This window comes from Erinaceus europaeus, chromosome X (genome assembly GCF_950295315.1).
Source record: "Erinaceus europaeus chromosome X, mEriEur2.1, whole genome shotgun sequence".
Classification (NCBI taxonomy): domain Eukaryota; kingdom Metazoa; phylum Chordata; class Mammalia; order Eulipotyphla; family Erinaceidae; genus Erinaceus; species Erinaceus europaeus.
Genome location: NC_080185.1, coordinates 119297727 through 119369815, shown reverse-complemented (window position 1 = coordinate 119369815; position 72089 = coordinate 119297727).

Here is a 72089-nt window from a genome sequence, read left to right as displayed (position 1 = left end):
AGTCTGAAGTGAAGCATGCTGTGGTGGTACTCGTTGCATTGATTAGGTTGGGATCAGCAGATGCAATATCATTTGGTATGGATTGAGAGAAGCATGCAGGAAATTGAGCCCCGCCCTAGAGGTTCCAGGACTGGGGGAGATATAGGCTCTAGAGAGGAAGCAGGAGGTTCCTGATGCCTTAAGGTTTAAGAAGGTAAGGGCAGACAACCCCACCAATGTGTCCCAGAGCCCTACTTCCCCAAAGCCCTGCCCCACTAGAGAAAGAGAGAGGCAGGCTGGGAGTATGGATCGACTGACCTGCCAATGTCCATGTTCAGCGGGGAAGCAATTACAGAAGCCAGACCTTCCACCTTCTGCATCCCCATAATGATCCTGGGTCCATACTCCCAGAGGGATAAAGAATAGGAAAGCTATCAGGGGAGGGCATGGGATGCGGAGATCTGGTGGTGGGAATCGTGTGGAGTTGTATCCCTCTTATCCTATGATTTTTGCCAGTGTTTCCTTTTTATAAATAAACATTTAAAAATAAAATAAAAATAAAATTAAAAAAATAAATAAAAGTTTCTTCTCAGCACCCCTCCCCCCACCATAGCTAACCCCAGGCTTTTTCTACTTGAGGAGCTGGGGTTTCTGGTCCAGTGATGGAAACCCTGAGCCCTGCTTTCCTGGGAGGCAGTGTGAGTAGGGTGACCCTGGGCAGGCTCAGCTGAGAGGAGCTCAGTGATCCAGCAGGATGAGTGCTTTCTGCTCGATTCCACTGGCTGTGTTTTGTGAGGACCAAAAGAATAAATTGGGCAATACTCTTATTTTTCTAAAGAATCAGTCTGAGAGCTCACGGTGGTGACTTCATCTTGAAATGTACATTGAGTGGCAATTCTTTCTTATAAGAAGCTTGCAAGATACCTCAGGCAAGAATGAACCAGGGGTATTATTGTTATTATTATTCATTGACTTTTCAAATCAAACAAACACTGGAGGGTCATGATAAAATATCATAAAGTGGAGAAGTAATAAAAACACACTCAAACACCCCAGGACTAGCCAAATAGCTCACTTGGATAGTGCGCTGATTTGCCATTTGTTTGGTCGAGCCTGGCCCCCAGCATACTGAAGGAGGCTTTGGTACTGTGGTCTCTATCTTCTCTGTCTCTATCTAAAAAAAAATTAAATTAAATTAAATTAAATTAAACTAATTAAAAAAATAAGCCTCCACTGGCCTGGGAAGGGGTCAGGTAGAGCCGGCTAGTCTCAGTCTCCATGTTCAATCTCCATAGGTACATATGTTGGAGTGGTCTCTGAACTCCTCACCCCTTGGCTAAATAAACAAAGTAAATAGATCTGAGAACACACTCAAAGAACCAAACACTGTGTCCTGAGAGCCCTTATGCATATATGTATGTCCCTGCAGTTACTATTGTTAAAGGGGCTACGAATGTTCTGGTGACTCACAGCCTGCTTTTTTCCATTTAGCTATTACAGCGAGAGCAGGTTTTCAAGTTAATAGCTCTGTCCTACGCTATTATTTAATATGGTTGCCTAGTATTCCATTGTGTGATGGCCTAGAAGTCATTTCCCCAGCCCTGTTTCTGAAACTGGCTGTTTCCAGTTTTCCGCTGTCATAAATAAAAGCTGTGATGAGTAATCCTGGAGGCAAAGCTCTGTTTACATTCGTGAAGTTTCCGCGGGAGAAACTAGCCAGGGTTTCTGTTGATGGGGTAAAGGGGCATTAAGAAGGCTTTTGATGCTGGCTGCCATTGCCTCTGGGGAAGGCACCAGCCCAGGCCAGGCCAATCATTCACCAGCACTAGAGGAGAGGAGCCTGACCATGCCCCGCATCCCCCCCTGCCCCCACCCCAACACAGTGGGATTAGTTTAAACAACATTTGCAAAAGCCTGTGATGAACTTCCTTCCTGCTGCTTTTCTTCTCATCACAGAAGGTCCCTGGCTTCTCTCTGTTGCCTGCCCACTGCCCTGGTCCTCTAAGAAAGCCTGGGGAGAGGGTAGAACCCCAAGCAGAACCCAAGAAAGGAACGGATTTGGGAAAAACATGCTCCAGGAATTGCAGTTTTGCGATAGAACAAGATAACGCACAGAGAGCCCCCCTCCTCATTTCGGGCAAGAGGATATTTACATTACATTTTATAATGGTCATAAATGAAAATGGTATTAATCTGCCATGCTGTTGTTTTTAAAAGGGAAAAGAGGGAGGAGGTGGCTGACCTCCCAGAGAAAACCCTGGGTCTGCCAGAGCTTTGCTGGGAGTGCGATTTTAAATAGCAGGGCAAAGGTGATGAAGCTTGCACTACATCCTGTCTCCATGGCAACAGCATCCCTGCTCGGAGGCTCTGACACAGTGGCAGGGACCAAAATACACTCCCCACACACAATTTCACTGCGAGTTAGGGGTTTCTTTTTATTCCCCGTAAATGCACAATTTATAAGTGTGATCAAGGGTGGAGAGAGAGCAAATCATGCAGAGCTAGATGAGTGTGTCTAAAATGACTAAGCAAAAGAAACAAACTTCCAAAGGGCTTGGAGTCTGCAGTCTACGTCTACTGTCTACAAAGAGACGGTAAATTTTGGATGTGAGTAGAAAGAGAGAGAAAATCCATATGTGCATGTAAGTGTGTGCACTGACTTTCTAAAATGACCCTTCCTTTGATTTTTAGTACAGGGCAAACTTGCTTTCAGCAGATCCACTCAGCTCGGGTTATGATTTAATCAATGAAAGCAACCACCCAGTTTGCATAGTTAGAAACTCCTCACCTACTAAGCCCACCAGAAATTCCAAGAGCTGCATTAGCCCTGACACAGGTGACCTCCTTTAAAGTCAATTAAGACCTACAAGTGGTCACTAATGCATCCTGATTAAGGTCTGCCTTTCTCTTTATCTTTATAAGGCCCTGAAAACAAGGACGTGTGGAATTGTGATTATTAACTGTTGAGGTCTTCCTGACCTGGTGTCTCTGCTGGCCAGTGAGAAATGCTCCAGAAACCTGAAGTAGTGATATAATGATTAGAACTACTCAACATGGGATTCTCTGCGACTACATCTTAATAGATGTTCGGCAAATAAGTAAATGGATGAGGAGTGCTAAGGGACTCTGAAAGAGACATGCGCTAGATGTGAACTTCCATTGACTCTGACAAGACCATCCAGTTCAGTGGAGCTCAACCAGGGATGTTTTGGCCTCCCAAGAGACATTCAGTGATGCCTGGAGACATTTTCGTTGGTCAAAACTGGGGACAAGAGGACTACTGGCATTGAGTGGGTAGAGGCCATGAATACTGTTCAGTAGTAGACAATCCACAGAGCAGCCACCCCCACCCCTCCACAAATAGGCAATAGCTCCAGGGCTGAACACCCTCCACTAGTTGGCTTTTCCAGGAGGAGACTTGTGCCCAGACAATTGACTCTGTGGCCAGATTTAATGGCTTCAGGTCCTGTATTCTACATAAAGGCAAAGTTCTCCCTAAGTTGAGTATTAGCATTTTCTCCCTTCATTGTTCTTTTTATTGTCCTGTGATTCTCCCCTGGCTTTAAACACAATGCGTTATTTTATTTTAGGTAAAACACGACTGAAAGATTAAAAAAAGGGGGGTGAGAGATAAAGCAATAAAAACAAAATCACAGGATTCAGTCCTTCAGAGACTATCTGTAAAGTAACTGACAAGGTAAGCATCAACTATTGTCACATCCCTTCATTTCTAGTATGCAAACATACATGCCCAGACTAATGTATTGTATATCTAGACCTCCTGAAATACTTATTTAAAAAAAACATTTAGTCCTGACTGTTCATCACCTTTGAAACCCCATTTCATTCTATCTGGAACGTCAGGAAACCATTATCACAGTTCTGGTAATTACTTCCTCGACAGGTAGTAGTAGTAGTAGTAGTAGTAGTAGTAGTAGTAGTAGTAGTAGTAGTAGTTGTGGCAGCAGCAGCAGCAGCAGCAGTAGTAGTATCAGCGGCAGTAGTAGTAGTAGCAGCAGCAGCAGCAGTAGTAATAGTAGTAGCAGCAGCAGCAGTAGTAGTAGTAGCAGTAGTAGCAGTAGTAGCAGTAGCAGTAGTAGTAGCAGTAGTAGTAGCAGTAGTAGCAGTAGTAGTAGCAGTAGCAGTAGCAGTAGTAGTAGCAGTAGTAGTAGTAGCAGTAGTAGCAGTAGTAGTAGTAGCAGTAGTAGTAGTAGTAGCAGTAGTAGCAGTAGTAGCAGCAGCAGTAGCAGTAGTAGTAGCAGTAGTAGCAGTAGTAGCAGTAGTAGTAGTAGTAGCAGTAGTAGCAGTAACAGTAGTAGTAGTAGTAGCAGTAGCAGGAGCAGTAGTAGTAGTAGTAGCAGCAGCAGCAGTAGTAGTAGGTAGTAGCAGTAGTAGTAGTAGCAGCAGTAGTAGTAGTAGCAGTAGTAGCAGTAGTAGCAGCAGCAGTAGTAGCAGTAGTAGCAGTAGTAGTAGTAGTAGCAGTAGTAGCAGTAGTAGCAGTAACAGTAGTAGTAGCAGTAGCAGTAGTAGCAGTAGCAGTAGTAGTAGCAGTAGTAGCAGTAGCAGTAGTAGTAGTAGTAGTAGCAGTAGTAGCAGTAGTAGCAGTAACAGTAGTAGTAGTAGCAGTAGTAGCAGTAGTAGTAGTAGCAGCAGTAGTAGTAGTAGCAGTAGTAGCAGTAGTAGCAGCAGCAGTAGTAGCAGTAGTAGCAGTAGTAGTAGTAGTAGCAGTAGTAGCAGTAGTAGCAGTAACAGTAGTAGTAGCAGTAGCAGTAGTAGCAGTAGCAGTAGTAGTAGCAGTAGTAGCAGTAGCAGTAGTAGTAGCAGTAGTAGCAGTAACAGTAGTAGTAGTAGTAGTAGCAGTAGTAGCAGTAGTAGTAGTAGTAGCAGTAGTAGTAGTGGCAGTAGTAGTAGCAGTAGTAGTAGTAGCAGCAGTAGTAGCAGTAGTAGTAGTAGCAGTAGTAGCAGTAATAGTAGTAGTAGCAGTAGTAGCAGGAATAGTAGTAGTAGCAGTAGTAGTAGTAGTAGCAATAGTAGTAGTAGTAGCAGTAGTAGCAGCAGTAGTAGTAGCAGCAGTAGCAGTAGTAGTAGTAGTAGCAGTAGTAGTAGTAGTAGCAGCAGTAGTAGCAGTAGTAGCAGTAGTAGTAGTAGCAGCAGTAGTAGCAGTAGTAGTAGTAGCAGTAATAGTAGTAGTAGCAGTAATAGTAGTAGTAGCAGTAGTAGCAGGAATAGTAGTAGTAGCAGTAGTAGTAGTAGTAGCAATAGTAGTAGTAGTAGCAGTAGCAGCAGCAGTAGTAGTAGTAGTAGCAGTAGTAGTAGCAGCAGTAGTAGCAGTAGTAGTAGTAGCAGCAGTAGTAGTAGTAGCAGTAGTAGTAGCAGTAGCAGTAATAGTAGTAGTAGCAGTAGTAGCAATAGTAGTAGTAGTAGCAGTAGTAGCAGCAGTAGTAGTAGTAGCAGTAGTAGTAGTAGTAGCAGTATTAGTAGTAGTAGCAGTAGTAGCAGTAGTAGTAGTAGCAGTAGTAGCCGTAGTAGCAGTAGTAGCAGTAGTAGTAGTAGCAGTAGTAGTAGTAGCAGCAGCAGTAGTAGTAGTAGTAGCAGTAGCAGTAGCAGCAGCAGCAGTAGTAGTAGCAGTAGTAGCAATAGTAGCAGTAGTAACAGTAGTAGTAGCAGTAGTAGCAGTAGTAGCAGTAGTAGTAGTAGCAGTAGTAGTAGCAGTAGCAGTAGTAGCAGTAGTAGCAGCAGTAGCAGCAGTAGTAGCAGTAGTAGCAGTAGCAGTAGTAGCAGTAGTAGCAGTAGCAGTAGTAGCAGTAGTAGTAGTAGCAGTAGTAGTAGTAGTAGCAGTAGTAGTAGTAGTAGCAGTAGTAGTAGTAGCAGCAGCAGCAGCAGCAGCAGCAGCAGCAGCAGCAGCAGTAGTAGTAGATGTGTGCGCTCATGTGCTCACACACGCAGTTGTTTAAGGGTTGCTTGTGGTTATCTTGTGTAATTTCTTCCTCTTGTATAGCAACTGAACTTGGTGACACACTTCTAGTAAATGGAATGTCACTTCTGAGTTCAGGTTACAAAAGACTATGACTTGTGTCCTGCTAGCACGCTTTCTTGATGGCCACTCCTACCCCTTGCTGTTCCCCCTGTGAAAACGCAGCCATGCTGTGAGATGCCTGCAGAAAGGTCCACGTGGTGAGGAGCCAAGGGAGGCCTCCAGCCGACAGCTCGTGAGGAAGTAAAACTCCAGTCCAACAGCCCAGGAGGAACTGGGTCCTGACAACAACCATATGAGTGTGAGCTCGATCCTGCCCGGTCAAGCTTTCAGGTGACAGAAGACCCAGAAGCAGAAACCCTGTTAAGCCACAACCACACTCCTGACCTACAGAAACTGTACTGTAAAGTTCTAAATGTTGGGTAACTTGTTACACAGCAGTAGGAACTGCACATAAGTCTCTCTCTCAAATAAGCAACACATACATATTATACATTCTAAGTATTATTTGTTAGTTATCCATGTTGCAAATATCTTCAGTCAAAGTGTGACTATGTTTTCCCTCTTAATGGTGATCTTTTATGCAAATGGATCCTATTTTAATGCAACCAAATGTATCAATATTTCCAAAGTTTGGAATGTGTGTCTTACTTAAGAAATCACTCTCCTCCCCCAGGTCACACCAACATTTTCTTTTAGAAGTTTTACATTTTGTCTTCTACATTTAAGTCTTGAATCCTTTTGAAATGTATATTGATGTAAAGTAAGGTAGAGTTTCTGTATGCTATGGCAGGGATTTAATTCCATTTTTTCTTTCTGGGGATAGTCAATTTTCCCATTATCATATATAGATTAGCTCATTTTCCCCCTCCAAATTATAACTGTCATGTATACAAGTATATGAGTCTCCAGTCTCTCTTCTGTTCTAATGGACAGTCCTTGTCACTGTCTTGGGGAAGGGTGTGGTTCACCTGGTAGTGCACACACTAGTGCACAAGGACTAGGGTTCAAGCCCCCAGCCCCCACCTGCAGGGACGAAGCATCATAAGTGGTGAAGCAGGGCTGTGGGTGCTTCTTTCCCTCACTGCCTCTCCTTCCCCCTCAACTTCTCTCTGTCCTATCACATAAAAGAAAGAACAAATATAAATGAACAGAATGGTCATAAGAGGGGTGGGTTCATTGTGCAGGCACTGAGTCCCAGCGATAACCCTGGTGGCAATGGGAAAGAAAGAAAGAAAGAAAGAAAGAAAGAAAGAAAGAAAGAAAGAAAGAAGGAAGGAAGGAAGGAAGGAAGGAAGGAAGGAAGGAAGGAAGGAAGGAAGGAAGGAAGGAAAGAATGGAAGGAAAGAAGAACACATGCTCTTTATTATAATTCTTTCTTAAAGATTTTTTTCAATATTTATTTCCTTTTTGTTGCCCTTGTTTTTATTGTTGTTGTAGTTATTATTGTTGTTGATGTCATCGTTGTTGGATAGGACAGAGAGAAATGGAGAGAGACGGGGAAGACAGAGGGGGAGAAAAAGATAGACACCTGCAGGCCTGCTTCATCGCTTGTGAAGCGACTCCCCTGCATGTGGGGAACCAGGGTCTCGAACCGGGATCCTTATGCCGGTCCTTGAGCTTTGCACCATGTGCACTTAACCCACTGCGCTATCACCACTTCCTCTTTATTATAATTCTATGCTAAGTCCTGATATTTGGGGCCTTGAAGTCCTATATCTGCTTCCTCTTCATTGGCTCTCCTTGGACACTATTCTTCACAGTCACTTGAGAAGCAGTGTGGTAAGATCAAGCTTATCAGAACTTTAATAAGTGTATAGTGCAGCTTAGGGAGAGTGAACTGTTTATTGTCCTGAATCTTTCTTGACTTGGAGAACTGATTGGCTTGACTGACTTATAGCTTTTTTTTTTTTTTTTTTTTGGTTCCTTTCATTACTGTTTTAGAATTTATTCAGTAAATTTCATGTACATTTTTGTTAGATTTATTCCTAGATACCTTACACAATTTTGCTACCATTATAATTAGTATTTAAAACTTCTTTTTCTGGTGTGTAAAAATGTTGTCATACAAAAATGAAATTGACTTTTGTGCACTGAAGGAAGTTCTAAAATTGTAATTATACTCAAGAAAAAAACAACTGGTAGATCTTTGCCTAGCTCTCCAGGAATAATGAAATAAATGTAACAAAACTTCAATTAAATTATAATTACTTTCTAATAATAACTTTTATATTTCTACACCATGGCTGATCCAGACATTTTTAATACATTTGATATGAAAAAAATCAAAATGCATAATTAAGACTAGACAGACTTTCCATTATACTTCTCCCTCTTTGACTAACTTTGAAGAATTTGACGGCTGCCTCTATATCTACTTTGATCCAACCTAGTCTCTCACCTGTGTGGGGACTTAAGACTATTTCTGGCTGTGCAAAATAGCATTTCCTGACAAAACCATTCTTATTAGTACATATTTCCAATTTTCCTCAGTGAGTAATCTTTCTGATATTCCACCATGGAATTTTCTGTCAAGCGTGCTTTATTATCTGACTGCTGCCCATGTACAAATGTAAGGGACAGCATCAGGAGAGCCCACGTCTATGGCACGAAAACAATGGAAATATAAGGTTTTTCCATTTAATTTTCATTGAAAAAAATGGCTTTAGTGACTAAACGTTTCAGCTGTACATTCCACACCTCTTCAAAATGCCAGTACACCACACCTGCCACCAAAGCACTGATATCCTTCCACCAAAGTCCACTGGACTTCTCCACCCTTGCAACCCACTTCCTCACCCACCCCACTCCCTTCAGTGACCTCAGTTCTGCAGTCCAAGTTCAAAGACTAGCCTCCACTTGACTGTGCTTGCTTTCCCTTGTTTTAGATCTGTATTTTGTCCGTGTAGGTGAGATCTTTCTGTGTTTTCAGAAAGGTAGAATTCAACCAACCAGCTGACTTCTTCAACTCTGAACAAACATGAACATATCCAGAAAAGTTTATGGATTACGGGTGCTGTGCATTTGTCCCCTCATAGCTTTCCACTATTTAGTGATTGACTTCAGCTAGCAGATGTGTGTGTGTGTGTGTGTGTGTGTGTGTGTGTGTGTGTGTGTGTGTGTGTGTGTGTGTGTGTGTTCGATCTTCCATGAAACAATATTGCTCTTGGAATAATAATCTTGAGAACTATTGGTGCCTTTCTTTGTTCAAGGAGGAGCTATAGTGAATAGCTTGTGTCTCCTAGGATCCTTACCCTAAGGAGACTGAGGTATGCACTGATTGGCAGTGGCCTTCTGAAAACACTGAGTTGGAATGAGACTATTTTACTTGGGGGAACTAAAGACACTGGTTGGAGAAAAACTGAAAACCATAGAGGACCTCTGAGGTCCAAGAACTCCGGAGGCCACTAAGCCAGAGGGGCCCAGCTTCGGTCTCAGAAGAAGAGCCCCTGTATCCGGGGTAGAATGGGGACATGCAAGAACCCCCAAGCCAAGTCCTTCCTCACAACTGCTAGGGAAGTCAGGGTCCTGTTGGCACCTCACGAATTGAGAAAAAGTCCAGAGTGTAAGTGCTGCTGGGATGCAGGCTCCCTCATCTTCTGTTGCCCTCCCCCCCACCTCACCCTACCCTGACATGGGGGCCAGTTGAGGCTTAGTCTCTGTTTTCCTGGCCTTGCTCATTGCTATCCTCCCAGCCCCCACTGCTCACCAACGCCACTGGTTTCTTTTTCTGATGGTTGGAATGTGACTCTGCTCAACTCATATGGCTTCCTTGAGACCTATTCTCTAGAGTCTCTTAAGGAACTGTCTACCATCCATGACAGTTAAAAGAAACTAAGGTACTAGAACATAAACACCCCAAGGGCAGAGACTTAGAAAATCAGACATTTCCTTTTCTTACAATGTAAGTCTAAAATAAGTTTTTGGCTCATGAGTACTTATACCTTCTGAACTTATTCAGGGGAGTAGTTCCTCTACTTTGTAGCTCCCCAAGCCACTGTGATAAGAGTTCAGGTTCTTAACTTGGGGCCCATGGACAGAACCTGGGAAGTTCATTAACTTAGATGGGGATGATGGTGGCAGGGAATCACCATTATTTTGACTAACCTTGTATTTGTTCTTTTATTGTGGCCATAACAAAGTACCACACACTGTGTGTCAAAAATCTCAACTCCAGTGAGCTCAAGTCTAGGTGATAACAGGGATGCCCTCCTTCTGGAGGCTCCAGAGCAGAGGCACTTCCCTGCCTCTCCCTGCTTCTGGGGTTTGCCTACATTCCTTGACTTGTGGCCCCTTCTTCCACCTTCAAAGACTGTAGCATGGCATCCATCATGACACCGCTTCCTCCTCTCCTGTGTCCCGGTCACCCTCTACTTCCCTTTCATAAGGATTCTTGGGATACCATTTAGGGACTTACCTGAATAATCCCAAATACTCCCCTGCCATGTCCACATCCTTAAGTTAGTCTTATGTTCTGCAAAATGCCTTTTAACATATAAGGTTACAGGTCCTGATGATTTGGACATGGATATCTTTAGGATTACTATGCAGCCTCCTACAAGCCTCTAAGTGAAATTTAACATTTTTAAGATAGATAGGTAAGATAGATAGACAGACAGACAGACAGACAAAGAGAGAGAGAGAGGGATTACAGGACCAAATCTGGGTCATACACATGGCAAAACAGCAAAACAGCATTTCTTTACATTTTGAATCTAGACAACAACCCATAGTAACACTAACAGTACCCGGGACCTTGGCATCAGTAGAAATTACAGATACTTTCCATATTACATTAGAGTAATTTCAGGTTTCTTATATCTATGGAAATGATTATTCTCCCTGACCAGATCTTGCTGGTTAACTCATTACTAAAAATGTACACAGAGAAATATTTCACAGATTTGGTTTTGGAAAACATACTTCGGCAAATGCAAATGGCTTTCTTTGCAATCAGGTGTACTTTGATTGATGTGTTTCAGACTTAAAGCCGGAAGATCTTAGCTTTATCAAACTGGACATAAAACCTCTACTGTGCAACACCAAAGTTATCAGAGCAGTTGAGGTCTTATCTACTTCTAGACTGAAGGAAGTAGGAAGAGAGGATGGAGAAGAGACTTAATATCTGGAGACCTCGTCACAGGAGGGACAGTAATGCTGGGAATTGGCCATGTTTAAAGAAATACAGAGAGGCTCAGATAGAGGTCTGCCATTGGCTCTGTATTTTGGAGGAAGGGGAAGACAGTTTTTTGTGATGAGTTATTGGGCTTGACACCAGCCTTTCCTAGAGTTTATCAGCTGCCCTGATCTGACTCTCCCACAAGGTATACAAAAATCTGGGGTCCTTTCCAGACACAGGTGCCCAGAAAGAAATTTGTATAAGTAAAGGGAAAGGTGTCCTTGTCCTGTTTTGCCAGCTCTGTGTGGTTGGGAGTATCCAGAAACCTCTCTCTTAGGGATTAGTGGGTGCCTTATTCATTCTCATATCTATGCTCCCAGCATAGTATAAAAGCACAACTCATGGAGGAAGACCGAGCATCTTCACTGTGTGGGATGCTAGCATAGCTCAAGAGAGATATCTGAGTCCCCCACTGCTGTCACGAACACAGGGAGCCTCAGCCATGAGCTGGCCTAAGGAAACAGTAATGACAAATGGGTGCAGGCCAGCAGTAAGATAGTGTAACAGAAGCATAGTGGTTACTTTCACAGTGGGAAGATTCTACCGTCCCCAAGGAAAGCTCTGGCCTGGCTGCTGTAGGATCAGCTGACTTCTCAGTTGCATTGGAACACCTCTTAGGCTGTCCATAGAAGACCCAAGTCATGCTCTTGAATCAACTGGAGTATCTATCTTGAATTGCTGTACCGAGTACCTTGGTCAGAAAACAAGCTTCCAGGAATATCAACCCGGAAAGGAAGATTATGAGAGTTGAGAAAGTAAAAAAAAAAAAAAAAAAAAAAAAAAAGCCAAGGACTTATCACAGTGGTAACACACACCACCATACATTTGAGGAGAAAATAGAATATCTTCTTAGTCTGTACATTGACACTGGACAAGTGCAGAGTGCTATCTCTCCTGCCAGGAGGCTAACGAGTGCATCAGAAGAGCCTGGTTACTGAGGTGCCAACTACGGGAGGAGACCTGGGAGGATGGTGGCATCTCCCTGAAGATGGAACCTCGGTTTCTTCACCTCAAAAGTGAGGACAGATCTTCCAGCAGTCAGACATTTGATGTGAGTGGGAGTCTGTGTGCTAAAATCACACAGGAAACACATCCAGCCTGATCCATTGTGGGTACTCAACTAACCACCAGTGCGCCACACCCCACCACCACCTCCTGTGAACGCATGTCTTGTTTGGAGAGAGTTAGAGTGGACTACTGTGGCTGGCAGTGAAAGAGAGGAATAAGAAGTTCTTGAAATCTAGGCCAAAATAAAAGATGTAGAGCAGCAAGGGATTAGTTATGACTATAATAGCCTTCTTCTGGGAATTAAGCCCCAAATGATGGGGAAAGGGATAGAGAGAGAGAGAGAGAGAGAGAGAGAGAGAGAGAGAGAGAGAGATTGAGACCGAGCTATACTTTTAAAAGGCGTGCTTTACTAAGGAGGAAAGATGCAATGTTTTTCACCCCCCCCCCACCTGATTGGAGCTTTTTTCTTCCTGGACTCAGACAAGATGGGTAAAGTCCAGGCTCTTTGAAATAAACATTGGTGTTCTCTCTCTCTCTCTCTCTCTCTCTCTCTTTCTGCCTTTTCTTAAACCAACTCTAATAGCTGGGCTTTGTCCGAGGAACTTGGTGAACTGTAATTGTAATTTCAAGACTCACTCGACCAAGTGCCCTCAAAAACCACTAATGGAAAGAAATTCGGGTCTTTTTGTACATCCTGCTATTTTCTTTCAGATCATTAAAGTTCCTTATAGGAATGGCAAACAGTTGTTTTGATTCTGGTTGCAAATGGCCAAGGACCAAGGCTAGAAAGCAAGCCTCTGTCTGCAGCCTGGTTAGACAGACTCAGGAATTTCTCTTCAAGAAGCTCTTTAAGCCGCCTGTGCTGGGCTTGATTAATTCAGGAGAGCAGAGTCCAGGAAAATGCTTTTCATTCCAGTTAAGCTCTTTTCGGCTCTGGCTCTTTTCCTCCCTCAATTCAAGAAGCCCAGAGACGCACTTTCTAAAGCATCCTCGTCTCTTTGGGAGAGGAATGTAGCGGCCCACAAAAGGAGGGGAGAAATCACTCCTGCTCCACACTGTCCACCCAGGGGGCTTCTGTACTCCAAGTGTCTTCAGGAGGTGGAGATACTCTGTGTGATTCCTGTGGCAGTGGGGGAGAGAGGGAGGGATGGAGACAGACAGTCATTAGTGGTGGGAAATTGGGATAAGGAGGGGATGAGACGAATGCCAACAGCAAACAGCACAGCAGCCCGGTGCGCCAGGGCCAGGCTCCCCATGGTCATTCTGGAGTCCTAATGCGTCCACACACACTGAGACAAGCAGGTTGATTTCAGCTCTTCTTTGTGCTTCTCAGCTTGGGAGGGCAGCCATGGAAAATGATGGTGGCGCTAGTAAATTTCTGTTATTTATTGACAGGACTTTCTCTGCCCTTTCCTAAAAGCTCTCATTGGGAGAAGCCGGCAGCTAGGAGGAAAGTATTTCTCTAGCATAGCTGTCATTTTTCAGTGAGCAGAGTGTAGTTTCGGAGGTCACAAATGCTGTCTCCAGCTCAGCTCAGAGTAGGTGCGCCCCAAGTGCCGATATTTCACAGTGAAGCAAAAATCAATTCATTCCTTCCCATGGCCTGTGGTGGGGGAAATGGCTAAAACCAGGGCTACCTTTCAGGGCTCTGCTCTTCCAAGTAGCTGTGATCTTCAGGGGCTCATTCAAAAGGAACGCCCCCGAGAATCACAAGTGGCGGCACGTGCTCCTCGAATTATTGAAAGCAGGTTTCATATCTGGCTGTAAAAACACAAATCAGCCGCTTATCCTCGGTGTCAGCTCAGAGAACAGCTGCTTCTGACAATATATATATATATATATATATATATATATATATATAACGGCTGGCTGGCTCAGAGCATCCACGAGAAATACAAGGGTGTTATATTCATCTGAAGAAAACCATTAATTGGATCAAGACGAGTTAGAAGGAAAAGTAGGAGTTTTGATTTCAGTGAGTGTCACAAAACATATACCAGGTGGAGGATTTGAGTTCTGGGCTGCTTTTCTGGCAGAAGCCCCATTTCCCTTCCCATCTCCCCCAGAGATGCAGGAACCATCACTGTCTACGGCAGAGGCAAAGCAGGGAAAGCCCCACACAACCCAAATACAAGGAGGTGGCTGAGACGCCATGCAGTCTGGACACCCCGGGTATCAAGTCAGGGGATGCCATGGCCAAACTCCGGAGCAAGGTGAACAGCTAAGTTCAGTGTGAGGAGAGAGATGAAAAAGAGAAAATCACACACCAGGAGCCAGATAAAGTTCAAAGTGTCTTTTCGGGGTGGGGGGGGGTTGTCTTTGGGAATTGTTGAACGTGGCCTCTGACGTGACTCTATTTCACAACAAGAGGAGGGAAGAGATGCCGTAACACTGGTTCCAGGGGAGCAGGGATGGTTTCCCCTTTGTTCCTTGCTGTGTCCCCTTGTCTAGATCTGTTCATGGAGTCCAAGGTACTTAACCCGTATGGGGTGAGTGAATGTTGTGTAAAAGAAGAGGTGTTAACTTCAGGTTTCAGGATGTTGGTAAAATCTCCAAGAACGGCTTGTTCAGAAGAAGCAATTTCTTGAACTGAAATCTGAGCACGAGATAAAGAAGGTGGATGATGTCCTTGACAATTTCCCTTTGGCAGACTGAAGAATGGATCTCCTTGGCTGGCTCTTACAGTGCTGTTCAGTGTAGGCAGAAAGCAAGGGCTGAAGTGCTATTAAGCAGACGGGAATCTGACAACAGGGCAAGAAATGGAGTCATGTAAGTCTGAAAAGTTTGAAGGCCATCCTTTTGGGAGGTAAGTGTGTATGCCCCCCAAGGGGCTTGTCTCTGTGAGAGATTCAACACAGATTAAACAGACATAACATCTTGGTTGTTGAATTCTCAGGAAGATGGGATTTGGTTGGGGGGCGGAGAGAAGGCAAACAGGCAAGTCCATAGTTCTAATCGCCGCCATATAAAACATGCTGACAGACTAGCTGCTTTGGGAGCAGCTGGGGGGGTTGTTAGAAGTTCAGCACCTAAGTTTCCCCAGACCAGCTGGACTGCAGCCTGCATTCTGACCAGATGCCCAAGTGAACTGTAGAAAGCAAAGTTTGAGATATGCCTCTTTTCACCTGTTCTATTCTATTCAGGGAGATAGGTTCTTTATGGAGTGAAACATGAAATTGGCACGGCTCTTAAAGAGAATGAGCGACTTCCGGGAGGCATGGCCATGGAATAACAAGGATTGAATCATTTCTCCTCCCAAAACAACAAGTAAATACAACAAGAGACTCCCCCAACTGAAGTCATAATCTACAGCTGAAAGATCTGCAGCCTCAGTCAGGTGCTCGCTCGCATGAGGTTGGGGCAAAAAGAGGCGCGGGTTGAAGAACAGCAAAGTCAAATCAGAGCTCCAGGCAGCACGGTGCTGAGCTGTGTCATTTTGGCGATCTCATTTTAAGGGCAGCAAGCAATGAAGGTTGTTCCTAGTGCCGGAAGAAAAGAGAAAGGGACTTTGACTCAGGGGGGTGTTTAGCCTTCGGAAATTAATGTAAAGACACAACATAAAACAGAGCATTTGTGATCACAAGACAGCCCAAAGCAACCACCGCCTTCACCCCATCCCACCCAAGCAGAACTTGGACTGGGTCTGGTGTATTGCACCAAAGTAAAGGGGTAGGGAGGGAGGGTTCGGGTCCTAGAAAATGATGGCAGAGGAGGACCTAGAGGGACATTGAATTGTTATGTGGAAAACTGATAAGTGTGAACAGGAGTAGATGGCATAATGGTTATGCAAAGAGACTCTTATTCCTGAGGCTCCAAAGTCTCAGGTTCATGGTGTATTCACCTTCTTTACCCCATCTTGGATGGAGCTCGAAGATATCATGTTAAGTGAGATAAGTCACAAACAAAAGGCTGAATATGGGATGATCTCACTCATAGGCAGAAGTTGAAAAACAAGATCAGAAGGGTAAACTCTAAGCAGAACTTGAACTGGAGTTGGTGTATTGCACCAAAGTAAAAGACTTTGAGATGGGGGGAGGGCTCAGGTCCTGGAACATGATGGCAGAGGAGGACCTAGTGGGGGTTGTATTGTTATGTGGAAATGTTATGCGTGAACAAACTATTGTATTTTACTGTTGACTGTAAACCATTAATCTCCCAATAAAGAAATTTAAAGGTGGAGAGAAAGAGAATGAGAGAGACTTCAGTGAACTTTCTCAGTAGTGACTGGCAGTTTGGGGTGACACCTCTGGATGGACATCTCAGGCTCTTCTGCCCTTAAAGATGGGGAGTGGCTGTACAATCACAACAACAAAAAATGGAACAGTATGAGAAGCATCACTCTGATTTCCTCTCCGAGAAAATTTAAACTTTTCCAGCATTCAGAGACAGCCCTGAAGTCCTCACCCTTTCCCTCCTCAAGCTTTTGTCTTCTTTTCATCTTATGAATGGCATTCATCACTGTTCCTATCAGAGGGTTACTGGCTATGATGTCCTGACAAGCCTCCTCTCTGGAAGACAAATATTGATTTACAGCATTTGTGGATCACCCTGGTGTAAATGTGTCAATTATAGTTGATTCCAAGCTTCCAAGGGTTTAACAAACAGTCCACAAAACTCCTGAATTTTAGCACTTTCTACCAGGCAAATACCAACTGGCTCCTACACCCCACTGGCTCTGGACTCTTCTCTTTCCTCAGATTCCTTGCAGCTTGTCAGGCTGCCATGATCTGAGTACAGAAGACCAGACAGAGTCTGGCCGGTAGTGAGTACAAAGGAACTAGCCTTCCCATCACACCATAATTAATGGAGTCCAAGATCACATTCAATACTTGGCAGCCATGCACACCTTTGGCTCAAGACAATTTATAATAAATTAAAGGTCCAAAGACTCCCCCTCACCACCACCATTATACTGATGTTGGCTCATGTCTCTTTCAAACTGTTTCAGTACTGTCTGTGTTTTAAACTATACGACACACATATTCCTGTTGCATTTAATTTTGTTCCTTTCAACCCTCTTAGGAAACCTCTGACTTTTGAGTCTGCCACTGGGCACTGAATCTATTGGGCTGTTGGAAAAGTCTTGACACATTTTTGCATAGAAAAACTGAAAAATATGTCATGACTTTTCCAACAACCCAGTGTTTATCTCTGCTCTATATCTTTTGCACATTTGCTGAACTTGCCTCATAAATGTTTATTAGAGTGTTCCATAAAAAAGTAGGTTAGGACAGGGTTAATGGGATGGTCCTTACAACAGTTTTACAGATCTGGTTCAAAGTTGACATTCAAGACCAGACACAGTCTATCATCCAGACCACACTCTTTGCTTTTCATCCACAGACATACCCAGATAGCCCTGTTTAAATAGCTTGCCGAGATCCAGATATACTGTGTCGAAGGCACTTTTCTTACAGGCAATTTTAGTAACACTATCCAAAAGAGGGGGAAGGGGCACTGAGTTTGGTTTTAGAAGGATTTCTTAATAATCATAACTTTTCATTTTAAATGCTTCCAAATCAACTGTTTAATAACACACTTCTAATTTTTCCAAGGACCAATGCCCAGTCCGATGACTTGATACTATGGCATTTCACTCCCAACTGGAGAGTTTTGCCAATGGAGAAAGCCCCGCAAATGGGAAGGGACCAGGCCTTGGAAATAGACTCATTTGCTTGGAGGGTTGTGTGATTTGAGTGGTGGGAAGAAGTTCTGACCAGTAGCTGGGGGGGGGGGATAAAAATGTACACAATGTTTTAGCAGAATCAATGGGCGTCTCAGATGCCTCTCAAGAGCTGAGGATGAATGGAATCTTCCAACAAGTAGAGTCAAGAAGAAGGGTCCATACTTGTCCTGAAGATCCTGGGCACTGGAGTGTCCTGTCTGTCAGTTGTGAGCTGAGGTACGAGAACAGACACTCCAACATATGAGTTAAGAATGAATAGAGCTGGGACTGGGCGGTAGTGCAGTGGGTTAAGCTCACATGGCGTAAAGCACAAGGGCTCACGTAAGGATCTCGGTTGGAGCTCCGAGCTCCCCACCTGCAGGGGGTCACTTCACAGGCGGTGAAGCAGGTCTGCAGGTGTCTATCTTTCTCTCCTCCTCCCTGTCTTCCCTATCTCTCTCAATTTCTCTCTGTCCTATCCGACAACAACAGCTATGACAACAACAACTACAACAAGGGCAACAAAAATGGAAAAAATGGCCTCCAGGAGCAGTGGATTCCTAGTGCAGACACTAAGCCCAGAATAACCCTGGAGGCAAAAAATACATACATACATACATACATACATACATACATACATACATACGTACGTACGTACATACGTACATACATACTAGAAGAGCACGTAAAGCACAAGGTTGGGATGGGACTGGCAAACTGTAAAAGCAATGACCTACAACCTCTCCTACTGGAGTCGTCTCACGCCTCAGGTCCTGGCTTGTACAGAGCCTTCAAGTGGTTATCAGATAACTCCTAACCATGGGAGAGGTAAAGGAGAAGATAAGGCATTGGGCAAACACTGAAATCTTGAACCTGTGAGTGGCAGAGCACAAAGGTGATTCCCAAGAACTAGACTTCAGAGACAGACTCCCTCTCCAGCTCAAATCAGAGTTCCATTTCTGTTGTTGTCATTGTTCTAAGTTCTATTATTTTATTTTATTTTTATTTGATAGGACAGAGAGAAATTAAGAGGGGAGGGGAAATAGACTTGGAGAGAGAAAGAGAGGGACTTGAAAACCTACTTGACCATTTGTGAAGCTTGCCCCCCAGCCTACGTCCTTGTGCATGGTAATGTGAGTGCTTAACTGGGTGCGCTGCTGCCCAACTGAGTTCCACTTCAGTGTGTGCAAAGCAAAGATAGTATCAGTCCCTAGCTTACAAGGCTGTTGTTGGCAAGCAATGAATATGGGAAGTATTCAGAACTAGCACCCAGCACCCAGCAAGTGCTGGGTATGTACCTGCTATCAGTATCACTCACCTGCCTTTCGCAACTGGAACATCTGGATATATGTTGATTCTCTAGCGTCTTTCCCCGTCTCCAAATTTTCCTGGCCACCAGTTGAATGGTTCTGTTAGTTCATCTGCATGTCCTTACAATGACTCCCAAATAAAGGTCAAGATTTTGACTCCTTTGAAACAGATCGAGAAATAAAAATATTTCAGGGGTGGGGCAGGCAGATAACTCAGCGAGTAGAGTCTGCCTTTGCTGCATGGTCCTGACACCCTGTAGGTGGCACTGCGGTAGCTCCATTGGTGGTGGAGTGGTGCTCTGGTGTGTTTATTCTCTCTACGTTATTTTACCTCTTTCCTTCTTAAAAGAAATAAAGAATAATAATTTTAAAATCGGGCCAGAGAGAGCACTCAGCAGTAGTACCATCTAAGTGTGAGGCCCTAGGTTCATTCCTTGGTGTCATCTTTAAAAGCGGGTTAAGCACACGTGGCTGAAGCGCAAGGTCCAGCATAAGGATCCCGGTTCGAGCCCCCAGCTCCCCACCTGCAGGGGGGGGGTCGTTTCACAAGCAGTGAAACAGGTTTGCAGGTGTCTTTCTCCCTCTCTGTCTTTCCCTCCTCTCTCAATTTCTCTCTGCCCTATCCAACAACAACAGCAGCAACAACAACAATAATAACAACAACAACAATAGGAAAAAAGATGGCTACCAAGAGCAGTGGATTCATAGTAGTACAGGCACCGAGTCCCAGTGATAACCTTCGAGGCAAAAAAAAAAAACAAAAAACATACAAGTAAGTTAAGTGGTCTGTGAGGTGGCACAGTCGTTAAAGTGTTGGATTCTCAAGCATGAGATCCAGAGTTTGATCCCTGGCACATGTACCAGAGTGATGTCTGGTTCTTTCTGTTTCTCTTCCTATCTTTCTCATTAGTAAAGAAATAAAATATTTATTTTAAAAGTTAGTTAATGGAGGGCTGGGTGGTGGCACCCCTGTTGAAGCGCAACTGTAACCATGCATAAGGACAGGGTTCAAGCCCCTCCTCCCCTCCTCCGTTCCCACGTACAAGGAGAACACTTTACAAGTGGTGAAGCAGTGTTGCAGGTGTCTCTCTTTCCCTATCTTCTCCTTCTCTCAATTTCTCTCTGTCTCTAGCAATAAATAAAATATTTTTTAGAGTAAGTTAAAATACTGCTTAATATCTCTTCAGCTCTTACCTAGCCAGACTAGTGCCTTGTACGCAATCACTAGTGAGCACCTCCCTTAAGGACCTGTCATTGCTGCTTTTGTTCTCATCACAAGCTTGTTTTGTTCGGGGGTCGGGCGGTGGCGCAGTGGGTTAAGCGCATGTGGCGCAAAGCGCAGGGACCGGCGTAAGGATCCCGGTTCGAGCCCCCGGCTCCCCACCTGCAGGGGAGTCGCTTCACAGGCGGTGAAGCAGGTCTGCAGGTGTCTATCTTTCTCTCCCCTTCTCTGTCTTCCCCTCCTCTCTCCATTTGTCTCTGTCCTATCCAACAACGAATTGCGTCAACAAGGGCAATGATAATAACCACAACGAAGCTACAACAAGGGCAACAAAAAGGGGGGAAAAATGGCCTCCAGGAGCGGTGGATTCATGGTGCAGGCACCGAGCCCAGCAATAACCCTGGAGGAGGAAAAAAAAAAAAAAAAGCTTGTTTTGTTCCTGAGGAGAAATGCAACATTGAGATCTGGGGGGAGATGGTCAATACGATTTCAGGCCCAAACCCCAAAAGGCTTTTGAGGAAAGTGGTCTTGAGAGATTGCCTCCTGCTCACTGACGCAGCTCTTCAGTCATAGCCAGAGCAGGCACGAGACAGCCTCCATGGTCTGTGACCAATGCAGTGAGCACAGATTGCCTGATGCATGCCGAGTTCCAGCTGAGATGTGCCCAGCATGAGTACTATATTATGACTGTGAACCAACAAGACTTAACCATCTCTTTGGTATTTTTCTATACTGATGGCCAGTTGAAATGAGACGGTCTTGGCAGGTTGGCGTTGCATGAAATAGGTCAGCACAACTAGAGTCACCTGCTAGTGTTTACTTTTCTATTGTTGTTGTTCGTCTGTTTTGACGTGGCCACTGGAAAACCCCAAAATTACGACTTCCACTGGACAGCACTACTTTGTGGTTCTGCTCTGCTTCCCCCAGACAATACTCAGTAATATTCTCATCCTTTCTCTCACACTGATGGGGCTGTCCAGAGTCCAAGGCAACAGCAAACTGAATGAGCCAAGGCCAGCACAATCTCTGGTGGCATTCTTGTGGCTTAGTTCCAAAAGGTGAGTTGTGAGGAAGTCACCACCATCTTTCTTACTTCAGAGTAGTGTTCACTGTTCAGGACAACTCCCTCCTGTCTCCACTTTCAAAGGAATGGAGCAAAGACCCTTATTGCACATGGAATTCCCAGTGGTGGCTCATTTAAATCCCTTGAAAAAATACTCCATGGTGGAGCTGGGTGGTGACACACCTGATTGCGTGCATATATTACCATGCATCAGGACTCAGGTTCAAGTCCCCAGCCTCAACCTGCAGTGAGAAAGCTTCACAAGTGGTGAAATAGGGCTGCAGATGTCTCTCTGTCTCTCTCCCTCCCCTCTCAATTTCTCTCTGTTCTATCAGATAAAATAAAGAAATAAATATACTTAAATTTATTTAAAAATACTTCATGGTGGGGCCAGGTGATGGTGCAGCTGGTAAAGCGCTCATATTGTGGTGCCCAAGGACCCAGGTTCAAGCCCCTGGCCCACACCTGCAGGAGGAAAGCTTCATGAGTGGTGAAGCAGGGCTGCAGGTGTCTCTCTGTCTCTCTCCCTCTCTATCTCCCCTTCCCCTCTCAATTTCTCTCTGTCTCTATCCAATAATAAATAAATAAATAAATAATAAATAAATAAATAAATAAATAATACTTCATGGTTTACATCCTGACTTGCACTCCAGAACTCGTCTGTAAGAACAAAAAACTTGAACTTGAATCTGATGTGTGAAAGGATTCTATTGGGTGGTCAGAAAAGTTAGGACATATTTTTCTATGCAAAAAAAAAATGTGTCATGACTTTTCCAACAACCCAGTAACTATTCCTCCAAATAAGGGGACACAATTTCTTTTCAGTAATACCTGAAAAACACCTTAGTTCCCCTTCAGGATCACTCACTGGGTCCAGGTGGATTCATAGCCAAGAGAAGTAGTCACAATTATTTGCCAGAAAGTTTTTGCCAAACTCAGTGAGGCTAGTCATGGAACAGATCAGTAACATCAAACTAATTTAAAGAGAGCAAAAATGAACATGAGAATGATGAAACCAAGTGAACAAAGAGAAAAAAACTATATTTTAACTCATATTCAAAATAGAGTCCGCAAAATAGCTCACTTAGATAGTGTACTGCTTTGCCACGTGTATGACCCAGCCCCCACTTCACTAGAGCTGTGATGTCTTTCTCTCTGCGCCCCCTGCCCCCCCCCAAAAAAAAACCATCCCGGAGTGATGAAGCCTCACTAACGACAAAAAATACTTGAAATAAAAATTCCAAGTTAGATTGGACAAAGAATTTAATTATTATATTGCAGACTGTCAAAGACCTCACGGCACTGATTATGGCCTATGACCCCAAAGAAACGTATTAAAATTAGACACACATGATGTCATGGGGCCTGAGACTTCGGCTTTATTACTGACATTATAGACAAAAAAACAAGATGTTTTACTTCCTGACTCTTAAGACAATGAATGCCTTTTCCTTAGTCTATTTTCATCCAATTGCCAAACTTTGCTGTGGTAGAGCATGATACATAAAGGAAGACTATACTGGAAAGAAATCACACTTCCAAGAAGAGAGAAATGAGAGGAACACACACACACACACACACACACACACACACACACACACACACACACACACACACACGTCTCCCTTTAAAAAACACAGGCATAAAAATATATTCCACAATGAGCCTGTAAGTTCCTATTAAATCACCATCTTGACAAGCACAATTTATGTATCTAAGTGTGCAACAGACATTCTAGACTATTTTGGAATATTTTCACCCCTGTAGCTATGAATGATGAGCATGTGGGGAGAAATAATGCCATGGCAGCTTATAATATAGAGATTTGGGTCATAAAACAAAATATCAAAACAGTCTCCGGGTTTCCCCATGTAGAAGGCACTCTGCTTTTGCTTCTGGGTCAGGGATGAAAGTTCAAATGGAGAAAGAACCAGTAACCGAGCAGTGAGGCCCCGGGAAGACCGACTTGCCAACTTGGATAGGTTGCCTTGAGCAGCATAAGGGCTTGTACATGCAGTAAATGGTTCCACTCTTAATTGATATAGACTTAGGGGACGCTGCCCTGCTTTCTGGGATCCAGATTCAATAAAGCCTTCCTGAGGAGCTGCAAATCCTCTGAACATCAGCCGCATAAGATGTCAGCCAGGCCTCCAAGTCGCAGGTCTCAAGGTCCAGAGGCTCCATTTACTAGAGGTCAGAGCACTCAGATGAGACCAGCGGGTGCCCAGGGAGGGGGCCTTCGAGGTCTGCCTGTCCTTTCAGGACTGTTTGCCTTGCATTACTCGCATGGCTGGCTATCTTTGTCGTAAAATCCATTTTGTTTGCTTTCTAGAATCACTTCATCACCAATGACAAATATTGCAGAGCGTTTTCTGTGGCTGGGCTATCGCCCTAGGAACTGGGTCCGCAGAGAGTAAAGGAGGCTCGGTCTCAGCTTTCAAGACACTTACATGATAGATAGGCAAAGGATCAACTGAGGGCCAAGGAAATATAAATAGTGATCTAAGCGTTGTGGGAGGCCTGGCTGGCGTGTCAGTGGGATTCAAACATGCATGGGCGAGATGGCCAACCGGATGGGTGGGCTCTCAGGAAGCCTATTTGCATGAGGACTGAACAGCTGCTCTGCAAAAATCTCTTCTGAACAAGATGAAAAACACCAGGCAGAACATACTTTTTTACCAGTAAGGATGTAGAATGGAGCAGTGTTCTGAATAAGGCCCGACAACTATGCTGGCTGTCTCTAACCCAGGCTGAGAGAAACATCACTTGGATTCAAGGAAGTGACAAAGCTCCAAGTAAACATTTACTTTCACTAAGGGTACTACAGAGCAATAGAGAAAGGACATGCTCCAAGACCCTACTAGCTGAGGCTGGCAAATGGGGACTGTGGTAGTCATCACTGCTTTGTGTTTTCTGAGCATATGCCCTGGAATCCACTCTTGGGCCCCTTGTACTTGGATAACTGAACCTAGTGACTACTTACAGCACATGGATGGACATAAAGAAGTGGTGCCAAATGCTCAAAAAGCCATGATTCCTGTGCTAGCCCTACCAGGAAGTACCCACCGTCATGGATGAAGTGCTAAAACGCCGAGTAGACAAAGATGGCCCAAGCAACTAGCCTCGTCCAGTCTTTGTCATAGGCCATCACAGAATGGGCATAATGGGAATAATCGTGGTAGCAGAACTGGAGGCGGGACATGAGCCCAATAGTCACCCCCTTATTTGCACTGCATTCTAAGACCCCCATCAGATGTCAGGAACAGTGGGCACTACCAAACTCTATATACCTTATGTTTGAGCCTATAACGAAGCTTGATTTGTAAGTCAGGCATAGGAGTAGATTAACTGCATAAACTAAAAAAAAAAAAAAAGAAGAAAAAAGAATGTAACACCAGACTGTAATAAAAGTGTTGTGAGTGTAGTCTCTCTCAAAATAATCTGTGGAAGGTACTATGTTGGGAGAGTAGTTGGTACTGTACAACTGAAAATCTGGAAAATGAAGCCAGAGTTCAGTGGCGACTATGGGATTGCCATCTTACGATGTTCAGCCTGTTAGCACCAGTGGCAGTGCTTAACCTCACTTGTCCTTACAGCACCGGTCCTTGGGGTGCCTGCTGGGCCACTTGGTAGTAGTTACTTTCTTTGGGCTCCTTCTATCCTGGAAAGTCTAACAGATGACTGATTCCAGATATGGCTTGCCCTTTCTGCCTGATAAGTCTCAGCTAGCTTGACTATCTAGGGGCTTTCAAAATGCCTCCTCCCCAAGATGGAATCCCACATGGCACAGCCTCTGAGCAGGACGCTTCATCCTGCAGCACAAGGTGGGGGGGGATGGCCCATGATCACGGGACCCACTGGCTGTATGTGATGTAATTGACCATTGCTGAGCACAGAGCTTAGCTGCTGAAGGTACAGACAAGTGCCTGTTAAGACACAGGACTGGGCCACCCCCAGGAATCAGTATACACACTGAATCAGAGTCCCCTCTGTGGTGCCATAGGCCCCACAGGAAGAACTTGTGTGTTTGTGGACTGAGAAGCAGAAGTACCATCTGACATGTGGACCCCAGGCGACCTGTTCGGGTACTTTGTGGCAATCTCTTGCCTGTGACTATGACTACATGTGTGTGTCCACCTTAGCCTGAGGAGGAATGAGGGTTTGGATCATACCATCAGGCGAGCCAGCAAAGCCAGCAGAGATGGCAGCTGAAAGGTGAGGGAGAGGACTCATGAAGGGGGACCATAATGGTCAATGGAACCCATGCTGGAGTTGATCCCATGAATCCCACTCCTCTAAGTTCCTCCTCAGGACAAAAACAAAACAAGACAATAACTGGCATAATGAATTGGCTGCTGCCCTGAACCTGCAGAGAGAAGATAATGTGTGTGTCATCCCCACCCCAGTCCCTTCAGTCCTGTTATTGGAGCTCTGGCTCTGACCCAAGATCTTCATGGCGAAACAACCTGAGAACCTGCCTTCCACACACAGCCACTCTTGCCTGAGCAAAAATGGAGTTCATCCCTCCCACTGTGCCTTGCCTGTATCTCACCAGGGCAGGGTTCTGCTCTTTTGCTGTCTGGCCTATCCTTGAATGGTTCTCTCTAACACTGACAGTTTGTACATGCTTTACCTCAAGTTCTTCTGATCATGGAAAACTTTCATGGAGGCGAGCCTGCGTCAGGAGAGCCAGCTGCTGACCAGACATCACTGCGCAGAGAGAGCCATGCAGATTGGCCAGGGTCTGTGGACCGTCATACCAGCTTTGCAACTCTGAATGTACATTTCCTTCCCCGCACTAGTTGCATGTCCACAATCACATCCAGGTTCCTTTCTTCTTAGAGCTCCCCTTGTGTACGTGGCAAAGGCACATGGGTTCAGACCTCAGACTCCCCAAACCTACCCTCTCCATGGCCACTTGTGACACTTGTCACCTGCCCCCAACAGAACCTGTGTCTGTGTGTTTTTACTGGGGCAAGGAGATGTGTGTTTATCTGGCACACTCTCTCATGGGTGAAGCAGTCCCTCAGAGTAATATTGCATAGCCAGACCTGAGGCTAAGCTAATTATCCCTGATGGAGAAGAACTGCCCGTAACTGTCCCCTGAACACTAGACAAAGAACTGACTGTCTGAATTTCATCCACTTACCTGTGTGTCCTGTGCACAGGTGCTTGGGATAGGGGTGCACTTGGCAGAGAGTCCCACTCCAGGATGATCCTACAGTCTGAGGAAGGGGAGAAAGACGAAACTGTAACAAAATATGGACAGTGGTGTCCCCCAACAATGACAGGACATATGGTCTTTTTTCAAGTTCACAAGGAACATTTTCCATTGGGTCATCAGCTCAATCCACCTTAAAGGATGGGAATCATGTGGAGGATGTGCCCTGATCACAGTGATCACAAGCTAGAAATCAGTGAATATTTCTGGGAAACTCACAACTGATTGAAAATTAAACAACATACTTCTAAATAATGCATAGTCAAGAAACCACAACAGAGGTTCTGTCAGGAGAGTACAGTGACTGTGTAGTACACAGAGCTTGCTTGCAAGAGGTCCCAGGTTCGACCCCAACACCGCATAATACCAGAGGTGAGCATGCTGGTGTTTTTTTCTCTTTCTCTCATGAATATAACTAAAATAACTCACTTTGGGAATTAGGAAATGTTTTTGAGCTGAATGATAAAGACAATGATGATCAAAAGTTATGGGCACAGCCAAAGCAGTGATAGAGGGAAAATGATAGCCCTTACTGTATGTCTTAGGAAAAGCAGGCTAGAAATCAATGATCTTCACTTCTGTCTCAGAAGGTCAGAGAAAGAACAACAAATTAAATACAGAGAAAATAGCAGAACAAATTAAATACAGAGAAAATAGCAGGAAGGAATAATTATTGATGCAGATGCCCCAGAGTCAGGTGTGAGCACAGCAGGTTTAGGCCACGTGGAGCTAGCAAAATGGCCGCCTCCCACTATGCACGCCAGCCCTTCTCCAGGTCGGGACGCGGAAGAGAAAGAGGGCAAAACCAGGAAAAGTAGCGGGCTTTATAGGGTAAAAACGGAAGTGGCGAGTTGGGAATGGGGTTGGCTAGGAAAGGGGGTGGAGAAAACAAGGCACTCTGGGAAGGTAGAAGGCTTCCATAGCAGCTGTTGCGAAGGTTCTAACCAGTGGGATTAACCAATACCCTGCAGGCAGGGTGGGTCTCAGGCAAAACAATGATTATGTAAATAGACCACAGCATCAAGCAATGCAGGGGAGCTGGCGTAATGCCCAACATAGATAGGCCTGTCAATGCCTATGTTATGCGGGGAAGCAATTACAAAAGCCAGACCTTCCACCTTCTGCATCCCACAATGACTTTGGGTCTATACTCCCAGAGGGTTAAAGAATAGGAAAGCTATGAGGGGAGGGATGGGATGGGATATGGAGTTCTGATGGTGCGAGTTGTGTGAAATTGTACCCCTCTTATCCCATGGTTTACACAATGTTTCCTTTTTATAAAAAAAAATTAAATTAAAAAAAAATTGATCATGGGGCCAGGCAAGAATTTGGGTTCAAGCCCCTGGTCCCCACTTGCAGGGGGAAAGCTTCACAAGTGGTGAAGCAGGGTTGCAGGTGTTTCTCTGTTTCTTTCCCTCTCTATCTCTCCAATCCCTCTCCATTTCTGTCTGTCCAATAATAAATAATTGTTTTAAAAGTTTTCAAAAAGATTAATTTAATAATTCCATAAATTTTATGCAGTATTGTGTACTTTGATTAACACTCTAAATAATAAAAAAAACAGGTTCAGAGGCCAATGGTGGTTCACCCAGGAGAGTGAACACATTACCATGTATGTAGATCCAGGTTCAAGCCCCCTGCAAGGAGGGAAGCTTCCTGAGCAGTAGAACAGCACTTCAGGTCTCTCTCTCTACCACCTTCCTCTCTGTTTCTCTCTGTCTCTATCAAAAAAGAAAGAAAGAAAGAAAGAAAGAAAGAAAGAAAGAAAGAAAGAAAGAAAGAAAGAGAGAGGGAAGGAGGGAGGGAGGGAGGGAGGAAGGAAGGAAGGAAGGAAGGAAGGAAGGAAGGAAGGAAGGAAGGAAGGAAGGAAGGTTGTCTGCTAGGAGCAGCCGTGCAGGCACTAAGCCCCACTGGTGACATATTTTTTTAAATTTAAGTCTGGTTGTAGGTATAATTACTATAATAATTGCAAATTGCAGGTGAGCATAAAGGATTTTACTGGTGATAAACATTATAGGGTCTGCTCGTAAAAATGACCGTGATTGGCTACCTACATTTATGATAAGAAGGAAAAGTTGTATGTATGTTAAAGGTAAGTGGAAACAAAGACATTTGTCCATGCAGTCAAAAACCTCTGTCCATGAGTCAATAAAGGGCCAAGGTTAAGGACAAATTTAGGCTCATTAGTTGAAGTGGCCCAGGCATTGGAAGGCTTGAATACTGTGAACCCATCACAGTAGATAAATGGAATTGTAGCTCTGGGTCCTGTAGAAGAATTCATTTCATCAATCATTCGTTCATTCATTCCACATGCACTTCAGTGTGGGGCTTGGTCCCATCTCATCTGGACTGTTCTGGAAGGCCCCTGTGACAATCAAAAGTTATGGTGCCATAACTTTTGTTATAACATAAGTTGGTGCTCTCCACCAAAGCCACAGTTGATCTTTTCAGCAATTTGCCTCAAGCTGCTGTCACTGTTGTCTGCAAACTAAGGCAGTTAGTTAGCAGAGTGGCTGGGGTGGAGTGCTGAGGGTAGGGAGAGGGGTGTCTTTGGTATATTGGCACCTGGACACTGGTGGTGGGTATGGTGAAGCTGATCTGTGTATATAGCTGTGAAGCGATATCTCTCCACATTTTATATTATCGCAAATCAATTTTAAAAGAATTTAAAAGATGTTGTCTCTAACAGCACATTACTTCTGCAACTTCAAGTAGCAACCGAGACATTTCAAGGAGTACCTTGAGATCCCCTTAGAAAATAGAGCTTATTCTCTTCTCTCCTTGAGGGTCTGCATAGTGCTGGAGCAAGGGCCAGAGATTAGAAACATAGCCCTGCCCTTCAGCAGGCAGTGACCCCAAGGGGCAGCTGGGCCTGTAAGCCTGTCATTGCCAGCTGGAGTCCCTTCTGCCAGACACACCTGTGCATGTGTTGCAATGCAGGTCTTGAGAAGGGGTGCAGGCAGAAAGGGTTTCCTCAGAGTCCAGTTCTTAGGGAGCAGGATGGAGGTGAACAGACACTGCTGCGTGATCAAGGGCACGGGGATGTGCTCAGCCCCCTCAGCAGTTATCTGATTAAAATCTCACTGAGGTGGGTCCCAAATCAGGAGTGGCCATCAGTCAACCTTTCTCCCCTGGCTTTTCTTCAACTGTGTTTGGAAACATGTGAGCCCAAAAGGCACTCAGATGGGGGAGAAAGAAGGGGTGTGAGAACTAGGCAAGTCAGCAAGACTCAGAAAGAGTTTGAGAGGAATATCCGGGAAGGAAGTGAATGCTCTGAAGGAAATTCCCCTGTGGTTTTGTTCAGTGACTACTTCTTAGGTGGGCACACTCCTGTTGAACTTTTCTGATCTCAGACTTCCTGATACTTGTTATTAGAAATCCTACTGATTATTACCTTCACATCTATGCAAAATATGTTATTTGTTTACAATGTACATTCCTTTGACTAACTTACCAAGAGGGCTGTATTGCGGGCTCTGTCCCATTATCACAAAGTCCTGCTCGAAGGCAAAGTCTGGATATTTCAGAGCTCTCTGCCCACAGGCAGTAGAGGATTGGATTACCGCAGCGATCACCCAGAAATCTGAATGTCTGGCTGCCACCCTAAGGGTTTGGAGATTATGCATGTGATAACTAGAATCAACTCAATATCTTACAGTATCAAAAGAATGTACCTGCCATGATAATGCCATCTGGATTATGACAGTTTCAGGTACACTTACTTACCCTGATGTCTTCTCCCTTAGAAATGTATTTTGGGGTCTGGGCAGTAGCGCAGTGGGTTAAGCACACATAGTAAGAAGCAAAAGGACCCATGCAAGAATCTCAGTTTGACACCCCCCCAGCTCCCCACCTGCAGGAGGGTTGCTTCACAAGTGGTGAAGCAGGTCTACAGATGTCTTTCTCTCCCCTCCCCCCTCTACCCCCCTCAATTTCTCTCTGTCCTATTTAACAACAATAAATAAATAAATAAATAAATGGGAAAAAATGGCCTCCAGGAGCAGTGGATTCATAGTGCAGGCACTAAGCCCCAGTGATAACTCTGGAGGCAAAAAAAAAAAAAAAAGGAAAAACAAAGCATTCTTCATCTATGCTTTGAACAATATTATGAGGTGTATACATTTTACAAATAAATACTCCTTGCAGCTTGGGATGGTGGGCACACACTCCACACTGCCCCAGCCAGGGATGTCAGTCACATATGTATCTTCCCACGTGACCTCTTCTGAGGAGCCATATGACGACTGGTGGTTACTTTCTCTCCAACCTGGGACGCGGCTACCCTCAGAGCCCTGGTAACTGGCTAAGGATCTGCACCTGCACATTCTCTTTGCATCCCAAACAATTAAGCATCCTTAGGGCAGAACACAGACGTCTACATTTTAATTAGGTAATTAATCCTTTACGTGGAGCTGGGGCCTCGTGCATGTGTGATTTCACAACTCCTGAGTCACTTCATTCATGAGATGGGGAGGGTGGGAGGGACACCACAGCAGCCAATCTTCCCCCAGCTCTGTGGCACCTCGTGCATGGTGCCCAGGCTTGAAGGCACACACTCTACCCAGTCGTCTACTTCTCTGGTCTTGTGTTGAAAACAATCCTTTACTTATTTATTTTACAAGGAGAGAGCTGAAGCACTGCTCAGATATATGGGGTCTCAGGACCTCACACGTGCAAATGCTCTGCTGTACCCCAATGTCACCTCCTTGGGTCACCATCAACGAAGCTCCCCCCACCCCTGCAGGTTGAGACCAGGGGCTTGTGCACGGTGATGTGTGCATTTAATCAGGTGTGCCACTGCCTGGCCCCCTTTAAGATTTTATTTTTATTTGAGAGAGAGGTTAGAGCTGGCGCTCTAGCACATGTGATGCAGAGTGGTATCAAACCTGGGACCTCGCATCTGTGAGCCCTGAGCTCGGTCAGTGAGCTATCACCCTGGTCTGCCTCTGTGCTTTTAAATTGAGTTTTGCTAAGGAAATTCTGCTTTACAAGACAGTTGTTGTATCGAGGTGCATTTCCCATCTCCCCAAGTACACGTTAGCCTTCCCGGCCCAATACCAAGTGCCCCCCATGGCCCCTCTCCTGTATATTTTACAGTTCTCCCAAGAAGTACCTCAAGGGGGAAGGGGAGCCCTCCGACCCCCAGGCTTAGCACATTCTGTCACCCTGTGTGCACAGACTTAACTATTGGGGGCTTTGTAAGCCACACACTCTGTCATGACTCTTCAACTCTGCCCTAGCATCCCAAATCGGCCAGAGGTGACATGCAAACAAGTGGGATGGCTGCATGCCAAGGGAGCTCATCTTGTAGCAGGCCCGGTGGAAGGCTGTCTCAGCTCTTCCCTATACGTGAACATTTCAAGCCGCATCCCAACTCTTCTCTCTGCAAAGTCAAGCCAAGTGTTCTATACACACTGCTCAAAGACATTTCTGTCACTCTTGAAAAGCAAACAGCTCTGGTGGGGGCATACAGAAAGCAGCTTTCTGATCCCCCCCCCCCCCACACACACACACTCCACAGCCACTTTCCAATGGCCAGTATTGCAAGCCTGCCTTGCAATTTCATCAAACTGGCAGAAACGATTGGTCAGTCTGGGAAGCGATGACTTGCTAAACATCACCTGAGCCAGTAGGGGCTGGCAGCAGTCTTGCTGACTAGGCTCCAGCTTGGCTAGTGCACACACAGCTATAACCAACCTGTCTCCACACTGTAATTACCTTCCCAGGTGGAGGGAGGGAGGGAGAGAGAGAGAGAGAGAGAGAGAGAGAGAGAGAGAGAGAGAGAGAGAGACCTGCAGCAGTGGGTAGGAAGAAAGGCAGGGCTAGCAAAGAAAGATAAAAGGGGAGAGGAGGACGAGAGTGGGGGGGGGACGCATGTCCCTGCTGAATGCAAGATAGGATGAAGACAGTTATGTCTGGGAAAAGTACAGGGTGATGGAATAAGGGGGCTGACAAGCACAGGCTCAGCATGGCAGGACATTGTACACAGGCCATGCCCGGGAGCCCGCAGCCCTCTGTTCGCAGGGGAGGAGCTGGCAGGAGGAACTTGGCACAACCATTTGAGAGAGACAGCAGTACTGAGTGGGAAAAACCTTCCTGATAATGTGGGAACCAGTCCTGGGAAGCAAGCAAGCCAGGAAGGAAGGAAGGAAGGAAGGAAGGAAGGAAGGAAGGAAGGTGGGGGGGGAGATGAGAAGAGGGGAGGTGGGAGGGCTCATGAGGAGGAGGGGTGTTACCAAGGCCACTAATGAGAAGCTGATGGACTTCAGGGCGAAGATGCCCTGTCAATGCACCACTTGATCTCTCAAACTTTGATGTGTGGACAAATCACCCCAGGAGTACTTTCCAGGCTGGGCTGGCTCAGTGGAGCTGGGCTGGGGCCCAAGATTCAGCTTTCTTCACAAAACTTGCAGCTATAGGCCCCACCCAGGTCGACCCCAGCAAAGGCCTGCATTCTGCACCTTGGTCTGCAGCGTGAGCAAAAGCCAAAAAAAGGCAGCTACAGAAGAATCACTTGGGAAGAGACACTCTAGGAAAATCCAGCCACAGACCAGTAGATACAAAGACGTCAAAGTTAATTAACAATGAGATGAGATGTGGGTCTGAGCACAGTCACCAAGCCAGGAGACTCGCTTTCTTTCAGCTCCAAGTCTTGGGATCTCTGGTTCAAAATGAAAGCCTCCTAGCAGAGAAGCTGAGGTGAGGTTAGAGAAAAAGAGAAGCAAAAGGAGGAGCAGAAAGGAGCAAAAGAGAGAGGGGGGTCTAGGGAGGGGTCCCCCACAATGCATTCAACCCTCCCTGTGAATTCCAGCTTCCCTCTGCTCAAGACCTTCCCAAATGTCATCTCATCACAGAGCTCCTTCAGTTTCCCGTGGGCTGGCATGCAGACTTTGCAAATTTGCAAATACTTGGCAAAGTTAAGGAGCACGGTGAGTGGTGCAAGAGGGAGGAGCTGCTGTCACAGGGTCTCTTTTAATAACTGACAAATGCAGAGACTTTCAGCAGAAGGCCTTCCAGAAAAACCAACAGGCAGAATCAAAGGACACGGAACTGAAAACAGTCCTGTTCACAGTCATGGGAAGCTCATCTAGTGCCCAAGAGGCATTTGTGCAGAGAAAGAAGTATTTGTGGTTGATTTTACTTTGTTCCATAACCAGCTGACTCATTTTAGTGATTACATCTTCTTTCTTTTCTTTCTTTTTCTCTTTTAAATAAAAAAATAATGGCAGAGCCTGAGCCTTGCACATGTGTGAGTTCACCATTCCTGGGATGACTTTTTCATTCAACAAAAGGCAGAGAGAGAGAGAGAGAGAGAGAAGAGAGACCACTGCACTAGAGTTTTTCCCCAGCGTCATGGCACTGCTGTGCGGTGCCAAAGCTTGCAAGTGCCCTCTGTCCCCAAATATCTTCTTCTTCTTTTTAAAAATACATTTCATTCATTCATTCATTCATTCATTTTTGCCACCACACTTATTGCTAGGGCTCAGTGCCTACTTTCTGATGATTGCACTGCTCCCCTCTTTTTTCCTAATAGAGACAAAGAGAAATAAAGAAGGAGAGAGTAGAGAAAGAGAGACACCTGTAATATTTCTCTACCACCTGTGAAGCTTCCCCTCTGCAGGTGGAGACTGAGGGGGTTCAGGGTTTGAAAAGGGGTCCTTGGGAGTCAGGCAGTAGTGCAGTGGGTTAAGCGCAGGTGGTGCCAAGCGCAAGGACCAGTGTAAGGATCCCAGTTCGAGCCCCAGGCTCCCCGCCTGCAGGAAGGTCGCTTCACAGGCAGTGAAGCAGGTCTGCAGGTGTGTCTATCTATCTCTCCCTCTCTCTGTCTTCCCCTCCTCTCTCCATTTCTCTCTGTCCTATCCAACAATGACAACATCAATAAGAACAACAATAATAACTACAATAATAAAAAACAAGGGCAGCAAAAGGGAATAAATAAATAAATACTTAAAAAGAAAAGAAAAGGGGTCCTCACACATGGTGATATGTGTGCTCTATTGGGTATGCCACCACCCAGCCCCTCCCAAGACTCTCTTCTTAATATTCACACATTACTGACACGTGCAAGTCAGCCAAGCAACAATCCTTTATTGTTTCAAAGATGTAAAATGGTCAAATCTTGTATTTAAAGTAAACTCATTAAATACGAAAGTGCTCCCTAGCTTGTGAATGGCTGAGGAAAAGTGGGGAGAAGTTGCCCTGCCCAGGTGTGACATTAGACCTGTTGAGACATGCTGTTCCTTTGATAGTTAAAAAAAAGTGGGGGCTGAACTAAGCATTTGGGACTTAGTGCCCTTAAGAAGTACCTGGGATCTAATCTTTCATTCTAAGAAACCTTAATCCCTTACCTTCTGCACTTCTGGACACCAACACCTACAATTCTCTACCTGGGGACTGTCTCTGGCTACTGAGCCCAGATCCACTTACCCATTTGGCACACGGATGGCTGGGGGTTAACAGCCTTTTGAAAGAGCCTCCTTCCTCCAATAATACAAGGAAACTGGTCTACACATACCACAGCTCTCTCACCCTTGCTAGAAGAATCCTGATACATGTTTTTATGCTCTCTGCCCTGAATTTCCCAGTGCAGTCAAGTCATACTCATTCAACATGGTCTTTTCTTGGAGAGAAGACACTTGGGTTCTCTGCTTTTCCTCCCTGGTTGGCTTCATCCACTCTCCTACTGGTATTTCCTTCATCACCTAAGGAAGCTGTTTCTACCAGAATCCTGTGTCCATATCTCCTTCTGGGGAGCTTAAACTAAGACCAAACCTCACAGACCAAGCATGTGATGCTTTGATTACTGGAGCAGAAAACACACGGCTCCCTCCTCAGCCATTAACTCTGAGATGTTTACTAGGTCACTGGTATCTAGACACAAAATCAGAGGCAAGAGTACTTAAGCAGGGGCCAGGTGGTGGCGCACCTGGTTAAGCGCACACATTACAGTGCACAAGGATGCAGGTTCAACCCCCCCTGGTCCCCACCTGCAGGGGGAAAGCTTCACAAGTGATGAAGCAGGGCTGCCAATGTCTCTCTTCCTCTCTCTCTCTCTACCTCACCCTCCCCTCTCAATTTCTGTCTCTACTCAATAATAAATAAATAAAAATATTTTAAAAAGAGTACTTAACCAATGGCTCTCCTTCTACCAGAATGCTACCTCCACCCCACTAGGCATTTTTTAACTGTTATACATGCAGGAGGGTTAGGTGAAAATTGAAAAACGCATTGTTGTCTGGCTACTTCCAGCCTGGTGTCTGGGAGACATACTAGATTTGACATATGCTTTAGTAAGGAAGATATGAAAGCCTTCATCTCCCAAAGATTGAAATCAAGCTACTTCTTGGGAGCTTATCTGTCAAATTCAAAAGAAGCTGCGTCATTGAGACACCACTGAGCTGCCAGTCAATTCTAGGACCCCCATTTCTAACAAGGCATAAAGACTCCTCTTGGGTTAAGCTCTCATTCACACGACTCTTCCTGCTACCAATACCAGCTGGCAGAGTAGATGTTTTTAAGCCCACTTTTTAAAACTGAGATGTAACATGGGTTGTGTAACATGCACAAATCACAAATATACAGCTTGAGGCATCAACACAGAATGGCTTTTGTTTCTACATCTTTGTAATCCAGATACTTTTGAAACAGGCAGAGTGGTTCAAAGCACAGACTCTGGAACCAGACTGTTGGGTCCCAAACCCAGACCTGCCACTCACTCGATACTCCACGAATTTGGACAAGCTGTTGATACTGTGCCTTGCTGTGCAAGTCTAAGCCATGACGTACCATAGGGATTTTACCCGTACATCTTAAAGTGCAGGTGTCTGGCACACAGTGTAAATCCAAAATGTAAGGACATAGATATAAATAATGCTGCCCAGAGCATAAGGCAGAGCAGGAAAGATCAGGGAGAGGAAGTGGACACTAAAGACTGACCCTCATAACTGGCCTGAGTTGGCCTTGGCCGCTAAAATCCCCAATGGCCTAGTAAGTGCCGAAAACTAGCTTATGGTCTAGAGCTAAATAGTGGCTCCAGAGCTTGGCTGGAGCTTGAAAATCTCCTGTCCAGGGGACCTGGTGTAGTGCACCGGGATAAGTACACATAGTGCAAAGCGCAAGGACCAGCGCAAAGATCCCGGTTCGAGCCCCACCTCCCCACCTGTAAAGGGGTCACTTCAAGGGCAGTGAAACAGGTCTGCAGGTGTCTTTCTCTCCCCCTCTGGCTTCCTCTCCTCTCTCAATTTCTCTCTGTCTTATCCAAATGACAACAATAACAGCAACAACAACAATGGGGAATAGATGGCTTCCAGGAGCAGTGGATTCACAGTGCAGGCACCAAGCCCCAGCGATATGACTGGAGGCAAAAAAAAAAAAAAAAATTCTGTCCTGGTAGTGCCTAGCTGGAACCCATCCAGTGAGGTGCTTGGGAAAAACCACATCTCGCTCTCTGGTCTAACACAAAGTGAGCACACACAAGCAACTGCAAGTTTTACTGAAAGGCTGATCCAGAGTCGGAGAAACCCAAGATCCACAAAGAGCTGGAAGCACTTGGACTGTTTTCTCTGCATTATCACAGCTCAGCCCCAGAGAGAAGCCACCTAATACTTCAATGAACTGTCTCATTTAACTTTATTTACACCTCCTTAGGGAGAACGGGGGAACAAGTGAGGTCAATGAAAACATGATTCTGCTCTCAGGCCCTTGAACTGTCCAACTGAAGCAACTTGGGGATTCTCTAAATAGAACCCTGCCTCACTGACAGAGGAGGGATCCATGTCCTAGCGAGCTTGCTCTGATCTACTTGGCATCCCAAAGGGAATCGGAGCTGGGGTTGACCAGTTGTCCTGGCTCAGCATTCAATTTTCCTCCCTAGTAATATTTTGGTGGTAACACATCCTACCAGCTCATTTCACGGGCTGGCTCCAATCACGGTTGTTACATGCACCATTCTGGAGCCTTCTAACTGTGCTTGCTCAGAACAGCCAGAACTGAGGGCCTTCAGACACTTGATTCCAGAGGGTGGGGAATTTTTTCTTTTTTTCTGCCAAGGGCTATTTGGATATTTCTAATATCATTCACAAACCATGCACAACGACAACTTAAACATGAGCACTTAATGTTGCTATATGACCAAGTCTCAGAGATTCATTGAACTTCGAGTACCCCTGGCCTGTGGCTTGGCTGACTGGGCCGGACCAAGTGACTGTGCCTCGTTCTATTTATCCACTTCACTACCATAGGCTTTAGAGAGGAGAGGGGAAGATGGGGGGGGGGAGAAAGATAGACAGAGAATGAGCCACCTGCTTCAAGGATATCACAGGGTAGAACACGGAAAAGTTAAGCAAAGGCTTTCCCAGCAGATAGATCTCCTTCCTAAGACTGCCTCCCCACTTCCCTTTCATTTTCACCATTTCCTCTCCTTGAATAATCTTTTAGAAATCCTTTCTGAGTACATGCAAGTCCTCAGTCATGAGCACAAGCTGCCTAGGAATAGCCAACACAAAGGTACAGAACAGTAGTTAGATATAATCTATGTCAACTAAACAGCATCTAAATACAGGCTGCCTTCTTCAGGGTGGGGGCAGTGAATCTAAACCCTGCTTAGTCTAGCTCATTGGAAGGACTGGAGTGGCTCTGGTATCAGGTTCTGATTAAACAAACTTGTACATTTTCGGGGTAAGTACAGACATACACCATTCAGATCACCCCGGCTCACTGCGCTGAGACTGCCAGAGAGACTTCTGCCTGGGGCCCTGATTAACATCCTCTCTGAATTGGTGGTGGGGGTGCAGTCGGATGCCCCCATTCTGTGAGCAGCCAAATTGGACAGAAAGAAAGAGCAGGCTGTTAAGGCTGGGCCCTTACCCTGCCCGCAATCCAGCATTCCCAGGTCACTCAGGACTCTTGTGAAACGCAATGTCACCAAGAATTTTTTTTAAAAAAAATTATTCCCCAGTAATGATTGACATTCACATTTTTATTAACAGAGGAAGGGGGCTTGAGCTGTGGTTTCTGACAGTCTGACATAAATAAAAACAACAGATCTAACTATGGCCAGCACTCCATAGTCACTTCCCTCCTTCCCGCTGCTTGTATCATTTGTCTTCCAGAACCCTGGTGCTGCCCTGCCCCCGTCTCTTCCTCAAAGCACAGAACACACAGCTTTCTCCCCCTTCCACCCTGGGCATCCTTCTTCACTTGATAAAGCACTGGGCCAGAGTGGAGTCGGAGAATGCAGCCCAGATGATGGAGAGCCTGCAATCTGAGAGACCTCTGAGGGAGCCCTGGCTCATTTCTCTTCATGGCACAGAAAGCTGAGTGGGTGACCTTTCTACCTGAGCCAGGGAGCGCCCATAACACAAGCGCACTAAAAGTGGGTCACCACTGGGGTGTGAGCAGGAAAAGGAAGGGACAAGCATGCTCTCAGCTTCCCGGTTCCATGGGGAGGGACAGCCTCACCTCCCACACCTATCCTTTTGGTGGCTGGGACTTGGGCTTCCGTGAAGGAGCAGCACTAATTGCTTCTCCATGAAGATCAGACCCATGTTTTTGAAGCTCCCCCCAAAGAAGCTGAGATATTTATATTCTTATTATCATATGCCCTCCTTCAAGGTGTGCAGGGAGGCCGCTTGAGATTATTTGCAGATAAATATGGACCTTAATTTGGAAGAGTTTTTAGAGAGCTAGATTCTATTAAAGGTGATGGAAGCTCCACAGGACTTAATTAAATGAATGAATCACTTGAAAGCTATTCCAGCTGTAGACAAGCCTGACCCCCGGGTGTGTGTGTGGTGAGGGGTGAGAAGTGAGGATGGAGGGTCTAGTAGCTTTCTCAAAATGAGAGGCTGTCAGACAGTGAGGAGCTGTCAGAGCCAGGTATGGAAACACGCGCTTGTTGCCTGAATCCCAGCATCCCCAACAGCAGAGCTCTGGCTCACTGGCAAACCTGCAAACCTGGCAAGCCTTCTAGCTCTGCTTGTAGGCCCCTTTGGAGGTGCCCATTTCTCAGGCCTGAACCACCACCCCCCTCCCCGGCAGCTTTTAAGCACAGCCCCACACAGGACACAATCAAGCCTTCTGAAGAAGCTCGCAAAAGCCACTGGCAATTCCCCTTAAATACTGCTCCCCCCTGACCATGCTGAGTCTACAAGTCTCCACCCGAAACACTACTATTGATTGGGAGCCTCTCTGAAGGGCCGTTACTCTTCCCCCAGCCTGACTTTCCAGATCCTGAAATGAGGTCTGGGGAGCCCCAGCCTGGTTCCTCCCGGCTTGCTGCCTGCAGAAGCCCATTAGCTCTATGGCGGGTGGACCAGCAGAAAGTGCAAGTTCAGAAGCAGGAGTGCTGGGGCCAGGAGATAAATGTGCCCTCCCTCCCCAAACACACTCTCACACACACACACACACACACACACACACACACACACGCGCGCGCGCGCGCGCGCGCTCAAGTGCTGTGTGGCCGCCTCCACACAGAACAACTGCTTCCAGAAGCTTCCACCCAGACAGAGAACAAAAGATCTCTTTCCCACTCTTTCAGCCAATGACACTGGTTTAAGTTGTGACAAAAACATGACCTCTAATTGTGGCCACTCATCTTCTCCCCCGCCATACATACACCTTTCTCCTTTACCAAAAGGCAAAATGAGAACAAAAAACACTTCTCCTATTTTGTTAACACAGGGGACATTAGCAGTGAATCAGCGCGTCCCTCCCAGCACCTTTGCAGCACCACCAGGGACCGGTTCTTCTGACTATATTGTCTTCCGAAGAGCAGCCCATGGACCTAACTGCCACAGGAGACAAGGCCAGGATGTAGCCAGCCCACCAGCCGGTAGCTGCTCTCAGCCACGAGCACGTCCAGTGGAAGATGTTTGGGGGGAGGCAGAAGTCAAGGACCGTGACCCTTGCGGTCTTCTGTGATCCAAGGGTGCTGGGGAGTGGTTCTCCTGCACCCCCTTGTATGGATAGAGGGAGGTGAGTCTAACACAAACGCTAGTGACTTGCCTGAGCAAAGTGCTACTTAGGTTGATATGTTTTCAGGGTTTAGAAGATGAGCAAGGGGAGAGAGGACAGAGACTGCTCTGCAAAGCGTGGCTTAACTCTTCACATGCCACATCTCTCGGTAGGGCTCACAGCGTTTGGAATACTGGCAATTAGAATGAAAGCTTTCCTGGCTTCCCCTCCCAAGTCCCAGTGTTCAGACCATTTCTTAAAGGATGATTTATTTACATGCAAGAATCTTCTGGGGTTGTTGTTGGTAAAGATGAGAGTGTTCTATCCAAATGTTTTCATTCTAAAGCCACGAGGATAATGGGAAATGCAATAATAATAATAATAATAATAATAGGCAATGGGATAAGGTTTCAGAATCAGATGTCTTGATGATTTCCTACAGAGACAGAATAAGTCCATGTTAACAACCAAGAATACCCCGAGGTCTGAGCTCTGTCCAGAACATCTTAATGCCAATTCACCTGATTGGATAGAGAGATCTGGAGGCCCCTAGACTAACCTTGATGTTCCCTGCACTTGACCTGCCTTTTCAAAAAATACTCACCAATTTCCCTTTATTCTAGTGTCTTAACATTAGGGAGCCAGACCCCTGGATTTGAATTTCCCCTTTGCAAATGGCTAAGCTGTGTGACTTTAAGCAAGAAGCTTCACCTCTCTGGTCCTTGTAGCCTCATTAGTAGAATAGGCCTGATGACTATAGTCACCAACTATTAGGGTCTTTGTAAAGACTGAGTGAATTAACATTTAAATTTTATAAACCAGTGTTGCCATGGAGTGATAGTCATATGACAGTTTGTCAGACTTGGGGCCTCCAAGTCAAGCAGCCTCTGAAGCTGTTCATTGCTCTCTGCCTGGATTTCTGTCTCCAGGCACTCACTTTATCCACTCACCGCCTTCCTGGCCTTTTCCCTTTTATTTGACAAGACAGAGAAATTGAGAGGGGAGAGGGAGATAGAGAGGAAGAGAGACAACTGCAGACCCACTTCACCTCTTATGAAGCTTTCCTCCTGCAGGTAGGGAGCGGGACCTTGAACCTGAGCCCTTGCATGTGGTAGCATGTACATTCCACTGGGTGTGCCACCACCTAGGCCCCTCCTGACCTTATTATCATTTATCCAGTGCCAGAAATTGAACTCGGGCTCTCACACATGCACTCCACTGCTGAGCCATATCCTCAGCCCAGTTATCTTTTATGAGAAGGTGAGAGACAGGACAGAGAGACTGAGACCAGAGCACCCCTCTGTCATAGGCACAAAAGTGCCAGGGCTCAAACCTGGGATCTCACACATGTGTGTTCTGTGCTCTACCCGTTAAGCCTCCTTCCCTGCCTGGGGGAGAGCCACTCAGCATACGTATGGGGTGGTCCTGTCAGTGGAGAGAGGATAGAGACCTCAGTGGAGAAGGACCATGACAGTGGCAGATAGAAACAAAGGGGACTCCAACCCAATGGGTTTACAGTTAACATTATTTATACACTTTCGCTGTATTTGGGAGCTACTCTCTTCCCTGATCCAGCTTTCTAATTCTATTTCCAACTATAAAACCATCTCCCCAAACAACACATTTAGCTCACCTACATGTCAGCTGTCGGACTCAGGCAAAAATTCCATGGGCCCCTTGGAATAGACCTAAAATAGAACTACTAGCTTTTTCCAAAGCGGAGACCCCAAATCTTCATCTGCAATATTCTTGCCTTTAGGTTCATGAGTAGTCAACAATTTCTTCTGCTATATATCTTATTTCTTTTTCAGCCACTAGGTTCCAGATGCTACCATGATGCCAACCTGACTTTCCTTGGCAGACGACCCCACCATGTGTCCTGGAGCCCTGCTTTCCCAGAGCCCTGCCCCACTAGGGAGAGAGAGAGACAGGCTGGGAGTATGGATCAACCTGTCAATGCCCATGTTCAGCAGAGAAGCAATTACAGAAGCCAGACCTTCCACCTTCTGCACCCCATAATGATCCTGGGTCCATACTACCAGAGGGGTAAAGAATAGGAAAGTTATCAAGGGAGGGGATGGGACACATCGTTCTGGTGGTGGGAATTGTGTGGAAATGTACCCCTCTTATCCTATGGTCTTGTCAACATTTCCATTTTATAACTAAAAATTATATAAATAAAAGAGAAAAGGGGGACTCAAAACCCCTCCTTTTCAAAATTAATTCTATTGTTTTAATTTTTATGGGGGGTGTGGCTTCACAAGCCAGCTGTCTCAGAGATCCAATTTCACATACCCCCAAGTGTGTGGCAGCACACCTCCTCCTCCACCTCAGGTCTGCTGAGAAAGCAAGGGGTCTGGTAGGCCTCAGGCTTTTTCCATTCCCTCTTAACTTCCACTTATCACTGAAATCACCAGTATTTTTTCCTTGCCTTCGGGCTTATTTCACTTACTGTGGCCCCCTCCAGTTCCATCTATGCCACAGAAAAATACAAGATATTCGCTTCTCTGGAGCAATACTCCATTGTGTACTTACACCACATCTATCTTCCTTCCTTCATTTCTTTTTTTCCTTTCTTTCTTTCTGCTCAGCTCAGCTATTATTTATGGTGGTGCAGAGGGATTGAACCTGGAACCTCCAAGCCTCAGGCACAGAGGTTATTTTCTGCATAACCATTATGCTATCTCCCTGGCTCATACCACATCTTTTGTAGCTAGTCTTCCGTCAGGCATTTGGGCTGTTGCTTCCAAATCTTGAAAAGTCCTCTCTTAATCCTGCTGCTGACTGGGTGTCCCAGTCTCACGTAAACTGCGCAAACTCACATGATATGGTTCAGATAGTATTACAGGTCTGGCTAAATGTTCTGGCACTGGGAATTCAGAGCCTAGATTCCAATCCTAGAAGGTTGTTCCAAGCACCCTACATTTGGGGCTGAGACAGGGGTGATAGCTAAGAGGCAGGTCTGGACTGATCAGCTATGTCCATATGTACCAAGGCGCCAAGCATGTCTGAAGAGTGGAAAAAATAAGGCCCTCTTTTTGGAATGGTGATACATGTTGACTGTGTCCCCCCAAAAGACAGGTTGGAGTAATAAATCCCAGGATCCCGGATGAGACCTTATAAGATGAGGTCACAGTGCAGTTAGGTGGAAGCGGATCCAACTTGACTGGCATCCATATGGTGCGAATTTCTCCAGTTCTTGTGATCCATACACCCAAGAATGGGTGGCCATTACCAAGGGCAGCAAAGGGAAAAAGAGAACGAACGTGGTGTGGAGGTTTTAGAGGGGGTCCTTTAGTGAGATGCCAGCCTTGGGCAGGAACTGGAGCCTTTGTAAAGAGCTCCACTAACTCTCCAGTTGAGGTGGGGGTCACCTGTGCCCATATTCACTCTGTCAGTTCCTGATATGGCCTCTCTGACAGCTGTGTGGAGGACCCGCACAAGTATCTGGGTTCAAGCCCCTGCTCCCCGCCTGCAGGAAGAAGCTACACGAGTGGTGAAACAGGCTTGCAAGTGTCTACTTTTCTCTCTCCCTCTCTATCTCTCCCTCCTCTCTCAACTTATCTCTGTTCTATCCAATTAAAAAATGGAAAAAGAAGGGCCAGGCGGTGGCTCACCTGGTTAAGCGCACACATTACAGTGCACAAGGACCCAGGTTCAAGGCCCTGGTCCCCACTTGCAGAGGGAAAGCTTCATGAGTGGTGAAGTAGGGCTGCAGGTGTCTCTCTGTCTCTCTCCCTCTCTATCTTCCCCCTTCTTCTCAATTTCTGGCTGTCTCTATCCAATAAATAAATAAAGATAATTAATTTTAAAAATAAATGGAAAAAGTGGCCACTAAGAGCAGCAGATTCATAGTGCCGACACCAAGACCCAGCGATGGAAGAAGAGGGACAAAGTCCTCTAGACCCCCCAATTTGTGTACCTTGTTCCAGCAGCCTGAAAAGATGAATTCAGTTGTTACTGACCTTATTCCTGGCTCATCTGTCCCCACCCTACTCCATTTCCAAAGAACCCCAATAATCAGAAGTTCAGGATTGAGAGACGGACCTTAGAGAAGAAAATGAACCGATAAGCATTGAGCAGCCCAGATCGGGACTATAATGTCCTTCTTCCTGACTCCAAATAGACAAAAATGGAAGCAGTCTGACCTTTGGGTAAGAATCTCAGTGGTGGGGCAACATCCTTTCTGGCCACACTGACTCAGAAACAAGGGTTCCATCCAACCAGTCTCCCTCTGCCCCTCCCCCACCTGCACTAGCCCAGGATTTTAAGGAGGGACTCTTGGGGCACAGAGCTTAGCAGTCCCATCTTGCCTGAGGCCTGGGAGCTATAGTAGAGGAAGGGACACCAGGAAGCTGGAAATTGGGCACCAGGCTTCCTGTTTCCTTTCACTCTGGCTCCAGGGTCACTTCCGGTAAGGGAGAGATTACAACAAAGATTGTTGCACTTGGGGAATTAAACACAAAAACATTTTCCAGCACCCCCACTGGGCCTCATGGCTGCCAAAATGTGAAGTTGGGAGTCTTGGCTCAAACGAAAGGCTCTCTCTGAATAACAATTTATTTTAATTTGAGCTTTCTCATACTGTCCATATGGCAGGTCTTCTTGGAAATGTAACTGTCTGGCAGTTGATAGGACATCTGAAGTATGCTGTTGTGACATTTGGGGATTTTTTTTTCTTTTTCATTTAAATCAGTGAGTTGGTTGAGAAGGAGAGTTTGAAAACATTTCCCTAGTGTTTCCAGCTTTCTCACCCCTGGAAACTGATCATCTACCCTTGGAAGGTACCAAGTGAAATCCATTTTACAACCGAATCATCTCTCTTTTAGGCAAACTCCAATATGTGACTGCAACATGCTATGGGCACTGGTTTGAAAAATGGAAAATCTTATTTGTGTGCATTTTTTTAAAAGACAAAACCCAAAAAGCATGTGGAGAATGTTATGAGCTGAAGTAGGACTGTCTTGTCAAGTATCCCAGACTTGTATTGCAGAGTGACACCTAGAATGATCTATAATCTATCTCAGAGAGAGGTGGGATTTCCAGCCAGCTTTGGGTGGGACTATGGCACCGACTACCCCCTCCCCCCCAGTGATTACTCCTCCAGAGCCTTCCAAACACATGCTAGGTCCCAGGGGCGCAGTGTGGGAAAGAGAGCTTGTATGCTCTCTCCAAGTTTCTTCTCCATGACATCTCAGCAGCTGTTCCTCAAATGGAGTGAAAGAGGACCCTGAAGGAAACTCAACGTTGCCTACTTTTGCAGCTCTCCAGGGAGCAGGGCAAATGGTAAGGCATCAAGAAGGCACCAAACACACTGATAAGATAAAGTCACATGTGTCTATAGAAATCTCGCTATTCTACCTTGCTTGAAGCATTGAAAAGAACTTCCCCTCCATCCTCAGTCGTCCTAAATCTGATTTTTCTTTTCTTTCATGGATTAAGAAAACCTATGCAGTGCTGGGGAATGGGCCCAAGACATCCGGACCCAATTTTTATACTTTCAGAGACAGAGGGAGAGACACTAAAGCACCGCTCCACCACCCATGAAATCCCCTCAGTACTGTCCATGGTGTTTTCATGTGGTACCAGGAATCTAACCCAGGGTCTCTCAAATGCATGGCGCGGTATGCAGTCTACCTACTGAGCCCCCACCTCAACCCCACAGTTTCTTTACAACACCATATGTATCTCTTTTCAACTCTGCATCCACTGACATCATGTATGTTGTTTAAATTCTCAGCTGTCAAGAGTATTTACACCACAGGAATTGGTGACGAATCTGGTCTCTCCCTGCTCCCACAGCCAGCTGTTAGTCCCCTAGCAACACAACATGGTTCATCCCTGTCTGAAACTACATTCTCTTCTCCATTTGTTTGCTCCATTATAGAAGATGAATCTGTATTACCCCCATGCAATCTGGACTTTAAACTTGCTTTTTTATTGCCACCAGGGTTATCACTGGGGTTCAGTGCTTATCATGACAAATCCACCACTCCTAGTGGCCCTTTATTTTGTTCTTTCATTCATTCTTTTTCTTTCTCATAGTGACAGAAAAAAATTGAGAGGAAAGGGAAGATAGGGAGAGAGAAAGTGAGGCACCTGCATCCCTACTTCACCACTTTGAAGCTTCTTTCCTGCAGACGGGGACCAGGGGCTTGAACCTAGATCCTTGTGCGTGGTAGCATGCACACTCTACAGGCTGCACCACCTCCTGGTCCCAATTTCTTCCTTTTAAAATTCATTTAGCATTGGTTGAGAATGTTGTCATATTTTAGGCACATACTTACACACACATATCTGTGTGTGTGCATATAGGATCCTCCACCAACGTTCCTGTGAGACCATACTAAATGGAATCCCTTCATCTGTGTCCACCACTTTCCCCACCTGTTTGAGACCTCCAGTAACCATCACAGTTTCCACAGAGACTAAGATTGGGTTTAATGTTCCCTCCACTGTCCACTGCTACCTTAACGCACTGAGAGCAGTGTCTGGCCATGGCTAGCATCATATTTATCTGCTCCAGCATCAACTGGTCTGTGCATTTCAGAATCTGCCTCCTCTCTGCTTACTCCATCCTCCCTGTGACTTGCTTTCAGTCACCATCTTCAGCACGACCTCCTTACCAGATAGTGAGCCCTGCTTTTGCATTTCAGCAATTCTTCTAAGCATAAGGGACAAACTTCTGAACTGTTTTTTTCTTCCACATCGTCACAGAAAAGCACCTTTTATGTGTTTCTCCAGCTTGGTGCTTAGAAAACATCTAGAGTGAATACAGTCATAAAAATCCCCCTTTTCACAAAACACTTAAATCTACCAAAGACCAATCTTGTCTTGAAAACTTTATGAGTGAGGATGACAGTTATTTAGTTGGCTGCTAAGGTGGGAGTAGCCACCATGCTATCTCAAGAGCGGAAAGGGCTGGTGGCGTCCAGGGACATGGCAGGAAGAAGCAGTGAGCCCTGACCAGCCCTGGTTGGCCAGTACCTTTAACCTGATCAGGGCTCCTACTGGCATCTGGGCTGATGTTTTACAGTGTGGGCATCCAGTGGTGCTCCTTCTCCCTCCTTGCAACAACCCCAAACACCCTCAGACGTTGCCAAATGTCCTTGGCTCAGGGACAAAAGCACCCCTAGTTGGGAGCCAATGAACTAGATGGACAGAAAGAGAGGAAGGAAACCCAAAATTAGAGAAGGACTTGTTGACTTAACTCAGAAGCCTGATTCATCCACAGCCACACTGGTTACTGCCTGGACTTCCTTGGGGTGTGGCCATGAGCTCTGTGAGCATGACGTGTACTGCTCTGTTCAACCTCCAGCCTCCATTACATTCAGATAAAATACTGTGAGGTTTCCAAATGCTCTCCTTGTGAAACCTTCGGTTCCTACACAGTCTTTGTCAGAAGCAAGCACAAACACTTCAAACATAAGAGCATGGAGAAGGCTGAGGCTTGAGCACAGGCCCATCTTCCTCCCACACACACCCCAATCCTTCCCAAATGCCCCAGCTGCACAGCAGTTTCTGGTATGTTCCACTGCACCACAACACATGGAAGGCACCTGTATGGTCAAGCCTGCATCAGCCATCACGTTGAGGTATGGGAAAACAAGCAATGCAATTAGGAGTAGCACAACCCAAGAGTGCTAGTGGGGCTGTTTTACCCACCACCAGTGTGACTGTGGACACATCAGTGACTCCTCTGAGCTTGCATTCCTGCATGCTAATCTCTAAGACCCCTGTCAGTGTCAAATGTTATGAACAGTATAAGCATTAAGTGTGTCACATGATCTGTGAGCCCAGAATAATGATGCTAGTGATTACAGAAAAGCTGATTATTTACAGTGACCCTCTCCAATTCCCCATGGAAGGGGATCGAGAGGTGAATTTAACCTCTAAATTGTTCTTTGAATAGCACTTTAACCTTTGCTTGATTTATTCGAGCTTGACATTCACTAGTCTGGCTGGCCTCTCTTCCAAAGAGTATACTGAATGTGGTCAGAAGTGGGAATCGCAAATGAATGTTCTCAAATTTTAGACTGAAAGTGAAAAATCAAAGATGCCTGCTACGAAATCCATAAAGTTAGACTAAGACTGAAAAATGAAACACAGCAGACTGTATTCTGGGGAAGTCGACAAGCCGTGGCCCCATCTCTGTCCTACCTGAGAAGTGCCACTAGCCTGCCTGAGGACACAAGGGACTGATGCACAGTAGAGACTGGGTAGGGAGGACAGTCCCATCACTCTCCTTGGCATGACTCCATGGCTTTGCTCATTGTTGTGCAACAGACGGTGGGAATCTTTGCCTTTCTTTTTTGTTTTCACTCCTTCTTTGTCAAAGAAAGACTGAAACCTCCCTGTAACTATCTAGTACCACAGAGAAATAGCACCACAGCTACCAAACAGTGATGCTGAAACCCACAGCTACGTGTCTATCAAAACAAGATACTGTGTTTACAAAGGCCCTGTTCGGTGGGGTGATTCTGTTCTATTTTAAACATAAATGAGATGTTGTGCTAGTCATGCATAAATGACGAATGGAAAAAATATCTAGTAACGTAATTCTTATTGAAGACATGACAGACAAGAACTACTCTGATGGTTACACACACACACACACACACACACACACACACACACACACACACACACACACAGACAGTCTGACCGTAAGCAAGTGTGTGAGTGTGTGGGTGTCTGGTCCATGAGGACACCTCAGAGTTGCATGGAGCTCATCAGCATTGATAACTCATGGGGGAGTAGAAAGTTTGACTTATTGAGACTGCTTCTTCCAGGAATGATTTCTTTTTGTCACTAGGAGTTACGAAAATATTAGTAGTTTTTGGTCAATTCTCCACATTTTCAGCTATTCACTTTGAATAAATAACTCAAAGCATCCATATCAGATATCAAAATACTCTGGGAAAAATGTTCAAACAATACAATTTGGATACTGTTAACATTGAGTCAACCTCTCACCCAGTCTCCTGAGCCCTCTTCCTCTTAGCAGTTCTGTGTACCTATATAAAGGTACTTATTCCTTACAGTACACATGAATGCCTGTTTCTACATTACACATGAATGTTTATTTCTAAGTTGCACATAGGCATGCTCTATGTTATTTTCTGTAAATGTATGTAAATACATATAAAAGCTACCTTGCTGCATAGATGGGAAGATATCTACATTTTCTGCACATTTTCTCCCTCTCCTTGATGGGGCTCTGCTTTGTATGAGTGGCGGGCAGAGCGGAGGAGTTTTGAAGAAGTAATATGACACCTGATGTCCCTTAAACAGAGCCCTAATTGGGGGGGGGGGCGGTTAGTGTCCCTGGCTTCCTTCTTCTCTTCCCAAGCTGTTTCCTGAGAGTGGGAGCTCTGCTATGAGGTCAAAGTCCCTTTCCCAACTGTAGGCCAGTCTGACCTTGATCACCAGAGTCTCTATGACAGTGGGCCACCTTAGAGTTTGGTTGACCTGCCTGCTGGTACAAGGGTACAATATTCCATTTCCTGAGCCCACCAAATAATCCCTTAGGTTTTGCGCAGGGGCCTGTGGCTTCTACAGCTCAAAACAGCAGTCCTGAGCTCCTTTTGTTTTTAAGCCACTCAGTGACTGAGTGGCCCTGCAAGGGCCCTTCAAATCCAGCATGTGGATTTCAAATACGGTGCCCGCAGCAACGCAATGCCATGTTTCTGTGGGTCCTTCTCTCCCTCCCCTTCTGCTCCACAGTCACCAACCTTCAGATGTTTCTTCCGTGAACAAAGATCCCACCTGTTTTCTGTTGAAATGTGTTATTTGTTGTAATGCTTATTTTCTGTGGGAGGGGGGGAGCTAACTTCTAGAACTCCTTCTCTACTTGGTAATATGTGATAAAAGAAGCTTCAAAAATCCATTCCCTTTTGCCCTATTAAGAGTTGAAATTCTCTCTCTCTCTCTCTCTCTCTCAGTTCAGACCTGTTTTCTTCTAGATGTGGCTTTCTTTGAACAAGAAAATGTGACAGACTTGACTCTGTAACTTCCAAACTGATCTGCGCTTTGCAACTTCCACCTTCACACACTTGGGAAACTCCCTCTGGGAACCCAGTTGTCATGCCATGAGAATACCAAGCCATAGGATGACTGAAGTACTCTGGCCAACAACCCCAGCCAGAATCAACAACCAGCCACAGGAGTGGGTCACCTGAGATGTTCCAGCCCGACCTGAGGCGTCAGATGATGCAGCCCCCACTGACACTATAAGGAGCAGAATAGCCCACCTGAGGCCTGTCAACCTTGTCTCAGCTAAGCACAAACTACTTTTCAGAGTTAGTAGAAATAATAAGCAATGATTACTCTGTGAAATCACTAAGTTTGGGGGTGATTGCCCTATTTCAATCAAGTATGCAGATCTGTTTCCTTTTTTAAGTATTAAAAATGATAACTAATATGATGTATATGCTAATTATGTGGCAGGAATTGTTCTAAGTGCCTTATTCCCACTGAATGCAAACATTTTTGTAGAGATTGGCCATCCCCAGTTTACAGGTATGGAGCTAAAATAAATTATGTGACTTCTCCAACATTCCAAGAGAGCAACCAATGATGTGAGGAGTTAAACTTGGGTCTTTTCCTCCACTTTAATTGTAAGCACTACTCTAGACCATGTTCGTGAACACTTTATTCACCTAGTTCTCTGCTGGTGAGCATTCCAGCCATGTCTAACACTTTTTCTCATACAAATGAAACTTCAATTACTCTCCTTGTACATACTTTTGCTTGGCCCTCACTCCAATGAAAGCACCTTTGGAAAGAGGGTGCATGGACAGGACCTCTTTTCACAACTGTTTGGTGGTCTCTACCATCCTTGAAGTTCAGCTTCTGTCTGCACTTGTTGCCACCTGAGTAGCTATGCCAAGGCTAACCACAGCCTGGAATCAGCACCAGACCCACACCTGTGAGGAACTTCCCCAGCTTTCTCCAATTCCACAGATCTGAGAAAGAAGAGGAAAGGTGGTCTGTTGGAATATGCATATGAACAATCTAGGAGGCCATTCACTGTAAAATCCACCATTATTTATTCCAAGCACCAATGCCTAAAAACACTGCCAGCCATACAATGCCACAAGACTTTCTGACCACTTACAATCCCTATTTTACGTTTATTGAGTGACCCGGTGACTTTTTTCATTGGTTTTAAAGTGCATATCAATGATTTAAAACACATTCTCGGGAGTATAGCTTCATGAGTTTCACCACACCCACCATGGAAGTCCCAGACTATGCATTAATCAGCTGGGTCACCACACCCACCATAAATTCAAATCCAAGAGCAGGGAGAGGAATAGGTAATGGGGCCTTTTTGATGGTGAGATATTGTTCATATACAACTCTGACCATACCTGAAAAGCTTCAAATATAAGGCCTTTGAACCCATTTCTTGGCAGAGCTGGGGGACCTCTTGAATGTGTGGTTTCACTGTTACTGGGCTGGGGCTGCATGTTCAGTCATATAAAGAGAGAGAGAGCCAGAGAAGAGACACCATAGCACCAGAGCCTCCCCCAGTGGCCCAGTATCTCCCATATGGTACCAGAACTTGAATCTGGGATGTGCACATGGCACACACCCTACTGAGTGAGCTATCTCTTGGGTTCCTAAGCTCATTTGTCAATTTGAAATCAGAGATATCCTTGATTTTTCACACAGCATTCTCTGTGTTGTGAAAACTCAGTGATGCAGCCTTCCACCAAAGTGTGCTCCACTGTGGTCTCTGGGATTTTGTTCTACGCTACAGGTGCCCATTCTGCAAGGCATGATGCTCACATTTTTTCTAGGTGTTTATGCAGGGAAAGCACTGAAGGTTTTCACTTCAGGTTTACTCACTGCCTGATGGACAACAGCAAAGCCCCATCAACCAGATGTATCTTGACTTCAGAGATGCTCAAATGTGAGCCAAGTAGCTCCCAGAACTGATGACTTCAGCAAGTCTGGAAGATTTAGACCTCTATGGGTACACTGTCATACTCCCATTAGAGGGGGTTTTTTGTTTGTTTGTTTTTCTTTTTAAAAATGGTATGCAGGGGGGAGTCGGGCTGTAGCGCAGCGGGTTAAGCGCAGGTGGCACAAAGCACAAGGACCGGCAAAAGGATCCCGGTTTGAAGCCCGGCTCCCCACCTGCAGGGGAGTCGCTTCGCAGGCGGTGAAGCAGGTCTGCAGGTGTCTATCTTTCTCTCCTCCTCTTTGTCTTCCCCTCCTCTCTCCATTTCTCTCTGTCCTATCCAACAACGACAACAACAATAATAACTACAACAATAAAACAAGGGCAACAAAAGGGAATAAATAAATAAAATAAATATTAAAAAAATGGTATGCAGGTACAACCGAATGTTGGTCTCAATTTTGATCTTTTGTTTTTGCCTCCAAGAAAGCATGCAGCAGCAAGCTTATTATTCCTGATCTGATGTGGAATGAGAAACATGATTAGAGTTTAGGGAGGAAACTTCACTCCTAAGTCGCAAAGTCACATGCCACACTATGCTATTATAATTCAGTATTGCGATCTAATTCAATGATGGTCAATAAACATTGCTTTTTTTCATTTTTCTAAGGTTCAGTGACCCTCTCCACATTTCTGACATGTGGTGAAAGAAGACGATGATTTGTAAATAACCTACTTTAAAATATGTGTGTATCAGTGGAATACTAGTCAGCTATTAAAAATGATGATTTCAGGGGTTGGGCGGTAGCACAGCGGGTTAAGCGCACATGGCGCGAAGCGCAAGGACCAGAGTAGGGATCCCGGTTTGAGCCCCTGGCTCCCCACCTGCAGGGGAGTCACTTCATAGGGGATGAAGCAGATTTGCAGGTGTCTATCTTTCTCTCCTCCTCTCTGTCTTCCCTCCTCTCTCCATTTCTCTCTGTCCTAGTCAACAATGACAACAGCAATAACAACAAAAATAATAATAACTACAACAACAATTTTAAAAAGGGCAACAAAAAGGGGGAAAAACAAATTTAAGAAATGGTGATTTCACCTTCATCAACATATCTTCGATGTTAAGTGAGATAAGTCAGAAACAAAAGGATGACTATGAGATGATCTCACTCATAGACAGAAGTTGAAAAGCAAGATCAGAAGAGAGAACACTAAGCAGAACCTGGACTGGAGTGGGTGTATTGCACCAAAGTAAAAGACTCTATGGTCGGGGGGGAAGGCTCAGGTCCTGGAACATGATGGCAGAGGAGGACCTAGTGGGGGTTGAATTGTTATGTGCAAAACTGGAAAATGTTATGCAGGTACAAACTATTGTGTTTTGCTGTCAACTGTAAACCAGTAATCCCCCAGTAAAGAAATTTAAAAAAATAAGTGTGAAGAAAAAGAAGTGAAGAAGAGTTGTCAGAAGACAAGGTAAGACAGAGAAAAAAAACCCTGGATATACACTTTCACATAGTGTTTTCTAAGACACCTTCCCCCCACACGCATACACTTTGAGTTGGCGACATAAAACTAGGATAACAATGAAAGATTCAGAAGGGAAGGCTCTGGACACACATGGATAGTGTTTCCATCAGAAGTCCGTACACATTTATACCATGAAGCCCTGCTACTGTGCATCTCAGCTACAAACAAACAACTTTCAAGTGTCGGTAGTCAGGCACTGAGTCAGTTTCACATTTCGTTCTGAACTTGTCATTAAACTTGAAGATGATCAGGTTTCTCTCCTGGACATCCACACTCCCTCTTCTAGAAATAACGACTTGGAAACTTGAGATGGGGGCAGCGGGTGGCACGAAGAAATCCATGGGTCAAATAGAAGCCGAGAATGTGCCACCCTCCCCCCCCCACCCCCTACACACTACCACTGGAAAAAAATGGGACCTGTGTGAGCGGACTGTCAGACTGAACATCTGATTTAAAGGGCTATGAAACCCTGGCAGGCAAACTCAGACCAGATTTTCCCTGTACACACGTGGTTAATCTTCACCTAAGGATGGGAGCAGGAAAGGTAGATTTCAGGAGCTGCCTAGCCTTTCAAGTGCAGTGAAGGCCAGTATATCACTGGCAGGAGCCAGTGGCCCTGCCTTCAGGTGCCGATTGGAGTTTATTAACTGTGATTTTTATGAGATACTGAAAGAGGCTGAAATATGACGGTAGAGCCACAGAAATGTGTAGTGTGGGAGCCAAGAGTCATTAGGAGTTGTTGAGAAGTTGACAATGAAGCCTTCCTGAAAGATTCTTGCGGTCTGCGTGGTGCGCTAACACAAAAGCTATTTTTTCTCTTTACACTAAAAGCAGGGACCTGTCCGAGCAGGTCCCTGCTTCCAACATACCTTCAAGAATGCTTCAGGAAGAAGAATCTTCTGAAGAGGTGCTTCCTGGGGCAGCGGGGTTGGGGTGGTGTGGGGGTGGAAGGCACTTATGTCCGTTCTGGAAAGACAGAAGTGGGAGTTTCAGAACAAAGAAGTCTGATTCAGGCCCTATGCCTCAGACTGCCCCTTCTTCCCCTCCCCCTCTCTCTTTTTCTCTCTCTCTCATCACTTTATTATGAAAATGCTAATTTATAAGACAGTTATCACAGTGGTACAGTTTCACACCTTCCCAAAATGTCAGGACACCTCACCCTTTTCCAAACTGTTACCTCCCTCCACTCCAGGCACTGGGCCCCCACGCCTATATCAGTTCCATTCACGCTGTAGCAAAAAGAGAAGATGCTACTTTTCCTTACAGCTGAGTACAGGTCCTATTGGGTATGTGTTGGACTGCATTTCTATCAAGGGAGATAAACCACTTATGGACTTGAAAGGTTCAGAGCACATGGAATGATTTTCTTTTTTCATCTTGTCCTTTCTCAGCAAGTGCATTCCCAAGTAACAGGTTATGTGACAAAGAAAGTCTTGGTTAGTGTCACCGAGCGACATAAGTAGCCCGGTGCAGTGCACAATGGCTGCGTTTTGCCAGCTATCTCAAATGAGAGCGGGGAATCAACTTCCTATGGGCAAGGAGGTATGGGGCTTGAAGTGAGAACACCCAGAAGCAAATCCTGTCTGCAGCTCACACTGGCTCTAGCTCTGCAGTTGAACTCAGTTACCTAATGCTACACAACACCCCCAAGTCCCCCCCCCACAATGCTCATTTATCATCATAGTCTGACTATGGGGGCCACGGCCTCAGGCTGCTAAAGTGGGGCCTGCCAGTCTGGGCTACCTCTCTCTGGTGGCCGTCAAAAGTGACAGTGACAGAGGCTAGCCAATTTACCTTTTCCCCAGCTCAGAGCCAGAGGTATAACAGAATAAGTAGAAACTGTGAGACCTTAGCCTCTCAACAGATTCACGCCACCCCACTGATGTTTTAATAGCCAAAGAAGTCCCACGGCGGAGCCCCAAGTGAAGGAACTTTCAGAGAAACTGCCAAGTCCAAGGGCACAAAGAGAAAGTGAGGGATTGGGGCCAGGGCTGGAAGAAAGGAGTCTACGCAAATGCCAACCCTCTGCTTATAACTTTTCTTGTTCAGAATGAGTCTGGTGATTTTTCACTCAGTTTTTTTCACATAAACTTTAAATTAATTCCATTAAGGGTCAGGAGGTAGTTTCCCCAGCAAAGCATGCACTTTGCCGTGCAGGAGGACCCAGGTTCAAACCCTAATTACCTCATGGGAGCCCCATGCATGAGAGCAGGGAAAGTTCCACAAACTGTGGAGCTGTGTTCCTTCTCTCTCACATACTCTCTCTCTCTCTCTCTCCCTCTGCCTCTCTCTCTCTCTCTCTCTCTCTCTCTCTCTCTCTCTCTCTCATCTTTATCTCTATCTGAAATTAAAAGGAAAACAGAAACCACTCAAAGCAGTGGAACTATAGATTCACAAGGCTCCAGTGAAAAAGAAAAAATGCATTAAATAATAAAAAGATGATGCCCCATAGGAATTTTGACTGTGCTTGTATTCAAGTTACCAGTTGGGTTTGGAAGATCTAATATTTTTACAACTTTAAAAAGAACATGTCTCTATAACGCAGTCAGGTCTGATTTGATGTCTCAGTGAAAACGTTAGTTTATTTCAAATAGCCTCCTACATGTCAGTGTTTGAGAATATTTCCAAGTATTGGCCAGTGTGGCCTACGTTTCTTCCTGGTCACAGAGCATTCATTTCTTTTTTTAAAAAATGTATTTTATCTATTCCATATGAGTAGAGCAGTCAGGGGCCTCAGGCATGCCAGGCCTGGGCTCTAGCAGCTGAGCTACTCCCTTGGACACTGACTTGTTTGCATTGCAACTAAATGGTGTTTCCCTGTGGAGGAGGAAGAGGCCAAGTTGGTGGGGGTGAGGTGTGCCAACACCTATCATTATGGGGAGATGTGAAACTATACGCCTGGAACAATAACAGTCGTGTAAATCAGCATTTCCTGGGGGCCTGGCTATGGTGCACCAGGTTAAGTGCACTTAGTACGAAGTGCAAGGACCCGCACAAGGATCCTGGTTTGAGCCCCCGGCTCCCCACCTTTGGTGGGGGGTCGTTTCACAAGAGGGTGAAGCAGGTCTGTAGGTGTTTATCTTTCTCTCTCCCTATCTTCCCCTCTTCTCTGGATTTCTTTTTGTCTTATCAAAAAAAAAAATTGAAAAAAATGGCCACAGCAGTAGTGGATTTGTAGTTCAGGCACCAAGGCCCTCAGAGGCAATAAATAAATAAACAAACATAAATCAGCATTTCCTCAATAAAGTGATCTATTTAAAAAATAATTCCCTCTCATAACTGTTGCTGACAGTGAGTTTTAGGCTCGCTCCCTTTGTGTCTTTACTCGCTGACAATCATCCCCTTGAGGGGAAGCGAATAGAAACCAGAATGATAGGAAACACAGAATTTTGCTTTAATACGCCTTCTTTGCAGAGCCTTTTGGAGCTTACGCAGCACTTCCTGTACAATATCTCATGTGGTCTTCATTATAACCCTGTAGAATAAGACAAACACCAGAAAATACAAACATTGCAGGTGTCCCCCCCAAGTATAAGCCATGAGATTCAGAGAAGTGAAATGATGTGACCAAGTCTCTAGTACAATTAGAAGGGGCCTGTGTGCTGGGAGTATGGATCGACCTGCCAACACCCATGTTCAGCGGGGAAGCAATTACAGAAGCCAGACCTTCCACCTTCTGCACCCCACAATGACCTTGGCTACGTATTCCCTGAGGGTTAAAGAATAGGAAAGCTATCAGGGGAGGGGATGGGATATGGAGTCCTGGTGGTGGGAATTGTGTGGAGTTGTACCCCTCTTATCCTATGGTTTTGTCAGTGTTTCCTTTTTATAAATAAATAATAATAATAAAGAAGGAGCCTGTGGTCCTGTATTGGTCCTCCACCCTTCCCTTCACTGACTTCCTCTTTGTCACTAGCTGCTTGTTTGGTTGCAGGGCCTTTCTATTTGGAAGCCCTCTCAGAATCTAGAACAAAAGCCAGCCCTTAGAGCAGACCTCCAACACACACTGTCCACTGACACAGAGCATTCTGGGGCAACTCCCAGCTCAAGTCTGGAGAGGAGGCAATGAGTTCTGGAGGAAAGAACTTTGGCTCGGGGACTAGAAAGCCCTGCTTTCAAGCCCCAGTCCATTCACTGGGGAGTGAGTCCTTTGGGGACCTTGGGCAAGTTACAGCAGCATAAGAATCTGGTTCTTTTTTTCACTTCTGAAACAGACTGACAGTATCTAGATCTCAAGAACATGATTTATGTAAATGAATTACCCAACAGTGGGGAGGCACTCAGCAACTGCTGAGGCTGGGGCATAGCTACTGAATCCAAGTGCTCATGGGTGTCATTTTTTTTTCATTAGGAGGATTAACGGTTTATAGTAAATACAGTTGTTGATAATGCGTAAAATTTTTCAGTTTTCTGCAAAACACTCTCACCCCCAGCCTAGCTCCTCTTCCAGCATCATGCACCAGGACCTGAATCCCCCCCCCCACGTGCCACTTCCCTCTCCCCCTCCCCCTCCCCAGTCCTTTCCTTTGGTGCAATACACCAAACCCAGTCCAAGTTCTGCTTTGTATTCTCCTTTCTGTTCCTACTTCTCAACTGCCTATGAATAAGATCATCCCATATTTTTTCTTTCTCTTCCTGGCTTAACTCACTCAACATGATTCCTTCAAGTTCCATCCAAGATGAGGTGAAGAAAGTGAAGTCACCAGTCTTAATAGCTGAGTAGTATTCCATTGTGTATATAGACCACAACTTTCTCAGCCACTAATCTGTTGTTAGACACCTGGGTGGCTTCCAGGTTTTGGTTTTGGTTATTACAAATTGTGCTGTTAAGAACATAGGTATACACACATTTTTTTTGGATGTGTGGGTGTGTTTGATTCCTTGGGATATGTCCCCAGGAGAGGAATTAAAGAATATATTGTGTGTGTGTGTGTGTGTGTGTGTGTGTGTGTGTGTGTGTGTGTGTGTGTGTGTGTGTGTGTTTGAGAGAGAGGGCAAGGGAGAGAGGGGTATGTCAGCTCTAGCACATGGAGTATTAGGGATGGGAACTGGGGCCTAAGGCATAGAAGTCCTGTGTTCTACTCCTGAGCCACACCTGTAACCTGCACATAGGCATCATTCAGGACTTTGGGAAGAAGGATTTATTTCTCCTTAAAAAAGAAATTTATACTTTTTAAGCCCTGAGATCTGAACTCTTTCCATAGAAATCCAAACTCTTTTCAGATCATGTAGAAAGAAAAATGGACTTGGAGCAGGTCAACCAGGAATTGGCCAAGAATTTGCTACCTTTTCCAAATTCCTTTTCAAGGAGTCTAAGAGACACCATCACTTTCAGAAAGTCCAGGAGACAGTTCAGTTTTTAATTTTTGTTTACCTTTGTTTGCTTTAGTCATGTGTATCCCACAGATAAGCAAACCCTTCCAGCAGTTGTCTTTCATCTCCTTCATTATTTCACTTAACATAATTACCTCCAGCCCAGCTGGGAATTTTTGAAATAATACATATATATATATATATATATATATATATATATATATATATATCCAGGCTCTTCAGCCTACCTGGGCCTTCATACATCTGAAAAGCCCCAACTATTTCCATGACTACAGACACTGTAATGACATCTACTACTTGACAGGAAGTGAATTTATAAACTTGGGATTTATTATCTATTTATCATTTTTTAGAAACGCATCTGATGAGACAGGCACACCACGCTTTTGAGAAATAATTCACAGAGTCGGCTGTCAGTAGAATCGGGAACTTTGTAAAATGCCACGCTTTATATTCATGACACTATCGTCTCACTAACTGCTCCTCACACACAGTTGGCTTTTGACAAATGAACAGCAGAAATCTGTCACAAATCACATGTCATTTCTCACCTTTGCATTTTAGTGGATTTCCATAATAACTTGCATTGGGGGTCTGAGGGGGCAGCAACAGAAGATGCACAGGATTCAGCCACTTCCAGGGGCCCCACCTCACAAAGCCCAAGCCCCCTGCAGGCTTGCCATGCCCCACTGTAGGGCTCTGGTTCACCACAGCAGAGGGAGTGCTGTCGAGGGGCTAAGCGCCATGCCCCTCTGCTCGCTCTGCACACCAGACCGCACAACCTGACACAACCTCTTCTGTGACAGGCAAAAGGGGTGTTTTTCTAGGTCACATATGGAGTCAGTTCAAATAAATAAATGCAACTTGGCATTAAAAAAAAGACTCTGTGAACTTTACAGTGACATGCCTCTCCAGAGTGGCATGTGCACAACCAGCGTTTGGAACATCCTTTCTGCACAGAACAAAGGGCCAAGGGGGCTGATCAGAGCAATGGTTTCCAGCTGCTGCCCCTTCCCCAGCTCATCAGCTCCCAGCGTCATGACTGTATGGCTGACTGGCATGTGCATGGCATATAGCAGGGGGCTGGCAAATGTTTGCCAACCAACCACAATCTTGCTTCTTTTGGAAGCAGCTCGAGCCATTCTTCCTGGGCAGCTCCAAACACTCAAGTGGATGAAATTCCCAGGTTGGATCACTCCGCTGTGGCTACTACCATTTTTAAAGACAATCCTTATCTCACAGAGATCCACAGTGAACCATTTACTTACGATTTGTAGGTGAAGTGATCTGACCCCTTGGGATGCTCCAAAATATTTCTGAAGGGACCTAATTGGGGATAAAAATGAAACAAGACAGACTGATGAACAAATACATTGGCAAATGGCTTCAGTGATGCTTTTAGGTGCATCCTTGTCAACTGTGGCGTGTTACTGACTGCCTGAACACGGGCAGAAGAGGCACTTCTCATTTCTGGGGAGGATGCTTTAAGGCCAGTTGTATGCATAGTCCTATTCTCTTCCACCCCCACCCCAGCCCCTTTGCTGAAGTGACTTGTGATGTTCTGCGTGGTGACTGTCACTTCCACAGTCTTTAATGATGACAATGTGCAGAGCCGCCACGGATCCTTGACAGACATATGGTATAACTAAGAGATAAAGTTTGGGGGCTGGGTGGTGGCTCACCTGGTTGAGTGCACAAGGACCCAGGTTCAAGCCCCCAGACCCCACCTGCAAGTGAAAAGCTTTACGAGCGGTGAAGCAGGGCTGTAGGTGTCTCTCTGTCTCTCCTCTCTATCTCCCCTCCCCTCCCAGTTTCTGGCTGTCTATCTAATAAATAAATAAAGATAATGAAAAATAATTAAAGAAATGCTTTGTGGTCCAGGAGGTGACACAGTGGATAAAGCATCAGCCTCTCAAGCATGAGGTCTCGAGTTCAATCCCTGGCAGCACATGTACCAGCATGATATCTGGTTCTTTCTCTCTCTCCTCCTATATTTCTCATAAATAAATAAATAAATAATATCTTTTTTGACTCCAGCGTTATTGCTGGGGCTCAGTGCCTGCACCATGAATCCACTGCTCCTGGAGGCCATTTTCCCCCCTTTTGTTGCCCTTGTTGTTGTAGCCTTGTTGTGGTTATTATTATTGTTGTCATTGATGTCGTTTGTTGTTGGATAGACAGAGAGAAATGGAGAGAGGAGGGGAACACAGAGAAGGGGAGAGAAAGATAGACACCTGCAGACCTGCTTCACCGCCCGTGAAGCGACTCCCCTGCAGGTGGGGAGTCGGGGGATCGAACCTGGATCCTTAAGCCGGTCCTTGAGCTTCGCGCAACGTGCGCTTAACCCACTGCGCTACCGCCCGACCCCAAAAATAATATCTTTTTTTTAAAAAAGAATTTTTTATCACTTTACACCATGCATGCATGAGAGACATTCTTTTTTTGTCTTATTTTATTTTTCTTATATTTGATAGGGCATAGAGAAATTGAGAGGGGAGGAGAAGAGAGAGAGTCCTGCAGCACTGCTTCGCTGCTCGTGAAGCTTACCTGTTGCAGGTGGGGGCCAAGGGCTTGAACTCTGGGCCTCATGCTCAACCAAGTGCACCACCACCCGGACCCCAGGATATTATATTCTTTTATGGCCTAAGGTGACTGACCCTGATTAACACACTGGATTAACAAAAACTAATCATGGTTTCTTTCTAACCACAGAAACTCTTCCTGGCCTTTAGCCAGCTGGAAAGCATCATCAGTCACCATGAACGTATGTGGTGCTACGCAAGCGACTGACCACAAAACCCTTTTTACTGAAGAGAATTTTGTGAGACACTCAAGGGAAAGCTAGGGATGAATTTGAGGGCAACTTTTGATGCCTATTGGCTAAGTCTGAAATCTTGATCAAGAAAAGTTGCTCTGCAAGCCAGTGTGCTAGCTCACCAGGTACAGCGTGTGCTGCCGCGTGCACGTGACTCATGTCTGAGCCCCAGCACAACATGCTCTGAGCTCTGAAAAGAATTAAACTTTTTTTTCTTTATTAGTAATTTGACAAAGTTTCCCATTTCAGGGGTATCAGAATTTTATAGCGGGACCAGGTGGTGACGTACCTGCTTAAGCACTCGTATTAATTACAGTGCGCAAGGACCCAGGTTCAAGCCCCTGGTCCCCACCTGAAGGGGAAAAGCTTCGTGAGTGGTAAAGCAGGTCTGCTGGTGTCTCTCTGTCTCTTTCCTTCTCCATCTCTCTCTCCCCTCTCAATTTCTCTCTGTCACTAGCCAATAATAAATAAAAATTAATTTTAAAAACGAATTTCATAGCCATTCTTGTCCTGTGTGAGTCTCCTGCCCCTCCCCCCAGATAGACACCACAGTTCTGACAGAGTCCAGAGACAGTTTGGTTACCATGGGTTTTTGTATGCTCACTAGTTTAGCCCTCCACATTCCATATATGACCGAGATACACTCCACCTCTTATTCCATTTAGCATAATCACCTCTAGTTCTATTTTATCCTACACAGCGAGATCTCTCCTTTTTGACTGCAGAGTAATTACTTTGGGTACAAATGCCATGACTTCCTTATCTAGTCATTCTCTGTATTTTTATACAGACTACCCGCATTAATCCAAGTCTTTCCCACCCTTTCTTTCTGCAAATGACTGGGACTGGCTTACATACATGCTTGTTAAGCCATTTAGTTCCACGTCTCAATGCGTTGGTATAAATGCTGCCTTTCGTTCTGGAAACCCTTACACTTAAAGCCTTTGATGGGAGCTCGTCACCTCCAAAGGGTCTTCCAGAGTGACCTTCAGACCTTCATAGAATCAGGCCTCTCACCCCTTTGTCCTCTGCAACAAGAACGATTTGGTCTGATCGAGCCTTAGTCCTCCTAAGCTGGCCCAGGTATTCATCTCTTTGATGCTCTCATTGTGGTGTCTAAATGCCTTCTCCAGCTGCAGCCCACCCAAGCTCCCGTGACACTTTTTTTTTTTTTGGAGAGAAGTAGAGAGAGAAAGCAAAAGAGGCCACAGTGCCGAGGCTACCTTCAATGTAGTGGGAGCCGGGCTCAAACCTGGGGGACGTGCATGGTCCAAGTGACTTATTTCAGCAGCCCTCCTCACCCCTACCCCCATGACACTTTCAATAAAGCCCTTGTTGTCCAGGCCTTTGGGCAGACAGTTCCCCTAGTGGCAGCATTTGCTTACTCAGTACGATCACCTCACTCTGCAGCTGTCCTCACAGCCTCCCATCTGTGGCCTGCTGACTGATCCTGCATCACTGGGTGCCTGGAACCCCTCCCAGGCCCAGGTCGGTGCAGGACCAACACACATGTCTGCTACATCTGCAGCTAGAATAGGAAACACAAGAGGCCCTGTAGCCAACCTTCTGATTCCACACTGGTGACTTTTCCATGGATTAGTATTCCCTCACTAAGCAAGAGTCTCAGACTGTCTTGCAGGTTGACAAGGTATGGAATCCTACCTAGTATGGAATTTTTCTTCAGAAATATTTACATTCTGCATGTTTAAATAGTTAGGTTAAAGTCTAGCTACATTTATTTAATTACATATAATAATGGGAAAGAATTTTGAATTTATTTTTATAGCAGTTGATCGAAATGTTTGCTTGGAGATTTTTTAAGTCTACAGAAGACCTGAAGTCCTAATGTCTCGGTCTTTCTAGAACTTGCTCTAAAATGTATTGTCTATTCCCACTGAATACATAAACACCAGATGGCTACAATAATGGAATCAATTCATTCTTCTTTATGATTTATAACTCCCCCAATGGGGGAATATCCTCCCAAATTGACACATTAAGGGTAAATGTTCAAAACATGCTTATTGAAGAAAATTTGAGTAAAGAAATGAGATCTTCCTAAAACAGTTAAAGTGAAATTTGAACAACTTTGCAGCACAAAGTGCTAAATCCGATAATGAGATTACAGTTAGGAACAAACACAATGGTAGGTATATTATCTTGGAATGCAGAAAGGAAGAAACAAGATGATTACCATATAGAACTGCTACAAAGCAGAGAGAAAAGAGAGGTAAACAGTGCATCTCACACATGTTTCCTAGGGAAATGCACCAGGAATTTGGAAGCAAGCTGACAGACTATTAATGTGTTCGGAAAGGTAGTTCTTGATTGCTTTCCACCACCAATCACGTGTAAAGGGGCTTGATAATGTGATCTCAGTGAGGTGATTTTCAGCTGAGTTGGGAAATGCCTGTCAGAATAGTAAAAGAGGAGTAAGGGTTTGCTGGGCCGTTAGGAGAGAGTGTGACTGAATTCTGTGCTGAAAAGCATGTTTAAGTCCATTGGGAAAGTCAGGCAAGACAGAATTTTGTAAAAGAAAGGTGTCTAGGGTTTGTCCATGTTTTATTTTAATTCATTGTTGACTGTCAATAGTGTGTGTGTGTGTGTGTGTGTGTGTGTGTGTGTGTGTCTTGTCTCATTTGTTAGATGACTTTAGGTGGTTTGGGAGAGAAGCCATTAATTATGGGAATGCCAGTTTGACTCTGTCCGATTGCATTCCACTCCAACCAGACACACTTCCATCTTCGGTTTTTGGTCAGGGGTGGGCAGACTTTTTGCTGTAAGAAGTTGGAGTGTTGGGCACAATAATGGCGCACAAAGATGCCTATGCCCTGGTCTCCACTAGAGCCAGCTGGTTCGAGAAAGTGGTCTTGCAGAGGACTGCAGGCTGATACGGAATTGTCCAGCACAGCGGGAACCTCACATTTCCACTATAGAGCCTATACTTCCCCCAGTCCTGGAACCTTAGGGAGGGGCGCATTTTCCTATATGCTTCTCTCAATTCATATCAAATAATATTGCATCCACCGATCCCAACCTAATCAACACGCAATGAATACCACCTCAGCATGCTTCAGTTCAGACTGTGTCCAGAGACTTCAGGTGTGGAATGACAACCCTTCAGCTTCATTACTGCATGAGACCTTTCCTTTCATAGTATCTCTAATTCCATTCCAGGTGGTTCACTTCCTAGAAAGTCCCAAAACCTAGATATAGACCAGGTCCCATGAGATAGAGCATATGTTCACACATATCCATAAACTAGGGCAAAATATATACCTGAAAACAAAAGTACACACTAGTCTGTAGTGAGTACCCCCCCAGCATTTCATCTGCACTGTTCCAGCCTGTATGTCCATGATTAGTCAACAATTTGTTTGGTTTTGTATGTTAACTCTCTTTTCAGCCACCAGGTTTCAGATGCTAGCATGATGCGACCAGACTTCCCTGGACAGAAAACCCCACCAATGTGTCCTGGAGCTCCACTTCCCCAGAGCCCCACCCTACTAGGGAAAGAGAGAGGCAGGCTGGGAGTATGGATAGACCTGTCAACACCCATGTTCAGCGGGGAAGCAATTACAGAAGCCAGAACTTCCACCTTCTGCATCCCACAATGACCTTGGGTCCATACTCCCAGAGGGTTAAAGAATAGGAAAGCTATCAGGGGAGGGGATGGATCCCAGTTCAAGGCCCCAGCTTCCCACATGCAGAGGTATCGCTTCATGGGTGGTGGAGCATGTCTGCAGGTATCAATCTTTCTCTCCCCCTCTCTGTCGTCTCCTCCTCTCTCAATTTCTCTCTGTCCTATCCAACAACAACAATAATAATAGAAAAGAGATGGCCACCAGGAGCAGTGGGCATAGTGCAGGCACCCAGCCTCAGCACTAACCCTGGAGGCAAAAAAAAAAATGACACTGTGTCTTTGGAGACAAAAACAGATGGGACTGGAAATGATTGTGCTAAGTGAAAGAAATGAGAAGGTGAAGCACAAGAACTGTATAGTTTCACTCAAGTGTGGAATCTAGAGGAGTAAAGCAAACAGACTGATAAATAATAACAACAACCAAACTGACTCTTAGACTCTGAAAATTATGCTGACTATTAGAGATAATGGAGAGGGAAACCAGGGGGATAGGCAGAAAGATCTCTTTGGTGTAATACCACGGAAACTTTGGCAGTAGGCACAATGAGCTTTACACACACACACACACACACACACACACACACACACACACACACACGTGCAACTAGAATACTTCAATTTTATAATACTTTAAACCAATATTAAATCCATTTTAAATGCAGCTGGGGAGGTTGCTTAGTGAGCAAAGTGCAGGACTTGCATTCCCAAGGCTCTGGGCTCCACCCCCAGGACCATGTGTATCAGAGTGAGTCAGTACCCCAAATATCTCTGTTTTTTCTTTCCTGTTGTCTCTTAAAATAAATAGATAAATCTAATAAATAAATAAATAAACAAATAAAAATAACTACAGAGATCCTATATGGCAGAAGTGCTCATGTCAATGGGAACCAAAAGCAGTGGCCCCAAGGCCCTGTAATCACCCCTAAGACACAGTTCCCACCTGGCACAGCAGTGAGGACCAGACTCTAGCTCTGTAGCTATCTCTTGGGCAAAGGAGATCGTGCAGCTAGAAGATCCACAGGCTGTTGGAAGTTATTGCCCCCCCCAGACACACACACACAGAGGCACAGCTGAACTAACCAAGCTAGTGCACAGCTCACAAACAAAGGAGAATGTGGCCACCGTTTTCACCAAAGGTGCAGATCACAAAATGCATTGTGTGTTCCCACAACCTCAGCATGTGGAGGCCTAGTTGGGACTGTCCTGAGTCACAGATTCATGTGTTACAAGCCTCTCCTGGGTAACTGGACTAGGTGCCTGTTGTCACCTTGTTCGAGGAGAGAAAGGAGCTGCAAGCTCACTCGTTTCTATTAATAAATGTTTTTAAATATCAAATAGTGCTAGGTTTGTGCTAGCAAAAGTTCTTTTCATAGCATTACACTGCTATGTATCCTTAGACTCCTCTAGACTGATAATTTCACAGGCTTTCCTTGCTGTTTATACCTTGATAGTTTTGAGGACTCCTGGTCAGCTATTTTGTAGATTGTTCCCTCAATGTGCATTTATCTGGTGTTTGTCACTGCAGTTAGACAGGAGGAGAGGGCTTGGGAAAGAAGACTATAGAGGAAAAGTGGTATTTTTCTCACACTGCACCAGGGGTGGATACTATCAACATGACTGATTGCCCCTGGCGTTGACCCTGATCACCTGGCTCAGCTCTCTACTTTGTAAGGTTGCTCTTCCTTCCCTGCCCTGAGCCGCCATTTCCATACTATTCTGTTGGGAGGAATTTTCTATGGAAGGTCCACATTTCAACAGTGAGGAGAAATGCTCCATTGTCTTTTTAGGTTGGTTGGTTGATCCATTGACTGACTAACTGACCGACTGATTGATTGATTGATTGATTTTGAGGGAAAGATCAGAACACTGCTCTCTTGTGGCATAAAGTAGTGCTGAGGACTGGACCTGTGACCTCTAGGGCCTCTGGCATTCAAGATGGTGCTCTAACAGGATGAACTAATCCCAACCTATGCTCCATTTCCTGAGGGTGGACTATCCTACCTAAATGGTTGGGAATTCTCACTTGGCATAGGAGAAGCCTTCGTTCTCACTTGTTTATCTGCTTGTGCAATCATTTATTTATGTTGGGATGGTTTCACAGATACTTATTTGGTACTCTGTGTGGGAACCCAGTGCTACGTTTTTTATTGTGCTGTTCAAATGATCTTCACATTGGCCCTGTGGAGGCCTTTCAGTTAGTTCCTCTGTTACTCTGACCCCATTGCTGTGTGAAGTCATTTCCTGTTTAACGGGATGTCAGTGTATATTACAGAAGGGGCCGCAATGTTTTCACTTTTTCAGTTGGGAAGCTCCTCAAATTGTAGTACTTCAGAAATTGCACATTTTGGTAGAAGGAGAAAAAGAAAGCAAGAGTGCACTCTTTCTTATCTGCAGTGAGCAGCAGATTATTGTCACCCTCTGTGTTTGTGGCCTGAGTGGCAGCCCAACCCCCTTCACAGAGCAGCCTTCTTACCAAGCACTGTCCATCCAGACCTTCCCATCCACCTGGCTGAGACTTTCTCAGGACCAGGTAATGGGCTGTAGGTATTCCCATGCAACCCCTCTATCCTCTTCTCTCTGCTGACAAAGTGTGAAATATACATTTGGGATTAAAGCCTCTCCCCTTCTCCCCTTTATTCTTCTCACTTTATTTCTCAGAGGAATTGCTGCTGATCAATCATTTGCACATCTAACCCCATCTCACAATACACTTCTCAGAAGATCTGAATGCATATTGTAGTGTTGTTCTGACCAGCAGAGGAAATTAAAGAACTGTAGTCCAGAAAAATAGAACATTACCATGGGTGAAGCAATTAGAAATAAGACCTGTGGGATCAGTTTCTCCCTTGAAAGAAATTGTTTTCTGTTCATAGATAAACAGAAAGCCTGTTTTGGACCCTGAGGCTCCAAAGTCCAAGGTTCTATCCCCTGCACTACCATAAGCCATGTTAAGTAGTACTCAGGTAAATAATAATAATAATAATAATGCTAGAATGTATGTACAGGCAAACACAGAGACTACAGGCATACAGTTCTATGATACAGAACTGCTCAGGTAACCGAGCTAGGGCATTACACAAAACAAAGCAGATATCAGGGGTAAGACTTTAGCACCCCTGAAATCCCCCTTGTGCCTCCTCCACCTCAAAGAGAATGATGCTGGCTGGCTTCTTAACACAAGGATTAGTTTGACTGCTTTGGGCCATTCCTCTAAAGGGAACAAAATACATCTGGGTGCTGAGCTTGTTTTTTTCTCCATTTTACATTCAATTTAATGAGATTTATCCATGTTTTCCATGCAGCGTTCACTTGCTCATTCTCATGGTTATAATTCGAAATCTTTCTTAAATCTAAGTCTTGTCACATGTGTCTTCAAGAACTTGATTGGCGATGCCCAGCTGGAGTGTTTTATCGTGTTCAGTTTTCACTCGACTTTCCATGATTCAGTGAAGACAGTTTCTGCCTCTTCTCTTGGAACACTATTTCACAAGTCCTGACATGCAGAAAATGTTCCTGTGAGTCTGAGTCTTCTTTCCCAAGAATCCTTTTTATGTTATCTAATTACTCTCCCTGGGACCATTATATTCTTCCAGTGAGGCAGGACTGACTATTAGTGCTCTCTGTAAGTCATCGTTCGGCTTTAGTGTTTTTATTCTTGCTTTTGTAGAACAATCTCTAAATGCCTTCCTATCTGCTGCCATCATTTTTTAAATTCAAGGTCCAACCCCTTCAGTAAAAATCCAAAGCCCCTGCGCTGCCAATGGACACACACTGAACTGAACACCATTTTCATATCAAGGAAGATCCTGTTCCTCCCTCAGGTCTCATTGTCCTGGTGCTCCCAGATGAGAACCAGCACATCTTGTCTAAAAACATGAGGCTGCCTTGGAGAACAGGCTGCTAAGTGGAGAGAAATCTCACTGATGTCTTATAGCCACTCTGGTACTTGAAAGCACTCTGATCCACTCTTTGGGCCTTTAGCAATTCCCCCGTTTTCCCTCTAGTTCTTCATATCAGCCAGAGAACAGCTATGTTTTGGATCGCTCTGTGTCTCTCATGTCTAAAGATGTACTTTTTCCTATACAGTTTTTGAAAGGCATTTTGGTCTGAACTTTTCTCTAACCAAGTAGAATTAGGTTTTCAAACATATTGTTTCAGATAGCCATTTTTAGTTGGGGGAGAGCCCATCAATCCTTTGAGACTTGTTGCCCTTGTTCTTTGTAAAACACTGAGTAATGGCTGCCATGACTGAGGGTCTACTCATGCAGAGCAGCTATCAACTCTCTCTAGACCCTACTGACCTGCAGTACAGGCATTATTATTTTTATTCATTAACAGAGAAAGCCGGTTCCTTAAGGGGTCAGACAGAGTTAGCAAATGGTGGAGCAAGAAGTTACACAGAAGTCAAGGGCTCCCAAATCCATTTCTAGTTCACTCACTAACGCCTTGGTACTTCTCCACCTTCTCCTTTCTTCTTTTGATATTTTATTTATATACTTTTAGATAGAGACAGGGAAATTGAGACAGAAGGGGAAGAGAGAGAGAGAGTAACACCACTTGCGATGCTTTCCCCCTGCAGTTGGGCATCAGGGGCTTGAACTCAACTCGGATCCTTGCACGCACGTTGTCACATGAGCATCCTTAAGATGAACCCTCACCTGGCCCTGGTACTTTTATTCCCACGGGGCCACCTAGTTCTCCATCTTCCCCCACCATCTTACACTCAGGTACAAGTGCTGCACTCTTTCCTTTTTTATTACAGTGTGGTTACTTCCTTCCTACATGCTCCACCTCCTGGGGTCCAAATTATCTCGGAGAGCACTCAGTACCTCCAAGCAACATGGCCTGGCAAGTGAGACCTAGATTCAAAAGCCAGGGCATTTGTATGGAAGTCCTGCTCCCTCTACTTATGTGCTGTGAAATCTTAGGCAAGTTACTTCACTTTGCTGAACTTCAGCTTACTCACCTTCATAGCGCCGACCACACAAAGCTAAATAAGATTGTGTGCATAAAGCTCTCGGCACTGTGTGCTTAGGAAATGCACTGGAAGCTTTAAGCTATTGTTCCCCTTGTTTACTTATAGCATCTTATCAAGTCTCTCCTTAACAAAGAAATGTTTTTTAAAATAAAATGTGAAAATGCATTATATTAAAAATATACTCAAGTGTTCTTGCACCCATACACTGCAGCCTAAGAAGCCCAGAGAAACACTGTGGCAAGTAGGATCACGAGAAAAGAGGACTTCCAGGAGGCATGGTCATGGAGCAACAGGGATCGGATCACCCCTCCCCCCCCCAAACAACAAATAAATACAAGAGACCCAGTTGAACTCATAATCTATAGCTGAATGATCTGCGGCCTCAGCTGGGTGCTCACGCATGGTTGGGGCGAAAGGGGGCGCAGGTTGAAAGACTAAAATAGTCAAACCAGAGCTCCAGGTGGCCCGGCACTGAGCTGCGCCATTTTGGCCATTTCGCTTTAGGCTCAGCAAGCAGTGAGGGTAGTTCCTAGTGCCAGAAGAAAAGAAAATGGAGCTTAAAACCTCTCAATCTTTGACTCAGCGGGGGTTTAGCCTTCTGAATTTAAGGCAAGGACACAACAGAAAAACAGAGCATTTGTGACCACAAGACAGCCCAAAACAAGCCCCCACATATATAGGCAGATCATATATGACAAAGGGGTCAAATCTGCCCAATGGGGGGAGTCTCTTTAACAAGTGGTATTGGCAGAATTGGACAGCCACATGTAGAAAAATGAAACTAGACCACTAACTAATACCATACACCAAAAATGGATCAAAGATCTGGATATTAGACCTGAAAATATAAAATACAAATAACAACATATCAGTGAAACATTTCATGACATTAACACTAAAAGACATATTTGGAGACTTCACCCCATAGGCAAGGGAAACAAAAACAAGACTGAACAAATGGGACTATATCAAATTAAAAGACTTTTATATGTCAAAAGAAAATTCCATAAAGGTAAACAGGAAACCTAGCAACTGGGAGAACATATTCACACACCATACTTCAGACAAGCACTTGATATAAACATCTATAAAGAACTCATACAGCTCAACAGAAAGAAAAAGAAAAACCCAATAAAAAGGTGAGAAGAAGATGTGAATAGGGAGTTGGATGGCAGTGTGGTGGTTAAGTGCAGGTGGCACAAAGCGCAAGGACCAGCATAAGAATCCCGGTTCGAGCCCCTGGGTCCCCACCTGCAGGGGAGCCACTTCACAGGCGGTGAAGCAGGTCTGCAGGTATCTGTCTTTCT